The sequence below is a fragment of the Callorhinus ursinus genome, unplaced genomic scaffold (genome assembly GCF_003265705.2).
Source record: "Callorhinus ursinus isolate GAN/ISIS: 27379988/994484 unplaced genomic scaffold, GSC_fseal_2.0 scaffold12, whole genome shotgun sequence".
In the NCBI taxonomy this organism is placed as follows: Eukaryota; Metazoa; Chordata; class Mammalia; order Carnivora; family Otariidae; genus Callorhinus; species Callorhinus ursinus.
The window spans coordinates 67,974,920-68,044,300 of NW_027397074.1; the positions used below are offsets into that span (position 1 = coordinate 67,974,920).

General features: G+C 48.3%; 2 protein-coding genes and 1 long non-coding RNA gene across 6 annotated transcripts; 1 reads left to right on the forward strand and 2 right to left on the reverse strand.

The window, feature by feature from the left end:
• Window positions 1–7,561: 7,561 nt before the first annotated feature.
• RBM28 (RNA binding motif protein 28) lies at window positions 7,562–38,604 on the reverse strand. Of its 3 annotated transcripts, none has more exons than XM_025865570.2 (19): window positions 38,381–38,604; window positions 33,767–33,925; window positions 33,369–33,463; window positions 32,887–32,962; window positions 32,128–32,220; window positions 30,840–30,911; window positions 29,913–30,066; window positions 29,602–29,744; window positions 27,754–27,826; window positions 25,119–25,228; window positions 22,288–22,361; window positions 21,195–21,330; window positions 20,127–20,191; window positions 18,199–18,357; window positions 14,576–14,725; window positions 14,184–14,258; window positions 11,599–11,855; window positions 10,876–10,975; window positions 7,562–8,114 (listed from the first exon to the last, which is right to left on the reverse strand). In XM_025865570.2, exons 1-19 carry the CDS (start codon window positions 38,496–38,498, stop codon window positions 7,980–7,982), a joined length of 2,244 nt encoding a protein of 747 aa, XP_025721355.1. In that variant the 5' UTR covers window positions 38,499–38,604; the 3' UTR covers window positions 7,562–7,979. The 3 variants fall into 3 exon arrangements, with proteins under 3 accessions (XP_025721355.1, XP_073755261.1, XP_073755262.1); XM_073899160.1 differs by having other exon boundaries at window positions 29,602–29,819; XM_073899161.1 differs by having other exon boundaries at window positions 29,602–29,819; window positions 38,421–38,600.
• Window positions 38,605–43,099: 4,495 nt separating this feature from the next.
• On the reverse strand, window positions 43,100–54,017 carry PRRT4 (proline rich transmembrane protein 4). 2 transcript variants are annotated; one of them, XM_073899159.1, is made up of 6 exons: window positions 53,712–54,017; window positions 51,715–52,439; window positions 51,524–51,628; window positions 51,057–51,176; window positions 47,514–47,645; window positions 43,100–45,460 (listed from the first exon to the last, which is right to left on the reverse strand). In XM_073899159.1, the coding sequence occupies exons 2-6, from the start codon at window positions 52,364–52,366 to the stop codon at window positions 43,635–43,637; spliced, it is 2,835 nt and encodes a 944-aa protein (XP_073755260.1). In that variant the 5' UTR covers window positions 52,367–52,439; window positions 53,712–54,017; the 3' UTR covers window positions 43,100–43,634. The 2 variants fall into 2 exon arrangements, with proteins under 2 accessions (XP_073755260.1, XP_025721321.1); XM_025865536.2 differs by lacking the exon at window positions 47,514–47,645.
• A 370-nt stretch (window positions 54,018–54,387) lies between these two features.
• On the forward strand, window positions 54,388–56,118 carry LOC141373902 (uncharacterized). Its single transcript, XR_012380317.1, has 3 exons — window positions 54,388–54,430; window positions 55,534–55,610; window positions 56,059–56,118. It is a non-coding gene; the product is annotated as an uncharacterized lncRNA (long non-coding RNA).
• Window positions 56,119–69,381: the final 13,263 nt, after the last annotated feature.

A 69,381-nucleotide genomic window follows, 5' to 3' on the forward strand; every position in this document is an offset into this window, starting at 1 on the left:
TCCTGCAGCTACCCCGGCAGGGAGAACAGGCCCAGAGATAGACTTCCAGCGGTGCCACTGAGGGATCCATGGGCGCTCTGGGTGTACAGAGGGGAGTGACTCAGCTAATTAGCCCAAGTCCGGGATGTATATTCCGAGCTGTGTGGAAATGCATGGGGTGCTTGGTGCAGGTGATGAGTTTCCTGTCCCAGAGGGTCTGCAAGCAGAGGGCAGAGAGGGTCTACCTACACAGATTTCCCTTCCGTCGTCTTCATCCAGGCTCTGGGTGCGGGGAGAGGGAGGGGATAAGCATTTGCTCAATGGGATAATATAGCACACGCCTGACTAAGTGCTCGGGAACTGTTAGCTGCTATTATGAATTTTATATTTGAGTTGAAAGCAGCCATCCTCTTGTGGGGAGTAAGAGAACAGGAGACAAAGGGTTCTTCCCCTGCGCCAGCCACATCCACACACAGCTGGTCACAGGGCAGGAGACCCCGGCTGGCAGCCGTCCCCACAGACGGGGAGCAAGGGTGTGTGATTTCCTGAGCAGCCCCTTCAATCCTAATGTCCCTTTAATAAGTCCTTGTCAAACTGCCATGGCTCTCCCCAGAGACTTCCACGACTATGGAAAATAAATAGCCATTATCTGACCTCCAGGGGAATGAAGATGTCTGCAGGATTCCAAGAAGGGCCATCCTCAAACCAGGTAGAGCCAACTCACCCTTGCGGAAATGCAAAGCCAAGGTAAGGAGGACATCATAAAGTAAATGCACTCACTGCTCTAATTCTTCTCACCTATTTTGATGTATATGAGTACATTTGGCTTCCGGAAGAGAGGGAGAAGGAGAGCAACTACAAAAATCTGGGGGTGTGGCTCTTGTTGGGGGGGGGGGGGGGGGGGGGGGTCGGGAAGGAGGTGTGAAGCAAAGGACTTAACTTTTCAGTTAATAATTTATCATCAAAACTTGGCATTACTGATTACATGAACGAAGCTTTAAAACGTCTTGTTGCCATCCAAAGAACGTGTGAGAATGAAGCATTCTTCCTTTTCTTACCACATAATTCGAAAAAGAGAAACCATTTTTTATCCTAAAAATATTTGATGTACCCAGCAAAAAGTGTTTTGAAATACAAGACAGTTCCTTAAATAGGCCCCAGAGACAGCTCTGGGCCAGGTCAGAGCCCTGCTCTGTTCCTAGCTCCGGTGGCCAGGGGATCTTAGCTGAGTCAGCCAGTTGCCACCAGCTGTGAGGCGGTGAGAATGACTGCCCCTCGATGACCTCAGCCGGGATTGCTGAGGTCGAACGCCCCTCGATGACCTCAGCCGGGATTGCTATGAAGAGCACCTGAGGTAAGGAGTGAGCAAAGGCTCTGAGAAAGCAGGCTGCCCCGCAGAGCTGGGTCTCATGTGAGAAGAGCAGTGCTCACGCCCAGCGCCCCCTCCCCCCGGTCAAGGTAGGGGGGGTCCTGATACCACTCTGCACCTGTCATAGCCAGACGGCCGGTCCTCAGGCAAGCGTCAGCGCTTCTCCCACAACCAGGCTGCTCCCAGCCCCAACCGCCTCTGGGAAGGGTCAGGAGAGATGAGAAGGAAGGAGAAGTTTTTGTGTTCTTTCTCCCATCAGGAGGAAAGCTTGAAGCCGGGAGAGGTTGGAGGACATTCCCACTCACCCCAAGTCTTGGCTGCCCTCTCCCACAGGTTGGGGGAGGTAGCTGAGGTTGATGGGCAGCCCCCAGCCTTGCCTTTGCCCACACTCCACACCTGACACAATTAAAGAAACAAAACTGAGTAGATTTGAAGATCTAATTGACTTTATTTAGCAATTCATGAATGGGCAGCATCCCATCTAGCTGAGAACGCTGAAGTAGAGGGGAACTGCTGTGAGGAGCTGTACAAAATGGAAGGGTTTTCTAGAGGGAGGGTGGAGCAACATAGTTATTAGCAAAAGAAAAGAAAGGCAAAGTCACCTTCCCTTAGATTATCTCATTTTCCTTTGGGGGACAGAGGGGCCCTCGTGTGACAGATGACCTCATCGGTGCTCATCAGAAAATTCCTGATTGACAGGCTAAGATTTACGTTTCTGGGGGAGATTGAAAAGGCAATTAAGTTAGACATTAAGCCCAGGTTTGGTGGCTTGGCCTAAGAGACACCATTTTGGGCCTGTGGTTTTCTTTTTAACGACCTAGAACCCATGGCTGTGGCCCTACCCCTCTCGACAGCCACGGGCTTTTCTGGGCCACATCAGCAAGGATGTGGAGACACACAGGACATGGGAAGCCCATACTCCTTCAGGAAACTCTTTTGTGCCAGTGGGAAAACTGAGGACTGGCACGGGGCAGGCTATGTGGCCACAGAGACAGAGACACAGCCACGTCCTAAGCCCTGGGGCTGGGATCACAGGGAGCAAGTTCTTGCCATCGGTGGCTCAGTCCCCTTGAGGAGGCAAGGCCTAAAGAAATGACAAGTCAGCCACAGTTGTGTATGCTCTGTCAGTGGCTGCCACTGGTAAGTGTCAGAAACTGAGGGAGGGATTGCAGTTCCCTGGTTTGGGCAGGGTCCCCAGGGAGAAATCCAGCTTGAATACACCAGTGGAAAGGTGTTCACTTTGGACAAGGATCTAGCATGGATGGACAAGAACAGTAAAAAGGACACAGGTGGTGTGTTCAAGGGACTGTGACTAGCTCTTTAGAATTCTATCACTTCGTATTTTGGGTCCCTTTCACATACCTCACTCAGGAAATGACTCTGTTGTCCTCCATAAGCCCAGCTAAGCCCTGAAGCAGATGGCCTTCAGTGAGTTCAACAGAATGAAATGAACTCCTACTATGTGTAAATCATTGTCACGTCCTGCAGAGTATGTAGAAAAGTGTGAAATATAGTCCCTGCCCTCAAGGGCAGGATTTTCCTTTTGTCAAATGGCCAGTGACAGATTCAGGATGACTCTGCAGCAGTGAGGTCCTCTGTCTGATAAATGGTGGCAGGCTCTGGGCAGCACGGACAAGTCTAAGGAAAACCGGATTAGCCATCTATCAAGACGCTCCATTTGTGGGTGGTCCAAAGGTATTCTGGTAACTCTGCTGTTTTTTTTCTCAGAATTAGTTACCAGGCTCAGTCTTGTGTCTTCCATATTCCTCTCAGCGTATTCCTTCTCAAGCACAGGAGCCTGTCCACAGCCGAACGCCCGTTCAGAATCAGAAGCCAAAGTAATTGCAGAGATACCTATAACTCATCCATGGCTGGGCCACTGAAGAGCACCCCAATCAATGAGCAGTCTCAGACTCTGCCATCAATCCTGGTAAGGAAGAGGCATCAGAACAAGAACTAGAGAACCAACGTAAGACAACAGCTGTGGGTAACTTCTAAATCGGTCAACCTTGGACAAAGGAAGGCTGAAAATCTTTACCTGGCCTGAGAGAAACAAAGCAAGCTCCTCCTGGCCCTGGAAACACCAGTTAGGGCTGAGTGGGAGAAAGCATAGGTGAGCGTCATCTGAAACAAACTGAAATACCAATTTATCTTGGGCATCCTCACAGTCTGGTGAAGTAGCTACTGCCATGATGGAGCGGAGAAGTTTCAGGAACTTGCCAAGTTGCGTGGGTAGAGCTGCTACTTCTAGGACAGAATTGGCAGATGCCTGTCAATCACACCTCAAAAAGTGAGTCACGGGGATACAAAGCAGAGAACCAGCTCCTTGGTCAATCAGAGGGCATCACATGGAAGATTCTGGGTGGGCAGGACTCACTCTGGCATAGTTGACCTCTTGCTTCCTCAGATGACTGAAGGCCAAATACATGGTGAGAAGGGGATCTCTGGTGCCCTGAGGTTCTGGGCGCTGAATGCTTCACTGGAAAAATTCTTTTCAAGGCAAAAACAGACTACAAGATGTTTGGAAGTATTTTGAAAAATGAGTTCACATTCAGCCATAAAAAAAAGAATGAAATCTTGCCATTTGCAACAACATGGATGGATCTAGAGAGTATTATAAATGTCAGTCAGAGAAAGACAAATGCCTTATGATCTCACTCATATGTAAATTTAAGAAACAAAACAAATGAGCGAAGGAAAAAAGAGACAAACCAAGAAACAGACACTTAACTGGAGAGAACAATCTGATGGTCACCAGAGGGGAGGTAGGGGATGGGTGAAACAGGTGATGGGGATTAAGGAGTGCACGTGTCGTGATGAGCACCAGGTGATGTATATAATTGTTGAATCGCTATATTGTACACCTGAAACGAATATAACACTATGTTAGCTATACTGGAATTAAAATGAAAAACTTAAAAAAGAATGAATTCACATGTCCTAACTCTGTCACAGAAGTGTACAGAAGACAGCTGAAACATGCTTGTTGCAGGCTAACCCTTAAAGGAAGGGACTGTACCTCCCGGATCAGAGCAGATTCCTCGAAACTACCAAGTAGCCCCCCAAAAAGCAAAGAAATAGCAAACAATCTTAAGACTCTTTATTTAAAAGAAAGATTTCTGAGCCAGGCTCCTGTAACCAAGCAGAAAGATGCTACTGAAACTTAAGTTTGACTGAAGGCATTCGGTCTCAGATGTTAACAAAATGTTTGTTATGGTTGTGTTTTAACTAAGCAGTCTGTACCTCCATGTTTAATTCAGAAAATTCCATTTCATGAAACTTTAGGCTCTGAAGTGAAGAAGTGAGCACAACTCTCACACATTAATACTCCCAAGGCAGAGATAACGTACGGCAAGGTGTCCCGAAGGACAATACCATGTAAGGAATCAGGTTGTTGAGAACGTGGATGACTGGTCCGCATATCACTTTTTAAAAGAACTGAGCACTAACTTTGCAAGGTTGCTAAAGCTATCAGAAGCAGCATCTGGATCTAAGAGAATATGGCAAAGCTATCTGAATGAACACCAATTTTTATCTATTCTAAATGTCAAGACATATTTTTGAATGTTAATTTATAGATATTTGTATACCCCAAAAAAGTATCTGGTGAGCAGAGTTGGCCAGGAGAGAACAGATTAGTTAACAGGCAGATGGTGGAGTCAGTCTGTGTATAACTTAATAAAGTATCTTGCTCCCTCCCCGGTGTACAGACCTTCCTAGGACAGATGTGTGGCCAAGCTATTTCAAGAACGTTTCAAACTCCCCAAGTCATACTGTCTCAAGAGAACTCTGGAGATACAGCCCCTGTCTTCTGGTTCTCGCCCAAGAAAGGCTTTTAAGTATTTTCAGGGTCTCTCCTTTATCTATTTTTAAACCAATTCAGGGCATTTTTGAGCATTCATTGGTTTTCCCAAGATACTGCAACAGCCATATCCCCAGGGTTGCAACAGTTCTCCAGAAAGCATCATTTATTATAGCACCGGGTTGGACTAGAGAGTCAAGAACTTTGGACTGTATTTCCAACTCTTTCTCTGACCCACTGAGTATTGTTTCTTCCTTTGCCCATTTTTTTTTTCATTCAAAAAACATTTACTCCTTACCTACTATGTGCCAGGTTCAATTCTAGGTGCTGTGTCTCCAGGACCAATGAGAAATCAAGTTCCTCTCACAAAGCAAACATTCTAACGAGGGGAACAAACAATTTCAGATAGACTGAGTGCTAGGAAGAAAATAAGAGTAAAAGGATTCAGTGATGGGGGCAGGATAGAGAGGAGCGGAAGAGCCCTACTTTAGCCAGGAAAGAGCTCCAGGAGGGTGACAGCTCGGTGGAGATCTGAGTGATAAGCAAAAGATCTGAGGGAAAAGTTCTCCAGGCGAAGGGAACAAACACAAAGGTTCTGAGGTGGTAGAGTCAAAGGAACCGAAGGAAGGGCTGGGAAGCCAAAAATGAAAGCAAGGGAGAGAAGGATAGACAAGTAGGAGAGGTGGTAGGGGCTGGAGAACCGAGGGCACTGCCTGTTGCAGGAGCTACACCATCTCAAGTCCGGGGCGGACTTCATGAGGACCAAGTAGCTGCAGGACATTGCACAGAGAATGATGACGTCTGCTTTAGAAAGGGGCCTCAGGGACTAGGGTGAAGACACAAAGCCCATCTTCAGGTCATCCTGGGGCCAAACATTACTCAGCTGACCAATCCTTATGGCCTCCTGTAGCCCAGTCCCCCGGTACTGGAACGCCCTGGCACTATCCGGGACTTACTCTACTTGGTCTGTTCCAGAGATGGGACTCATGCCCCTCTGACAGCTACACTGAAGTTCTTCCAAAATCCGATTCCTTGTGACTTTTACTCATCTGCCTCCATATATCCTTCTGGGCTCTACCAATAGCTAATAACACTCCAAGAATTCCCTTCTCAGGCAAGTCAGACCAGTTTCTTTCAGTTACTCATCTGACTTTCTAAACTTTTTAACTTTTTATTATGGAAAATTTCAAATGTCCGCTGAAGCAGAGAGAACAATATAATACATCTGCACTTACCTACGACCGGATTCAACAACAATCAACTCATGACCGATTGTGTTTCCACCTCTCTTTTTGATTTCCTTCACCAACTTGGCCATTACATTTGTCTCATAGGTGTGGTATGGCCAACCCGGAGTATTAGCAGCTGACTCTCCGGAGACATCTCATTTCTACTACTACAGCTAACCGTCCTATTACATGTGTGGCAGCCATGCTGTTGCTTCATTTTTTTTTTTTTTTAATTTTGTTTATTTATTTGAGAGAGAGAGAATGAGAGATAGAGAGCACGAGAGGGAAGAGGGTCAGAGGGAGAAGCAGACTCCCCACTGAGCGGGGAGCCCGATGCGGGACTCGATCCCGGGACTCCAGGATCATGACCTGAGCCGAAGGCAGTCGCTTAACCAACTGAGCCACCCAGGCGCCCCATGCTGTTGCTTCATAATGTGAATTCAATCAACTCAAACTCTCCAACCAGAACTCATGCAGTAGGGCTTTTGAACCCCAGTGAAGGAATTTATGTTTGCTCCCAGTGATTTTCATCTTATCAGATTCAGCCCATTCCTTCGGGCTATCGTGATCTTTTTTGGATCTTGACTCTCTAATATTTATTCACCATCCCTCCCAGCTTTTGTGATACCTCTAAAGTTTTGGGAAATAAAGAGTCATCTCTATCCTCTTTGAGTTTAAAAGAAGATTATGAATTAGAATGAATGAATTAGAAAAAGAGTAGAGCCAAAATGGATCAGAGAAAACTTTGATTCAATTCCTTACTCTACAGATGAGAAAACTAAGGCTCAGAGAGTCTGTGGCTGGTTCAAGGCCACCCATTAGGTAAGACAGGACAAGCTAGAGCCTCATGCTCACCGCTCCCTCGACCAACTCCTACCTCTGTTAAGTCCTGAGGAAAGAAAAGGTGGGTCATCACCAGCCAGGCTAGTGACAGTGGGCACTGCAAACTGATTTCTAGTCAACTGCCCATAATAACCTACTTATCTGACAAATAATTATCAAGTGTTGCTCTCTGCCAGGCCCCACTGCTCTCAATGACTTTCCCAGTCTCTCCCACTCTCAGAGATTAGGTTGGAAATCATTTTTCTCCGTTCTTACTTAATTCCTGCATTATGTAGAACTATGTAACTGAATTAGAGTTAGGAATGTCAGTGTTCATAAATAATAAAGGATTCACATCTATTAGAAATGAGAAATAGTTTGTTATTCAAAAAGCCAAACAAGAGCTCATTTAGAGGAGACACTTAACAAAATATACATCTTAAAAATTCAGTCCTCAAGAATCCTTTTTACAACTGTTTCCATTTGAGAAACAAAGGATTAAATGGGCAATAATTACAGATACAATTCACACAATAACTTGGATAATACACAATAAGCATCATGACGTTTTTCTGAGATTTCTCTCTGTGGTTCACTAATCACGCACTGGGGAGGGCCCAAAGTTCAAACGTGCACAGCCCAGGGGGCCTCCCCACAAAGTGGCAGTGCCCTGGGGAGGAAGGGGGGTGTCCCTCCCTCAGAGAATAACAGTAGGGGGTGGAGGGAGACCTGGGAGCTTGACCAAGAATCCAGCTTCTTATCCAGTCTGCTGCCACCATCAGCTGTCAAACCATTTGCTCCTCTTTGCAAGAGGTACTCCTTTAGAAGGTCCCAGTAATTTCTGCTTATATTGTTCGACCAGCTGATTGAAGCGGATTTCGGTCTTATTTCCCTTAGCTTTCTTCCCAGGGGCCTATAAATGAAAGGTAAGGAAAAACAAGATCAATTTCAAGCACTGAATGTCACCTTACCTTTATGCCCCAAGAGAGAATATAAGAAATCTTGTCAGCCACAAGAGGTGGACATTCAGAGAGTGACCCTTAGAAAAACCCAAAATGAACCATTCATTGGTAAGAAACCAGACCAGGAATGCCTAAGAGAAGGGCCCCACTAAAACACTGTGCAGGTGCTTCAGAGCTCTCACTCTCAAACGCTTCTGCAAGAACCTTCTCGCAGATGAGTGAGTCCAGAGTTTGCACCTTCTTGCTGGCCCTTTCCCTCAACGAGAATCCTGCCTTTGGGATTTCAGAGATAGAGCTCTTAAGACAGTACGGTATGGGTCAGACTTCCCAGAGGCACAGATTCCTTGAGTAGGAGAAGCTAATGCTTCTTTTACCCTTGAAACTTAAAAGAAAGGGACAAGGGAAGGGGAAAGAAATCTTGACCTCAAATGTTCAAGAATGTAGAACCACAATTTTCTACTAAAAGGAACTAGGGCTGCTTGGGAAAATGGCTAATGCCAGGACCAGGGAAGAAATATGTAAGATGAGCTGGGACATCTGGTTGTACCAGAAAGCAAGGACACCACCAAAACAGGGGCATATCAGAAGAACTCAGGAGCCAACCTGAAGGGCCTTCTGCTGGCCTAAATGGGACAAGAATAATAACTGCATTTGATTGCAACACATCAGGTATATAAAAACCCAGGAATCTGGGGTGCCTGGGTGGCTCAGTCGTTAAGCGTCTGCCTTCAGCTCAGGTTATGATCCCAGGGTCTTGGGATGGAGCCCCACATCGGGCTCCCTGCTCGGCAGGAAGTCTGCTTCTCCCTCTCCCACTCCCCCTGCTTGTTTTCCTGCTCTCGCTGTCTCTCTCTCTGTCAAGTAAATAAATAAAATCTTAAACAAACAAACAAACAAAAAACTCAGGAATTTGTCATACTAAAAAGATCTTATTGGTCACCATGGGAGGTTGATAGGGCACCAACTTGTTACTCTGAAACTGATAAAGAGTAATTAAATCAAGCATTTATCCTGCTTTTCCTATATATACGGTATTTCATGGTAACCATATAGTTGACAAGGGAAGATTTTTTTTCTCTAGAATTCTACCAAAACAATGCAAAAGAACTGAAAGAAAAAAAAAACCCAAAAACAAAACGCTAGAAAATCACCATTCTGCACGCCATATTGAAATCATGGATCTAGACAGTAATCATCAATGGGTGCTGAAACCATTAGGTGAGAGACTAATGGGAACTTCACAAATGGAAGAGAGGAGGACAACCTCTAAGCCTACAGATCTACTAATCAACCTGAGAATCAGCTAAAAATGGGGTAACCAGACGTTATGTGCCTTAGGATGCTGATGCAACAGAAAGCACCCAGCACCACTCATGAAATACTCTTGCCAAGAAAACTGAACTTGAGGAGCACGTGACTGGCTCAGTCGGTGGAGCATGCGACTCTTGATCTCAGGGTTATGAGTTCAAGCCCCACACTGGGTATAGAGATGATTTAAAAATAAAATCTTTACAAAAAGAAAAAGAAAACTGGACTTGAATCTAATCAAGCCTGTACATCTAACTACCAGTTTACAGACAATACCAGGTATCACAGGACAGGTTAAATGACACAAGGTAGCAAGCAGCTAAACTCAAAATGTAATACATTCTAAAGGGCAAATAACTCAGTTTCTTCAACAAATTATCAGCATGGAAAAAAGGGGGCTGATGAGGAAGACTGAGTTATAGGAAAAAAAAGATTTAAGAGATATAAAAACCAAATGTAATGTGTGGACTCTGTCTGGATCTTAATCTGTACTAACCAACTACAAAAGAATATTTTTGAGGTAACTGGGGACATTTCAATACGGGCTGCATATTAGATGATATTAAGGGCTTTTTATTAATTTCATTAGATATGATAATGGCATAATATATACATATTTTTAAGGCCCAGTCAGTTGGAGATGCATTCTGAGGTATTTTTCTGAGCAATACACCTCATTTTCATTTAAGGCATATTTACATGTGAAGCTGAGTTTGCCTTAATATACTCTGGGTAGGGGGCTGTATATATGAGGAATAGATAAAATAAGAGAATGGTTGAAGTAGAGAAACTAATGTGTGGGTTCTTTCTACTTTTATTTTATTTATCTATTAATTTACTTAGTTAATAACTTATTTATTTAATTACTTCTTATTTATTTCATTTAAGATTTTTTTAAGTAAGCTCCATGCCCAGTGTGGAACCCAATGCGGGGCTTGAACTCACATCCCTGAGATCAAGACCTGAGCTGAAATCAAAGTCAGATGCTTAACTGACTGAGCTACCCAGGCGCCCCTAAGATTTTTATTTTTAAGTAATCTCTACACCCAACATGGGGCTCAAACCTACAACCCTGAGATCAAGAGTTGCATCCTCTACAGACTGAGCCAGCCAGGTGCTCCCATTTCAAATTTTTTTGTTTGTTTTTTTTTTAAATAATTTCTACATCCAACATGGGTCTCAAACTCATGACCCCAAGATCAAGAGTCACATGCTTTTCTGACTGAGCCAGCCAGGCGCCCCAGGTTCTCTCCACGTTTACAATCCCACACCTCAACAGCCTCTAAAAGAGAGTGTTGCAATCCAGAAGCCCTTTCTTTTTGCTTAACTAATCAGGGCACAAAAGTGGCTACCAGCCGTGGCACAGCCCTGCCATACCAAAGCCTCGTGCTCTACAGAACTCACCTGCTTGGAAGGTAATGTCTGCTTCTCTGGCTTCTGCTGGGTCATCTGGGGCTTTGGCTTTTTGGGAGGGAGAGACTTCACTTTGCCTTTGTCCCGCAGCCTGAAATAAGAGGTCAGGTAAGTGTCACTCTGAGTTCTCCCTCTAACTGGCACCTCCGAGGCTGTCTCAGCCACAGGATAAAATTCCTTTTCTTACACTGGCTCTTTCTAAGCCCAGGATAAGTCATTCTAAAAAGGGAAACTAACAGAATATCCTAAGGCTCAACATTTGTATACCCTTTTATGTTGGCTTAAGACCTCAAGGGATTCCCCAAAACCATCGTTTATTTAACAAATATTTTGTAAAGATTGACTTTTGCTGATAGCACTAATCTGCCACCTCAAACAGGATCTGCAAGATGAACTCAAGTAGGTGGGCCTCAGCTGACAGAGACAGCCCTCTGGATGGGAGGAGGCTCTTCAGATGAGGAAAAAAATGTCAAGAAAGCTGCCCTAGGAGTTCCTCCGAGGCCCCCTCTGCTAGTCCTATTCCAGCCTCCAACTGTTCCAAGAGCGACAGCTCTGCCAGTATAGAGATGCCTGCACATCAACCCTTTATGGGGACTGACACAGTGCTAAACGTACCTTTCATCCAAACAAAAGCCGCAAAGAGGAAAAGGGCTAAGCAAAACCAAACCCTCTGAGAAGCCACCCGCTGTGCTATGCCACCATTCTGCATCTCACCTAATTTTGGGGCCTCGGTGCGAGGGAAGCACCAGGACCTTTCTTCTCTTCTTTCCATCAGGCAGCTCCACCTGCTCCACTTCAGCCTTGGTCTGGAACCCTGTCCACGAGGACGAATGCAGCTTCCCCTTCTGCTCCAGGGGGGCCTTGCTTTGTTCCTGTGTGTGGTTTTGAGCTGCTTTCCGTTGCTGGTCTTTTCCAAGCACTGGTTGTTCCTGCTGGGGCTCACCATTTGCAGGCTTGGATTTCACTTTTTGCTGCATAAAATAAGAGATTGCCATCTAAGTTTCTGGATGAGGTTTATTTGCTGGAAATACTCAGCAGAAAAGGAGCTTTATGTGAGCTTAGTGAAAGAAGGAGAAGTCTTCCCCTGAATAGTTAGAAATTATAGGAGAGTGAATACAAGTTTACAGGCCCTGACATAGTAACAGACGGCTACCAGGTTGGGGGACACAAAACCACCACTTCCCTTTCCATATACAGGAACAAGGGAAAGTACATGCACGCCCAAGACTCGAAAGCCAGTAGAAAGAAAAAAGAAAAACCAGTAGCATGGGGCAGTTACTAAACAAATGTGTGATGGGAATCCCAGAGGGAAAAGAAAGAAAGGAACAGAAGAAATATTTGAAGCAATAAGAGAATTTGCCAAACTTAGTGACAGACACTAAACCACAGATGCAGGAAGCTCAGCCAAATACCGAACAGGATATATACCAAAAACTCTCTACCCAGGCATATCATACCAAACTGTAGAAAATCGAAGACAAAAGTGAAGATCTGGAAAGAAGGGGTGGGGGGCAAGATAAAGAACACCTTACCTACAGGAAACAAAGATATTACTACACTGAATTTCTCTTCAGAAGCCATGTAAAAAAGAACAGAGAAATATTTAAGGTTTTGGGGGGAAAAGTCACCAACCTAGAATTCTGTATCTAGTACAATCATCCTTCAAAAGTGAAGGAGAAATAAAGATTTTCTCAAACAAAATTAAAAGAATTTGTCACTAGGGGACCTGTCTTGCAAGAAAGCCTAAGTGAATTTCTTCAGAGACGGAAGATGACTGAGGTCAGAAACTCGAATCTACTAAAGAAAGGAAGAACACTAGAGAAGGAAAAATTGAAATGAAGACTAGGAAAAGATGCTATGAGAAGGAAGGCATAAAGTATGTTACGAATTTATGCTGCACTGTGGTAGAAGAAAAAAAAAGATCCACATTAAATTAGTGTAATAATCAATACAACAAAAATCTATTATATGCCTATAATGCGCCAGTCTCAGTTTCTAAGGTAAGGGTAACAGAGGGAAAAAATAGTGTCTACCTTTAAGGACTCACAGACTAGTGGAGGATTAGAGACACACAAATAAGGCAAAGTGAAAAACTAAAGACCTTAAGGAAGTTCACGAAAGTACAAGTTAATGAGGTCTTACCTCTTTTGAGAAAGGTGGGAAAATGCTACTTGAGGAAGCACATTTGATCTGAATACGGAAACTGTGTAGAAGTATCCTTGAGTCAGGGAAAGGGGCACTTTTACACAGAAAGAGCAGTATGTATACAAGTATAAGCAACAAATAAAGCCATCTGAATCGTTTTTTAAGCCTCTAGTTTCAGAATCACTCTGAAGCAATAGCTTAAGGCAGTAAGTCAGTCTCCACCTAGGACAACAAAGCTGCCTCAAACAAGAACCAGATCCCAGATTTTCCTACCCAGGACTGCTATATTAACCACTGAAACCGCTCTTCCATTGGCCAGGCCCATGGTACACACCACAAAGACCGCAGATGTTTGGTATATAAGCAAATTCAGGTATATTATCCATGAAAGCTGCAGCAGTTATGGTACCAAGAATACTCTGGCCTTCCAGTCCTAGGGCAAGAGGGCTAAGAGAATGAGTACTGACTGTGTGCTGACCAAGCACTGTGACCACTTAATCCTTAACAGTCATGCGAGGCAGATACTGGTAATCCTATTTTACAAACTAAACTGAAGCTGAGAGGTACTAACTTGCCATGGAACTCAGGGGTACAGCCTGAGTCTGAACATGAGTAACCGTGTTCCTGTTCTTTCCTTTACACCACACTAAATTAAAAACAATACTAAAACTATCAGGCAGCACGTTTCTGGAGCTACCTAAGAAGGAAGAATTATGGAAGAGATAGCTGAAATCTACAGCAATGTAAAACTTTCATCTGGGCCATTACCTTTGACAGGCACGTCACCAAATACTGCACTGCTATTGGTGCAGTATTTTTGCTTTATTACTTTTTGCTATTAACATCAGCCTGATGCTCCTCTCTCCTTCCTTTCCCCTCTGTGGACCTATCACAAGAAAGCCCAGCAGAGAAGATCGCCTGGAGAGTTCTAGGGAACTAAGAGTAAAGGGGAACAACCTAATGAGGTAGAGACCTACCTCAAGGGTGCAGAACCACAAACTGAACAAAACAGGAGTTTAAATATAGCCTGAAAAAAACTGTTTTAACTGAACTATACACTTACAAATCGTAAATTTTATGTTAGGTGTTATCTGACCACAATTTAAAAAAAAAAAAAAAACAAGCAAAAACAGAAAAACATTCCAGTTCTATACCAGGCTGCGCTGAATCCTCAGTTCCTTTATTTTAAGTTTTCTTCGATCCTCCAAAGAGAACTCCACTATCGGTCTCTGTGTCAGAAGGAGAATGTCATTCATTAGATTTCTTAAGTTTCTGAGTGCAGTGAGCTGAGCTGTCCCGACCCCTGCCCCCTCTCTTGCTCACTTACTCTACTTAAAGGTAAGGGGCCATTCTGCACAAAGTCTATCCAATTTTGATTGCAATTCCTTCTAATCATCTTACCAGCTGAATCCCTGCTCATTCCCTCCACGGACTGGCTACCCTTTCCCATCACACACAAGTCAGAGGACACTGGACATAAAGGAGAGAAATGGTTCTCCGCAAATGGCCCTCAGAGGAACAGGTCCGCCCACAGGCTGAGGCTCACCTTCAGGGGCCCAAAAATCTCTGGATTGTTGTTGATGTGGCGCAGGGCTGTCAGGGCATGCTCGTGCTCCCGGAACTCCGCAAAGGCGTAGCCCAGGGACTGACCCTTAACTTTCCCATACACTCCTTTGAGGTCTCGCATCACCCTACACTAAGAGTAGAACAAGAGAAAGAACCCATGATTACAGGATGAGAGCATGAACAGGCTCCTGAAAAATCAGGTGCCTGGAACAGAATCCTCGTCCATATCACTGCCACAACAGTCATACTGCAGTAATACTTACCAGTGTCTTATTAGAATACACCTACTGAAGGCATAAAACCAATTAAATATTTTCTAGCTTCCTAAGAGTTTACAGAGATCCACAAAAACCTATAAATAAGCATGTAAATAAAATACCCCCCCAATTATAATCGCCAACTGTGAACAATACATACAAGTTGAGAGGTATACGGTACTTTAAATGGTGTAAGTTATCACTGAGGATGAAGTGCTGTCCATAGATCTCATCACTGAAGAAGCCACTCAGAAAGGAAATTACTAAAGAAGAAAAAGAAGGCCTGATGGCTTTAGTTTAAGACAGACACTGAGGGGGGCGCCTGGGTGGCTCACTCAGTTAAGTGGCTGCTGTCGGTTTGGGTCATGATCCTGGGGTCCTGGGATCGAGCCCCACGTCCGGCTCCCTGCTCAGCAGAGAGCCTGCTTCTCCCTCTCCCTCTGCCTGCCACTCTGCCTACCTGTGCTATCTGTCAAATAAATAAATAAAATCTTAAAAAAAAAAGAAAGAAAGAAAGAAAGAAAGAAAGAAAGACATCGAGGGGCTCAGTCGGTTCAGTATCCAACTCTTGACTTCACTCAGGTCAGGATCTCAGAGTCATGAGATCGAGCCCTGAGTTGGATTCCCCACTCAGCAGGGAGTCTGCTTCTCTCCTTCTCCCTCTTCTCTTTTTCTCAAATAAATAAATCTTTATTTTTCTTTGCTTTAGGCAAATTTTATTTATTTGTTTTTTATTATGTTATGTTAATCACCATACATTACATCATTAGTTTTTGATGTAGTGTTCCAATAAATAAATCTTTAAGAAAGACATTCAGGCATGGAGAAGGGCCTGTCTGACATAGCCTCAGGATTATAGGAAGAAGCTTTAGCTGGCTTTGCTCAGAGCTCAGATCTTCTCTGGCATGATTTTTCCTTAAATCCTTAAGCTGAATGTAATAGGCATCCTGGGGCATCGAGGATACCATACCATAGTAGCATTATCTTGGAAAAACTGATTGTTTACATATTACTCCTGGAAGCTGTAGTTCTGATGTAATGGAGACATCTAGGTATTAGGACACATGGATGCTGCATTTGGTATACTTCTAGTACCTACATTGTCCCTACAACTGTGCCATGTACTGTAGGGAAGTTAAGAAAAGCTTAAAGTGAGGTTCCTGTCCTCAAGAAGCTTACGATCCTGCTGAGATACTATACCTACACATATTAAAGAATTAAAGAGAGAATTCAAGGGGCGCCGGGGTGGTGTAGTCAGTTAAGCATCCGACTCTTGGTTTCAGCTCAGGTCATGATCTCAGGGTAGTGACATCGAGCCCTGCATGGGGTTCCATGCTCAGCGTGGAGTCTGCTTGAGATTCTTGCTCTCCCTTTCTCTCTGCCCCTCCTGCTCGTGCTCTTTCTCTCTCTCAAATAAATAAATCAGTCTTAAAAAAAAATCCCCTTAAAATTAGAGTTTTAAAACAAACAAATAAACAAACAAAATAAAGAAAAAATTCAACACAATGCAAATATTGTAAAACACATGAATTTCCCTAACTGGGGGCGCCTGGGTGGCTCAGCTGGTTAAGCATCTGCCTTTGCCTCAGGTCATGATCCCAGGGTCCTGGGATCGAGCCCTGCTTTGGACTCCCTGCTCAGCGGGGAGCCTGCTTCTCCCTTTCTGTCTCCCTCTGCTGCTCACCCTGCTTGGGCTCTCTCGCTTGCTCTCGCTCTCAAATAAATAAAGTCTTTAAAAAAAAGATTTTCCCTAACTGATGACAGGTTTTCAATGTACAGGCACTTACAAAGTATTGTGGATGTTGATATGAGAAATTACACAACTGACCTCTACACCAGTAACACTTTGAACAGTTTTACTAAGAGTGGTGTCAGATATGTGCTGATATGTTCACATTCTCTCATGTAATTCCCCAAATACCAATGCCATACATTTTCCCCCCACAGGAAGTATCTTTAATTTACATTGAATAGGTGAATAAAATAAGATTGTAACTTCTTCTAGAGTACCACTTATTTTTCATTCTTTTTTTAAATTTTTTATTGTTATGTTAATCACCATACATCATTAGTTTTTGATGTAGTGTTCCATGATTCATTGTTTGTGCATAACACCCAGTGCTCCACGCAGAATGTGCCCTCTTTAATACCCATCACCAGGCTAACCCATCCCCCCAACCCCCTCCCCTCTAGAAACCTCAGTTTGTTGTTCAGAGTCCATCGTCTCTCATGGTTCATCTCCCCCTCTGACTTACTCCCCTTCAATCTTCCCCTCCTGCTATCTTCTTCTTTTTTTTTTCTTAACATATATTGCATTATTTGTTTCAGAAGTACTGATCTGTGATTCAACAGTCTTGCACAATTCACAGGCTCACCATAGCACATACCCTCCCCAATGTCTGTCACCCAGCCACCCCATCCCTCCCACCCCCCACCACTCCAGCAACCCTCAGTTTGTTTCCTGAGGTTAAAAATTCCTCATATCAGCGAGGTCATATGATACCTGTCTTTCTCTGATTGACTTATTTCACTCAGCATAATAACCCTCCAGTTCCATCCATGTCGTTGCAAATGCAATGCCATACATTTTGAAGAGATTTTCCAGGATTAGGAAAACAGTTTACAGTCACAAATCAGAGCAAAGCAGATTTATAATATTGGCTGTGTTACTTATTCAATAAATATAGATTGAGAGATTACTATGTTCCAGGTACTCTGCCAAGACCTGGGAGCAATGACCCACCTCCTCTCCAAGAGCTCATTCTGGTCGGGAGAAATGACTGTCAGACAATGACAGGATGGTGTAATGGTAAGTGCCATGACAAAGACTTGCAGAGGCTGGGGCAGAGGAGAAGTCTCTGTACTCACACAGTGGTCTAATCAAATCTTGGTGCGAATCCAGTGTTTGTCTAATACAACTACAACTGTTGAAGACCTGCATGGCTCTCTGTGCTTACCACACAGCACTTTTCATACAGTAAGAGCCTAGATGGCACTAAAATGTTCTCCTAAAGAGCAAACTACACAGATTATTTTTCTGTGAGAAAATTAACATTACAGCACCTACTATGATGCTGAGCACACAGCAAGCATTCAAATTAATTCATGAGGGCAGACACTTCCTCACATTCTGCTGCAATTTGGACAATGCATTGAAAGGCAGTTCTAAGAAGAGAAAACAAACAAACATGAAAACTGCCAAACTCAGCCTCATCTGTTGATGTTGTGGCCAACATCAATGTGCCCAAAAGAAACTGTCAATCTACTAGCACCACAGTCTGAAATAAACGCTCAATCTGATCCAGGATGAGTACCAAACTTCAGAGTGGGCAGGGCCAACTCTCACCTCCTTGAGGCGCACCCCCTTCTCCCCTCGGGTGGCATTCAGCAGCAGCTTTCTGAGCTTTTTGTCGTCCACACCCTTTGGGAGGTTGTGCAGGCAGAGCCTGGTCTGGGACACAAAGATATTCTGGTCCTTGAGTTTCTGATGCTTCAGCAGCTCAAACTGAAAGAACAACAAATGGTTAACAATACAATCCAGCCTTTAAAATTGCAGGTTCATAATTCTCCAAAAGGAAAGAACTGTGACCACCACCCCCCATCCAATAACCACACATATGGACAAAAGGAGGGAAATCACCCACCTACAGCCTTATGATGCCTAGCATAGGGAAAGAAAGGTTCAAAGAGGCAAGATGGTGAATAGTTGGTAAGATCACGGGCTCTAGATTCAGACTAAATTGGAAATCCATCCCTAACTGGAGAAGTTACATGAAATTTTTTAAGCCTCAGTTTTTCCCCTCTATAAAGTGAAACTGTAGGTCAAAATACCAATCTCTCAGCACTGATGTAAGGCTGAAACGAGGTAATATACAAACAAAATCCCAAACTCAAAACCCGGCCTAAAGCAAATAATAAATAATACTGTGCTTACCATCTATGCCTAGTCCTTATCTGCCCACCAATTCCAGCTAATTATCTAGTCCTTCCAAAAGGAAATGGAATTTAAAGAATACTTGATAGAATGTTGTCTCAACTCTGCCACCTTGAGGCAAAAGACTGTCCACGACCGCAGAAAGGAATTTTGCTTCTGGAGCACTGGACTCAACTATGCTGCCCAAAACACCAGTCCCAGGGCGACGTTTGCTAAAGCAAGAGGGTGACATCCTTCTCCTGGTGTGTTTTTTAAAAATCAGGTTAGTAGAAAAAAGTTTAAATTAAATTTTTTCTTTTACCAAGTCTTATTTCTGCTGTTCCTTATTTGGTAAAGGTACTAACAAATCACTAAATAAAGATACTCTGGAAATGAATATTAAAGGGTTATTTGAAGAGGCTCTCAGGCCTGAGCTCAACAGTATGATTTTTCTCCCAGGAAAAGCTGTGCCTGTGGTGAATTATAATGCATATAATCTGAGCTTTTTGCTAGAAAAGTTTGCTCTAAGGGAAAATTAAAATGTGTCACTATCAGGTTGTGATCAGAAAGGGGCACACAATGCCCACCAAATACCATGACTTCCAGATGCTCAATACCAAAAAAAGTTGTGAACACGAGACTAGAAACTGTACACAGGAAAAACACACTGCCTCTTGGTGTCATTATATTCTCATCTCTCTTCTTCACCTTCTGTACCTTCAAGCTCCAAAGCTTATTCTCTTCATGGTCATGCCTCTTTATCATTCTAGGCTGGCTTATTTGAAAGTAGACTACTTGGGCTAAAGTTAAAATTACTGCGAATGAACACTACTAAGCAGCAAAGAAACTCAATGATATCAGTTATCAGTGGAAACTCCCATGACATGGAGTTTTCCTAAGATGATTTTATAATCTGGACACAGCCCCTCCCAAAATCTTAACTCTTCCTCCTAAGACCCACATCTACCTCCTTCCCTACTAACTCCAGCCCACTCTGATCTTCCTTTCTTAGGTTATTCTGCCTTTACACTGACACCTAATTATATATAGCGTTAGCCTCTAAGTGCCTATTGCATTTTGTAGAAGCATACTATTTTGGCAAACATTTAATCCTGAGCATTGGGAAATTAAAGAATAAGACCCAGTCCTTATAATGGCATACAACGCTCATATAATATGACGTACAATGTTGGGTTATTTGCTGTTTTACACGTGTGCTTCCCTCTAACAAGACGGTAAGCAAGCAGGGTTTGTGACTGATGCGTGGCTCTCTGACAGGCACCTCCAGCATTCAATAGCTATTATTTATTGATTTATAGTAAGTCATGCAGAACTTGAAGGCTGGTGCCTAATCTACCCACCCTTTCTCTTTTGGCCATATCAGCAGCACTCACACCCTCCGCAGCCTTAGTCCCAGCACGAATCACTGCAAAAAGAGGGAAAAAGGCCAAGACATCAGCAAGGGAATTTTCACTGAGCAACAAGAGGAATGTGATTTGAATGATGCAAGCTCTTTGTACAGGGCCCAGAGGACTATGCTGGCCAGGACATAGTGGCATTTGGGTAGGTCCAGAAATAGGCTACAGGGCTAAGTTCTCAGCTCTGTGCTGCTCTCAAGGACTAAAACTGAACATTTTGTGAATTTGTTCCTCTCCTCCTTCCCTCCCCTCAAAAAGCTTCATGTGCGTATGCCCAACATCAGATGGAAAGGCCTAGAAGAAGTTCTGATAACAAGTGCATTTTAGGTATCTGGGATACAAAAGTGCTCCACCTATAACCTGCCCTTGGAATTTTACTGTTCCTCGAGTACTTGGGGGTCAGTACTAAGCAGTGAGTTAAGCCAACCTGAAAAGAGCCACCTGGCCAAACAGAGGCCTAGAACCAAAGGCTAAGGGCCTTACATCACTAGTCTGGGCTGTGCGGCTGCGCAGCAGGTAGGCTGACAAATACTGTATGACCTAGAGGAAGGGATTCTTCTGTTTTGCTTTGTTTTTTAATTGAAGCTCATTTCTGATTATCTTTCTGACATTAAGGGAAAGGTACTGGGTGCACATTTTAAATCTATGAATAATTCAGAAGGGTAATTTTAGTCATAATTTTCAACTCCTTCAGAAAAACTATCAGAAATCATGACAAGAAGCAAAGGTAATTTGAGCTTTTCCTCCCTCTTTGCCCTGCTAATCCTCTGACCTAAAGGTCTCAAGGCAAGCAGGCAGAAAAGAGAATGGGGCTGGTTAACCAACAAACTGAGTGAAGGCTTCCTAACAGAAAGCCCCATCTGCTCAAGTGGAATAATAATGTAACACTGTTTAAGAGGACATGTGGGTTTTGAATGTGAAACATGCCCCCAGACATACCGTTGCTGGTCACTGTCATAGCACGGGGCCCGCTGGTCAGAAGCCGGGTTCACCCCCCCTTCCACTACTCACAGCCTTCTCGGGCCAGGTAGAGGCTCCGGGTCCCGGTAGGCTTCTTCACCTTCTTTGTCTGCAGCTTTGCAGCCTCATCACGGGTCACTGCCAAGTCGACCCTGAGCTGCCGGCCATCCAGTTTAAGCCCACCACCCTGTAACAGATTGCAACCCTCTCTCTTAAAATTCACAATGAGTAGAGACAAAGCCCCCGGCCAGGAATGCCAAGGAAAGGGAAAACAGCAAATCCCAATTATGCTATGGAACCCAACCCATAGGATGTTTTAGCCCAGGTGGCTGCAAGTGGGCTACTGAGCCTAACATCTAGTATAGCTGTGCAAAACGCCATGTGTATACTTAGGGCAGTTAGTAGTAATTTATTTTATGGGAGTTGATTAGGCCCAAAGTAGACCCAAATTGAGGAAAATTGATCTATATAGAGCCAATTTTTTAAATTCTAAAGAAAGCTAATAAAATGATAGTATTAACTCTACTTAGGAGAATTTAAGAGATAATGACAGTACAGGATAACTTATCTCAAAACACTATATACTTGCTTATAGAATACACGGAAAAATCCATCACCCATACATTTTTTCTCATTGACTCCACTTTACAGATGACCTTAATCCCTTCTTGTCCCAACCTTTCACGTCATCACCCTATGATAGAGGCTGACATACAGTGATTAATAAACATTAGATAATTATACCTGCTTCCTCACTTATAAAATAGGTATAATAATTGATCTTTTTTTTTTTTAAGTACATTCCATGCCCAGTGTGGAGCCCAACATGGGGTTTGAACTCACAACCCTGGAGACTGAGACCTGAGCTGAAGTCAAGAGTCAGACCCTTAACCGACTAAGCTACCCAGGCACTCCAATAGGTATAATAATTGTAATTACCATACCCCTGCAGAACTGACATAAGGATTAAATAAGGTAATACATGTAAAGCTGAGTGCCTAACACACACCAAGTGCTCAGTAAGTGTTAGCTTTATTATTATTATATTATTGACAGTACTAATAAAGCTGGGCATAAACAGCAGATGCTGGGGTTCGGAGCCACTGTGCCCTAAGTTAAGGGGTAAAAGAAATGTCCTCCTTACCTCAGTCTCTGGAGAAGCAGCTTCAAGGCATTTCTGAGCTGCTTCTTGAGTCATGAACTGGGCAAATGCACAACCTGCACCGAGAAACAAAATTAAATGAGATGCCAAACCCCTATGGCCCACCAGGATGCCGAAGATGACGCTACAAATGGCAGGCTGACACAGAGTGGAAGGGGGAGCAGCGTCCTTCTGTTAGGGGCTAGGAGACGGGCACTGCACCAGGCATTGAAGGTTCAAAGACAGATGGGACACGTGCTTACAATGAAATTTTACTATTACTTCATCTTTTCCAATGCTTCTTAGAACTTTAGTCTCATCGTTGCTCTCCTTAGTAAGAAAAAGCCACAAGATATGGTAGAGAAATTCCACTTAAATCAGCATTATTTACTGGCTTGCCTTTTAGAGGACTAAAAAATGAGGCAGGAACCACCTAACCTGAAATTAATTACAGATCTCACTGTCCTCAAAGCCACCTGGGAGACATCAAATATGAGCGGACCGGCCTCTTGTAGTCAAAGTCCCTGGCTTCTATCACATGAATACAGCAGTGAACCAGAAAGCCATAAGCTCAATTCTTGACTCATACCCTCAAATTTGCACAGGCTCACCTGTCACTGGTTAGATGCAGAGCCAATCAATCCATCCTAATTTCTGCTATTGATAAAAAGCAGTTTTTATCAGCAAAGAAAAAAAGTTCACCTTACAGTAGACTCCAAAAAAGAAATACAAGTTTCACAATATTTTGTTAGTATTCCTTTATACAAATTTAAATATTCCCTCATATATGAAAAAAACGTCCTAGAGCTACTAGGGCATTGATTGACCTTTTGTCCTCTACAAGAATGAATGGCAGCAGACTGAGACAACACACGTGGCAGGCCAACCCAAGAGTCACCATCTAGGTGAGGTCCTTCCTGCCTCCTCCAGGCAGGGCCAAGTGCCCCACCCACCAAGCCTCCAATCACATCTCTCTTTTTACAGCTCCGGTCAGGTGGCATCTTCCCAAACAGAAGGAATGCCTCAGGAGTAAGGGCCATATTTCTAGGCTGCTAGCACCTACCATGGTGTCTGGCATTAATAGATACTCAATAGGAAGAAACAAACAATACAGAAAGAAAGGGAGGAAGATGGGGGAAATATGTTCTAACTGACAGATTAGCTTATCCATCCAATATGAAGAAAAAAGGTACTTCTCTCTGAATGGGTAAGAATTTTAACACTGGAAATTCCTAGGTCAGTATTGGGTTTAATCTTAACACTTCCCTAAAAGTCTACAGATAATTTTTAGCTCTCCTAGACAGCGAAATGGCATGCTGACAGGGATAAATGCTAGGAGGCGGCCAAGGCTGTGTGAGTAGGCAAAAAAATTTAATAAGAGCTAGAAAAAGAAAATGTATTTGGGACACGTGGGTGGCTCAGCCGGTTGAGCGTCTGCCTTCAGCTCAGGTCATGATCCCAGGGTCCTGGGACGGAGTCCCGCATTGGGCTCCTTGCTTGGCGGGGAGCCTGCTTCTCCCTCTGCCTGCAGCTCCCCCTGCTTGTGCTCACTCTCTCTCTCTTCCTCTCCCTCTGACAAATAAATAAATAAAATCTTAAAAAAAATAATTAAAACTATGCTTATTAAAATCGTTAACTCTAAGCTAATATTAATAGATCAAGAAAGAGACAGAGCAAGTCAACTATTGACTACATTCTGAAAATACCAACCCGACAGACTACTGCACTCAAAAGGAAACAAAAGATATCAAAGTAATACAATATCCTATAGTAATAGGAACATTCTATGCAATTCTAGTTGCTTATTTTTAGAAAAACATACTGGAAATGGAGAAGGTCCAAGAAGCATAGTTGAGTATTAGAGTTGAAGACACATTAAGTGATTACTCCAGTTGAACCTACTCATTCTACAGATAAGAAACTGAAGCCTGAAGTGGTTAAACAATTTACCAAAATCACCCAGCTGGTCTATGGCTCAGCTACAATTAGATCCCTAATATCCAGGAAGCAGTTCAGCTTTCTTTCCATCATACTGACCTACTTATATCTTTTTGGCTAAGGAAAAACCAAAGATGATCAGGTCTCATCAATTTGGAAAATAAGGTTTAGAACAGAGGTTCTTAACCCTTGAATAGATCCCAGAAAGCCCACAAACCCTCAGAAGTGGGATTTTTCTGGAGAGATGGTTCATAGCTTTTGCTAGATCTCAAAGAAAGCAAGAACCAGAATGAATTAAGAATTCACTGCTTTAGGAGAATGACTGCAGTTGATAAAATCAAAGATTATAAATATACTGAAAAGATGCTGCTCCCCTGAACAACAGTACACTAGAATGAACTGGGGCCAATCCTTCAAAGTTCAAAAGAAATAGCTTTAGAGAAAAAAAATCTAAGGCAGCAGTCCTGCTATGTACAGCTTTCCTTCTGACTGTTGCCACTGCAACAAAATTTCTGTTAGCTTCCATCTCTAACAAAAGCAACTGAAAAAGATCCCAGTAATTTCAAGCAATGTGGAATGATTAATACCCATGAGATGCTATCACATTTGAAATTCAAAGGAGAACAACAAATGGAATTCATTACCCTAAAGTAAATAAGCAAGGGCTTAAAAAGCTTAGACAAAATTGTGGCTGGCAGCACCATTAAAGATGCTGAGTTTGATATCTTGGAAGACAACCTCAGAATGTCCTTGGTGCTTCTATGGACCACAGAAACCCGGGCTGGATAGACTGTAGACCCCTCAGAATGATACACATTATGTTCTCAAGTAACCTAATCAGTGTCCATGGCAGCAGTCTCCACCTTTTTAGGGCCTAACAAGCTGACAACAAGTACCTTTAGAATGCTCTGTGTCTGGATGCAAGACAATACGGACATACTTAAGGTCTCCAAATTGCTGGAGGAGCTCCCCGAGTTCTTCTTCCTCTGAGTCAAAAGACAGGTTTCTACGGAAGATAGTCAAGTCACAAGAAAAGTCAATTACTAAAGTGAGATCCTGTGTTCTAGTACAAGGTGAGTAAGACACCAAATGGAGTGGTACTCTTGTTCATGACCACCCTCTGGGGTTCAGGTACAGTACCAATACATAGGGGAGGCCCCCAGTGGCCCAGCGTCTGATGTGTGACTCTGCCCCTCATTCATAACTAACTAGCCTTTCTATGTCAATCAGATTCTCTCCCCCAGGAATTTAAAACTTGAACAGACACACACAAAGGCCAGAAGCCGTTGATGCAGATTCATTTCAAAATAGCAATACCCCACCCAAAGGAAACTTCTGGGAAGCAGAAATCTGAAAATGTCCTATATCTTGATCTGGGTGGTGGTTATATGGGTATATACAAACGAAAAATTTCACTGAGCTGTACATTTAGAGTAATGCACTTTACAGAATATATGTTATGCCTTGAGAAGGGGAAAAAAAAAAAAGGCAGTGAGTGTTCTCAGAGAACAGACCCACAGCCTTCCTACAGCTGGGGCCCAAAACATCCCAGATTTTCATCTCCTTCTTAAGGTTTGCTCTTCGACAGCTTTGATCCTGTGAACCACCCAATGTTCATCGAACAAACCCGCTTTTTCATTAACATTGGCCAAAATTAGTTTCTCTTATTACAAACAGAAGATTCACAGCAGGCTGATGAGAAAAGTCAAGTGTGTACATGTGTCTGTCTGTCTCTCTTGATTACCCATTTTCCTTTCTGTGTTGCTGTGAAATCTAGGTTTCAGTTAAAACTTTACAAAAGCCAGAAAATCCTTCAAAATAATAACTCAAAAGCAAACACAGTAAAGTTTACTAGCTAAGTGCAAAACAAGAAAAGCACTTATTTCTCTTGATGGGATTAAAAAAATGTTAGATTTTATTCTACCAAATTTCAATACATTATAAAGATCTTTCATTTCCCCAGCAATGCACATCCTTCCAGGGTAAAAACAAGAAACAAAAAAACAGTCCCCAGTAAATATTTATAATTTTTCTTCTCTATACTCAGTTAACAACCCCATAAACAATTCTATCTTATGAAGTAACCGAAACAAAAAAGATGTTCTGCAATAAGACATATCCTAGCCATGTCACTTCTTCTAATTTGTCTCATTGTGTATAGTTTTCTCTCTCCCATCCTTTATTTTCCTAAGTTTCATTAAAAGATGTAGAAATAGTAAGGAATGGTGACATTTCCTCCTTCTTATTAAACAGCATCCTCTACAAATACAGAATTATTTATATGGCCATTCCAAACAACACAATAAGAACAACTATGAAGAGACAAGCCGTGAAAGAAGAAAATGGGCTACAACGCAGCTTATGAAGGCTAAATTCACCTTTGTTAACAGCTATGATATGGGCATGTGTGTGGGTGTTCTCTGAGCAATCATTAAGGTTAATATTTTGTGTCTTTTTGCTCATTTATTTCCTAAATTTCCTACAATAAGCATAAGTTATTTGTATAATAAAAACAATCTTAAAAGACTATACAGGAAGATAAAATACACATCTTTAAAATAAGACCCAAATAGCCCTAGCACACTGGCACTTAAGAAAGGACAAGAAAGGGGGTGCCTGGGTGGCTCAGTCGGTTAAGCGTCTGCCTTCGGCTCAGGTCATGATCCCAGGCTCCTGGGATTGAGCCCCACATTGGGCTTCTTGCTCAGCAGGGAGCCTGCCCCTCCCCCTGCTTGTGCGCTCTCTCTCTCTATCTCTCCCTCACTCTCTCTCAGATAAATAAATAAAATCTTTTAAAAAAAGAAAGAAAGAAAGGACACATGCTTGAGGTATCCTAAAGATATCCTGACTCTATGAAACGGCGAATGTACCACAGTCAGTAGGACTAAAATGGCAATGGCAACATGGAATAAAACCCATCTCCACCTGACTCCCTCCTTAAGATTTCCTGGAAACAAATGGGATGCCTTATTTTATTCTGGACACTACTTTAAAAGGTAAGTTAGGCATAGAGAAAAATTATCTGGGACAAGTGTATCACCCCTCCCCAGCATTCCCCTAAAACAAAAGCCAGAAGCAAGATGTTTCTAAGTGTTGAAGAACTGATTTATTCCAAATGATGCTACTCCAATTACGAAGAAGGAAATGTAAATGAGGACAAAATCTGCAGACCCCTGCTCTTTATCTTCTGTGTGCAGTTCTGATTCTCCTATATTCTCACTGTTTGCTATGTTCCTAGGGCCAGATGTATTAATGGTCTTAAAGGCATCTAATTTTCTGGCCTACCTAACAGAATTAGTACCGGGGGGTGGGGGGGGCGGGGGAAGAGTGGGGTGACTGGCTGGCTCAATCAGTGGAGCATGCAACTCTTGATCTTGGGGTTGTGAGTCTGAGCCCCACACTGGGCATAGAGCTTACTTAAATGTAAAATCTTTACAAAAATAAAGAGAGAGAAAGAAGAAAGGAAAAAAGGAGAAAAGAAAAACCTGTGAAGGCAACATAAACAGCAGATCTCAAGGTACAAAGGCATACCTGATAAAAACAGTTTTCCCTTCATTCACATCAGAGGGTAATTTCCTCTTCTTTTTCTTTGAGACTTGCACATCTAAAGTAAAAAGAAAAAACAACAAACTGAAAAAGACTTAGTGCAACCCATATGACAAGGGGCTAACTTCTTAGATATATAAAAACCTTGCTTAAGTGAATAAGAAAAAACAAAACTAAAAGTGAACAAAGGATATACAACTAAATACATGAAAAGATGCCCAAATTTACTCAAGAAAAACATAGCACCAGAAATAAGAAATTATTTTTTATTCCAACAGATTGGCAACAACCAAAAAAAAGGATGAAATGCGATGTGGTAAGGGTGTGGGACAAAAGACATTCATATATACTGTTGTAACAGTCTAAACATTAAGAACATTTGAGGAGAAAAAAATACACATTCATACACACAGACATACACTATATTTGACGTGTGTGTGCATGCACGTGTTTTTGCTTATAAAAGTATTAAGATAGGGGGCGCCTGGGTGGCTCAGTCGTTAAGCGTCTGCCTTCAGCTCGGGTCATGATCCCAGGGTCCTGGGATAGAGCCCCGCATTGGGCTCCCTGCTCCATGGGGAGCCTGCTTTTCCCTCTCCCACTCCCCCTGCTTGTGTTCCCTCCCTTGCTGTGTCTCTCTCTGTCAAATAAATTTTAAAAATCTTAAAAAAATAAAAGTATTAAGATAGATACACAAGAAACTTTTAACATTGGTTGTTTCTGGAGAGGGGTCCTAAGTGGCTGAAGACCTGGGTACAAGGAAGACTCTCTGGGTACAAGGAAAGACTCTTCTTTCATATTCTGAAAGAATATGAAAGAAACAGCAGTGGTTACTTTAAGGGACTCTTGGGGGCAGTGGTGAGGAACTTTTCTTTCTATATTATTCTCCTGCACTATCCTTTTTAATTTTCTGCCATTATTATGTATTGACTCAATAATTTTTTCAAGGTAAAGAAATGGTAAGAGACAGATGAGCCTGGTTATTAAATGCAAGGTCTCATAGTCCCATCAGTATAGAAGCTTCTTTGATTCTACAGTGTCTACCATTCTCTCCTCATGGAAAAAGCTTATTTCCTCAGATTTTTTATATGGCCAAACCAACATGCCAGACTTAACCTAAAGAACCAGTTATTGACCATTCCTCGTTCTGTAATGACCAGCCTCCCTCAATAAATGAGTTGAACTTATGCCCAGCAATCTTTATAAAGGGAGCAACAATGTTTGATTACAGTTTTCCAAAATGCCCCAAGAGGTCCTTTATCCTCATCTCAACTCATAAGAGTTGTTTAAAATCCTCTTGGTATGGGACGCCTGGATGGCTCAGTCGTTAAGTGTCTGCCTTCGGCTCAGGTCATGATCCCAGGGTCCTGCGATCGAGTCCCACATCAGGATCCTTGCTCAGTGAGGAGCCTGCTTCTCCCTCTCCCTCTGCTACTCCCCCTGCTTGTACTCTCTCTCTCTCTGACAAATAAATAAATAAAAATCTTTTTTAAAAAAATAAATAAAAAATAAAATCCACTTGGTGTTAGGATACAATATCCTGCTTATCCAGTTATTCATTCATCTTGAAGAAGCAAGAGAAGTAGTGCTTCAGCATTAAGCCAGGTTTTAAATTCCCTGAGAATCTTAACCCTCAAATACTATTCCAAACGTATTTAAAAGACACAACAAAAATGCTGAGAAGGAATATAAAAATATCCTTTCCAGCACTGAAACATAAATCTGACAGAACACCTTAGGGCCCTATTTAAAAAGAGGTGTGCGCTGAACTGATGCATATTTGTCAGTAACTGGTTTTAAACATAAAGGTGTCCACAAAGATCCCAGGCAAACCTTCATCCTCTTGCTCTTCACTGTTGGTATCACTCTGAGCCGGTTCCTCTCCGCCATCGATACTCTCTCTTCCCTCCAGGATGCTGTCGCCGTCAGAGAGCTCCTCCTCACTGCCCTCTGCGGCTGCGGCCCTCCAGACTGCTCTGCAATGGCACAGGTCAGAACCAGGGGTCTGGGCTGTCAGAGGAGTCTCTCCATGTTCATTACACACGTCGCCTCTGCCGTGATGGGGGCAGGGAAGACATCACTGTCCCTCCCAGACACAAGCCTAGCTCTGAGTCTGTCGTCTCGGAACAAGATGAGCTGCTTACCTCTTTTGAATCTGTGCAGTCTTGGTCACCCTTGATTTTTTATTCTCTTCCCCCTCCTCCTCTTCCTCTTCTTCCTCCTCTGTGGCATCCGCTTCTTCCCTGCCATTCTCTTTATCTAATTCCTGATGTTTAGGTTCAGGCCTCTTCTCCTCACCTACACACGGAGGTAAAGAAAAGAATTCATTTAGAATCCAAAATTACCTTGGACAAGATTAACCAATACCCCAAGTTCCTAGTTCGTTGGGACTATAACTATTTTTCTCAGTATTTTTCTTACTGCATGTAAGAGAAAGTATGAGGGGAAAAAAGCAAAAACAACAAAAAGCCCTCATCACTGAGATTCCCTGGAGGCCTGTCCCATTCACCAGAATGAGAGAGGGAGCAGCTGAGCCTCTGCAAATGGCCTGCCACTGCATACCACAGCCTGCACAGCGTTCACCTGGGGCCCAGCCATGAACTTTCATCCCGGTGAGTTCTGTTCTCGGAGCTCCTGGTGGCTTAAAAGCCGCCTGCTTTCTAAAAAAAACCTCAAGTTTTAAGTTTCCCTATTCTTAATAGTCCATCATTTTATGAAAAGTGGGAAAGGACAGCCAGCATAGGGGACAATGAACTCAGGTCCCACTCCTCATTCACATTCACACCAAGGAGTGAGCTTAGACTCAAAAGACCCCATGTTTTGAGACCAGATCACCAGATGGTACAACATGAATCGACAAACAGCTCTGTGCTCACTTCTGAGCCCACAGGAATTCAGAGTTTCTCTTAATCCTCAGTCTTATTCTTTCCGTTAATCTTGTGCTTTTGGTATCTTTAACCCAGTATTCTTACTGACAAGCAGGTTCCCTTATAATTTTACCATAGGTAGAGCTGTTTCCATACCCACCCCAGGACATACAACCCCTCCTACCCAATATCATCACATCTTACCTGGGGCAGAGGCAGACTGTGTATTTTTATATTTATCCTTTGCCACAGCCCAATCCACAGCTACTGTCCGCCCTGTCAGATAGAAAAGTAGCATCAGAAAGGTCTTCCTTTTTTTTTTTTTAAGATTTTATTTATTTATTTGAGAGAGAGAGATAGAGTGAGATAGAGAGAGCCCAAGAGGGGGTAGGGTGAGAGGGAGAAGCAGACTCCCTCTGAGCAGGGAGCCCAATGTGGGACTCGATCCTGGGACTCTGGGATCATGACCTGAGCTGAAGGCAGTCGCTTAACCAACTGAGCCACCCAGGCGCCCAGTCTTCCTCTTTTTAAAGTCTCTTGTAAATGACTTCCTATTCATCAAAGACCGTGATGGAACCAAAACAGACAAAAGAAACTGCTAATTCAGAGAATGTTGGTCCTGAAATAAACCTCAGAGTAGCCTAAGTTTTTAACCCTTAAACTTTTTCATCAATGTAAATAGTTATTTTGCCTTTCTACAACAGCCCCCACACCTGGGGTAATAGAGAGAAGAAAGAAAGAAAGAAAGAAAGAGAGAGAGAGAGAGAGAGAGAGAAAGAAAGAAAGAAAGAAAAAAGAAAGAAAGAAAGAAAGGAAGGAAGGAAGGAAGGAAGGAAGGAAGGAAGGAAGGAAGGAAGGAAGGAAGGAAGGAAGGAAGGAAGGAAGGAAAGGAAGGAAAGGAAGGAAAGGAAGGAAAGGAAGGAAAGGAAGGAAAGGAAGGAAAGGAAGGAAAGGAAGGAAAGGAAGGAAAGGAAGGAAGGGAGGGAACAGTGTTTCCAGTCAGACAAGTCTCTAGTTAGACTAAGCAAGAGGCAAAACAAGTGCTCTGGAATAATCTGCACTCTGCACAGAAATTACAAAGTCTCCAAGCCAAGCCCTTCTTTAGTATCTAGTGTATGAACCCAGTCAGTTTAACAGCCCAAGGGAGCTGAAGGGTGCTGAAGAATGACCACAACCAAGACAGAGAAACCTGCAAAACCCACAGCCCCCGGACAGCAACCTGCATCTATCAGTGATTATTTCAGGGACATTTTTTCATTAAGGATTTAAATGCATACTCATCATCCAAATAAAGTAAAGCAAATAATGGCATGCGTTCTTTCAAGTTTAACCCTAAGATCAAGCACTAGGAATATTTCATCAAACAGCTTCTATATTATCAGTAAGACTCAACAATTCAAACACCTTTTGAAAATGTAGAAAGTGGGTTACTGTGCTAATTCACCAAACACCAGAAATATCTGGGTGAACGGTAGAGATACAGAAAACTCACCTTTTATCTCTTTCATGTTCATGCTTTTGAGAGCTTTTCCTGCTTCTAGAAGGTTTTTGAACTGGACAAAAGCAAAACCACGCATCTTTCCATCTGTGTGCAAATGTACAAAGAAGTTAGAGGCAGCAGGTGGGGAGCCAAAGAACACCAAGAAGGACATTACAGCAACCTGGGCTGGCAGGATGACCCAAGCCCTGCCAACCAGTCAGCCCCTTGCCCAAAGCAATAGCTCTTGTCCTCCTGCTGAGGATACCCTGATTCAAGCTTGGGGAGAGCAAATGCATTTTCTCAAACTATAACTTGTCTTCTAAAACTAGTTCTGAGATCTAACTAAAAATGCCATTGGGGGAATAAGTACAATTTTTGAGTTTTTGTTATGTGTCCAGCACTGTGCCTGATATTTTATATATATCATATCATCTGGGGCTCACAAAGAGTATGACATGAACCTTGTATTTCTATTTGTTTAAAAGATTTTATTTGAGAGAGAGGGAGTGCATGCACAGTTGGAGGGAGGGGCAGAGGGAGAGGGACAAGCAGACTCCGCGCTGAGTGTGAGCCCCACGGCGGGGCTGGATCCCACAACCTTAAGATCATGACCTGAGCTGAAATCAAGAGTCAGATGTTCAACCAACTGATCCACCCAGGTGCCCCTGTATTTTTATTTCAAATATCGGTTAGTTCAAGGATGAAATGGAAAAACACCATTATGTTAAATAATCTTAATCTAATCCACAACAAATGAAGGTTTGCTAGTACCTGGCTTCCGGGGGATGTTTACTTCCAGGACAGCTCCATATTGAGCAAATACTGTCTTCAAGTCATCTTCTGAACACTGATGCCAAACGTGAAAAGATATTATCACAGAAAATAAACATGAAACATCAACCATTAAATTAGTTCATTACAAAGAACTTGAACACTTTCACTCCTTTTTTACTTTTGAGACTGGGACATCAAACATTTCTAAACAGAAGACATCTTGCTTTGGATCAAAGAAGACAGATATCAAAGAGCTCTTCCTCCCCTCGCTATCCCAGCAGTAGTGCCCCAAAAGGAAGACATCGTCACACTTACTATTCTTAATTAATTGTTTATACAGGCCCATTTTCTGTATTCAACAAGGCTAAGATTCATGCCCAGAAGGAATTATGTCCAATTATACCATCCTGGTGAGGAGCTCCACCAATGAGCACCAAGAGCCTTAAGAACAGGTCGTGTTAGTGTTCTCTGTCACTCACCTTAAAGCTCAGGTTCCGAATAATTAATCTGGCTTTCTTGTCTGCCACTTTGGGTTTTTTAGGCTTCAGTTCCTTCTTTGGGGGTTCTGAAGTTTCTAAAAAATAAGAGGCAACAAAACAAGTCTGTGATCCAGCCTCTAGGCCCAGAACATCACAGGAAAGAAGCTACTAGCAAAAAAAGGCATTTCTCACAGGGTTAAGTATGACAACACCCAGAACCACCAGATTTCCAAAGTTAGAATTAAATAAAAGACAAATATGAGTAATAAAATACATTAGATGATTTTGGACATCAAAAGGAAATTTAAGGAAGTTTTAAATTTAGAAGCTATCCCCTATCCTCCCTCCCCCTCCTCCCCTTCCTCACTCTGAGGGAAAACTCCCTGCTAGAAACTCACCATTTTCCCCCTTTTCCGTGGACTTGTTCCTCTGTTTTTTCTTGGCAATAGTCACGCTGATCTTACAGCCTTCGAAGGTGGTAATCTCCTTGAGGGCCCTCTGAACATCTTCCAGCATAGAAAAAGTGACATAGCCAAAGCCTCGACATGCCTTACTCCCTGAACAGTGAAGGGTGAGGGGGAGAACTGTAAGCCAAGAGCCCTAAAACAGTAAACTCTCTCTTTAAAAAAAAAAACAAAAAACAGTAAATTCTCAAAGTCCTAACTAGCAGATATACTGCCAGACCATCCTATTATCAGTTTGCCAAAATTCTCAGGAGGGATACAAACAAAGTTGGCATCAGTGGCCCCTTCCCCACTTTGCTCAGAAATTGTTAGGCTTCCTCTTCTAATTTGGTGTCTTTACTATTAGCGCCTCTTCTTCCTCCTTTCCTGATAAACTTGAGAATACGGAGGGTCCATGATACCCATTATATTCCCAAAGAAGAATTCAACATCAAATAGAATGGAACATCACCAGAGAAGGTGGGAAAGGTAAGTATGGTAGCTTTGAAAACTGCAACGCAATAATGCAGCAGATCAGAAATGAATGCCTGAGGTCCTGACAAAAGAACCTCAATAAACAATAAATATTGCTTCAGGAGCCTGCAGATACTATTACCATTATTACCAAACCTTAGCAATCAATATCAAGCTTAACCTTTACAAAGCTGTAAATCTCTTACCTCACTTTCATCTTCAGAACACACTGAGGTAGATAAAGTGAATATTATCATCCTTTCTTTCCAAATGAGTAATTTGAGACGGAGGAAAGTAAGTGAACTGGTTAATGCACCAGGTGTTTGTAGCTGTATTAATTCCTCATTACTAGCCCCATGTTCTTTCCATGGGACTCCACCAATATAAAGGCCACAGAGAAGAATATTAGGACCAAGCAGATGAACAGTTGCAAATAAAAACTATAACTCACCTTTGCCCTTTTTGGTATGCTTTTTTTGATTTAACATTTTTGTGTAGTAAAATGTTTAAGTCATTTACTGCATCAAAAAGGAAAAGACCAGGTAGTCTGCCTACTACCCAAAGAAGAAATACAGCTCACATGCTCTGCTTCTTTTTCAACTACCCTCGAACCTACTTCAGGGTACAAGCCCTCAAACACATGACGCTGATCCACATAAGTGGTTAAAGCTGAAACTTTGCACTATGAAGGCATACTGTGATCTGGAGATCAAGGTTTTTCTCGGGACTCCTCACAAAAGCCAGCCCACTCACTGTCAGAAATCAGAACAAGAAAAGTCAGGGCCCCTCCTGATCAGTACAACCAAACACAAAGCAGTTGAAACGTGAAGGGGGCGGGGTGGGGCCTGGGTGGCTCAGTTGGTTAAGCATCTGCCTTCAGCTCAGGTCATGATCCCAGGGTCCTGGGATCGAGCCCCCCACATCGGGCTCCCTGCTCCGCGGGAAGCCTGCTTCTCCCTCTCCCACTCCCCCTGCTTGTGTTCCCTCTCTCGCTGTGTCTCTCTCTGTCAAATAAATAAATAAAATCTTAAAAAAAAAAAAAAACGAAAGAAAGAAAGAAAGAAACACAAAGGGGTTCAACACCAAAACAAAAGCATGTACTCACAACAAATGCCATTCACTGTTTGTCTGCACAAAACACTCTCATTTTACTTGAATCCTCACAACATCCTGTGAAATTGTCCCCATCTTCAAGAGGTAGAGTCACCACTACTAAGGCCTCATCCCACATCCCCTCCCTCCTTCCCATCCCAGTAAGTGCAACACTCTTTCCAACACATCCTGACTGTCTGAAAAGAAAAGTGTATAGTCTTTCAAAAAGGGAATAGAGTTGTTTTTGTTTTGCGGGTTTTGTGGGTTTGTTTTTTTTTTTTTTTAGATTTAGACCACATACATAGGATACAAGGTAAGATTACACCTCAGCTATATTCTGAGGACCCAAAAGAGAATTCCCATTCAGTGCCTGTTCCTCCCTGGAACAGAAGCATCGAGCACTGGACAGTAGTGTTTCTCAAAGTGTTCTGACGACCCACAGTAATGAATGTAACTTATAGTAGAATCCAATACACATATATATTCTCTATGTAAAACCAAAGGGGTGCCTGGCTGGCTCAGTCAGTATAGCAAGCGATTCTTGATCTTAGGGTTATAAATTTGAGTCGCACACTGGGTGTACAGATTATTTAAAAATAAAATCTTTAGGGATGCCTGGGGGGCTCAGGAGTTAAACATCTGCCTTCAGCTCAGGTCACGATCCCAGGGATCAGTCCCGCATCAGGCTCCTTGCTCTGCAGGGAAGCTGCTTCTCCCTCTGCCTGCCGCTCCCCCTGCTCATGCCCTCTCTCTCTGACAAATAAATAAAATCTTTAAAAAAATTTAAACAAATAAAAATATTTTAAAATTATAAATATTAACCCTTTACCACATATACATATACTTTGTTTAAAAAATTCTTGTCATGACCCACTCAAAACCCACTAACGCGTAATGATCTGCAGTTTAAGAAACACGGCTGTACAGGACTCTCATTCTTCACTTACCCACATCTCTACTTAAAATGGCAAAGAACCAGGCTGGTGGCATGGCTTGCATAGCAATCAGAGCCATGTGGACAATCCCAACTCTGGCCTCCGTTATTAACAAAATACAAGCTAATGATGGAGGGATTATTAGCACACAGTTAGCCTGCCTACTCACATACTCAGATACCATGGGGGGAAATGGGGGTCCACAAGATGCCAGTTCCCACCAGTTGTTCTGCTGAAAGACAAAGAAGTGGCCACCTACAGAGACAGCCTGATGACTTAGAAGGGAGCTAAATATAACATCGGATGCCTATCTTGAGTGTCCTTGAAGTCTAGGTAAGAGGAAGGAATGCTTCTCTACAATTAAAACCCTTACAATTCCTTCTCATTGCAATACATGCCAACCCTTTCTCATAGTGATGCAATGAGCATTACACAGAATATGAGGCATATAGCAGTATTACACAAGTAAATATCCCCAGTGGCTCAAGCCAAAAGCCTTGGGAATCAGACTTGACTCCTCTTTTTCTCATACCCTGCATCTGATCCATCAAATCCTCTCGGTTCTACCTTCAAAAATATCCATATTCCAATCACTTTTTACCACCTCCACTGCTACCATCCTGGTCCAACACCATAATTTCTCACCTGGATTATTGCAGAAGCCTACTATTTGGTCTCCCTGCTTCTGTCCTATTCTCCAACGGCAGCCTCAGAGTATCTTTTAAAAATGTAAGCCAGATCATACTTACTGCTCCCTACTCAAAACCAGTAGTTTCTCATCTCAGAGTAAAAGCCAAAGTCTTTGCAATGGCCTTTAGGTCCTCCATGATCTGGTACCCTAGAATCTCACTTCCTGCTTCTCTTACCTTCACTCACTTACCCTGGGCACCCTGTTCTCCCTGCTATTCCTTCAGTATACCAATAGTCCTCTTCAGTATTCCTGAGCTTGCTCTTTCCTCTGCCTAGCCTCCTCCTCCTGGAGAGAAACACGTTCACTCCTTCACCTCAGTCAGGCCTTCCCTGGCTACTCTATCTATAGATAACTGCCATTCCTCACTCCTCTACAACCCCCACCCCCACACTCACTTACAGAGACTCCTTATCCTTCTTCCTGACTTATTTTTCTCCTTAGTATTTACCACCATAATCACTATATATCTTGCTTGTTTATTGGCTGTCTTCCCCATCTTGAAGATTTAAGAGCAAGTTTTTTGGCTTGGTTTGGTTTGGTGCACTGCTCCATCCTCAGGACCTACAACAGTGCCTAGCGCATAGCAGGCATTCAAAAACTATTTGAATGAATAAATGAGTAAATGAGTAACATACTGGTTAGGAGCTCCGGATGATCAAATTCTGGATCCGCTACTTACAAGCTGTACGAACTTCAACTAAAGTTACCAAATCTTCCCTAAGCTCCAGATTACTGTCTGTAAAATGGGGTTGAGACTCTCCACTCAACAAGACTGTTGAGAAAACTAAACGAGATTAACATGCGCGGAATTCAGCACCGTGCCTGGCAATCGGTTGACTCTCAATAAGCCTTACTGATGTTTTATTAAATGTTAACTGTATTAAATATTAAATGTTAACATTGTTACCAAATAAGATCTTGTATGTGAGCGCACGTAGTAGACGGAAAGTAAACGCTATGTAACCCTGAGGCAATGCCTTGCCTTTCAGAAATGGACCCCTATGGACTCATAGGGGTCATCCAGAACCGAGCCGGTTTAGAAAAGAAACTCAATTCCCAGCCCCTTCTCCTAGGAGCGGGTAAAGAACTATCTGGCTTGGGGTGCCTGGGTGGCTCAGTCGTTAAGCGTCTGCCTTCGGCTCAGGTCATGATCCCATGCTTCTGGGATCGGGCCCCCTGCTCCGCGGGAAGCCTGCTTCTCCCTCTCCCACTCCCCCTGCTTGTGTTCCCTCTCTCGCTGTGTCTCTCTCTGTCAAATAAATAAAATCTTTTAAAAAAAGAAAGAATTATCTGGCTTGCTGAAGTCTGGGAGGGTGTCCTCGCTCGGATCCCGCTCCCGGGTACCCCAGCCCTATCCTCGACAGCCCCGCCCCCTACCTTTCTCAGTCACCACGAAGCACTGCTTCACCGGCCCCACCTGACTGAACAGCTCCTCCAGCTGCTCACTGCGGGCCGAGGGCGGGAGGCGGCCCACAAATAGGGTGAGCCCGGCCATGAGGCTGGGAAACCGAGGCGCGCGAGACCGCGACGGAACCAGGCCCGCGCACGCGAGGCAAGGACCGGGCTTTGGCACGCCAACCACGCCAAGTGGCCCGGAGATTCCGGAAGTGCTCGTCACTCAAAAGAGTCCGGAGGAAAACATGGTGGGGAGGGGGGAAAAGCGTTCCGGAAAGGGGGAGGGGGGGGAGGTCATGCCTGGGGGCGGAGCTTCTTGAGCGGGGCTCCACCCCTAATCCCGGTACTGCCCCTCCGGTGCCCTCCGCCCCCCGGGCCACTGTAGGAAACTGGCATCTCTAGCTCCTACCCAGATTAAAATCTCACTTCCAGGAGATGATCCTAATGTGCCACCGCAGGCAGAGGAAGTCGTTTTTTGCTCGGGGTCTCACCCAGGATCTGACACGTACTGGATATTTAATGAATACTTTCTTCGGTGCCACCACACCCAGTTTACGTGTATAAAATGCAACCAGAATGCACATAGATGCATACATCACAAACATCATTTGAAGAATTCTCATATTTCAGAGAATATGAGACATCTGTCACACTCTAATAGATAACTATAACCGCGCCTGTAACAGAGGACAAATTACAGCTACTTTTAAAGCACACACAGACACGTATCATACACAATCATTCTTTCAATAAATATTTACTGAGCGCCTACTATGTACCAGACACTAGAGATAAAATTGGTGAGCTAAAACAAGAGTCCCTACTCTCATGGAGAATGAAGTGTAGTGGGGGTAGACAGACATTAACTTTAAAAACTTACAAATAAATCATAACATGCACACTACAGGACAACAGAACACACCCAAAGCAAACATAACATACACACAGACCCAGAATGCAGGTCCTCCCAGAGACAGGAGAAAACCTTCCCTCAGGTCAGCTTATCAGACAGACCCATGACTGAGGGATCTCACCCACCAGCAGGAGATGTGGGTGCTCCGGGAACCTGGAAAGCAGAGACTATTTGCCATTCCACTGGGTTCAGGAACTGACCTGTGTGCAAGACTGCAGCACCCTGCAGGGGTTCCAGCTGAGAAAAGTTCCCAATGCACTTTTTAAATAATAACTTCTCAATGGTATAACCTGAAAATTCAAGGAGTACAAAAGGTACAGTGAAAAGTAAGTTTCCGTTTCTCTTCAAACCCCATTTGCTTTCAATACATTTTGGACAGATGGGATGACTGGTTGATAGTAATGGGGGGGAAAGGGAGAACACTTAACATCAGATTTATGAAGCCCAGCTCCACGTAAATAATGTATGCTCAAAAGAAAATGCCAGTTATTTTTACACACATAACTCAGGAGAGGAAGTACTGAAATACAAAACAGATTTTTGAGGCTATGGCCTTAATCCTATCCAGGATAAACAGAGACAAGTAGACAAAGGAAATGGGATGGGTCATTTGAATAAAGTCGGTTTGGGATTCCACATTCCTCCCTCCTTTTTTCTCCTCCTCTCCTGCCCCCTCGCCACTTTAGAAATCAGAATTCTATCCCCAAAGACCTAACTGCAAGCTTCGGGGGCCCTAGCTATAGGGAGGGCTTCCCAGTGCTGGTTGCAGTGTACACAGGGAGAAGAACCCTAAGAAGGCTGTTCCAACAACCCTTTGGGATGTCCCTCCAGTGCTGTTTAAAATACTTCGCCCTCGAGCGCCTGGGTGGCTCAGTCGTTAAGCGTCTGTCTTCGGCTCAGGTCATGATCCCAGGGTTCTGGGATCGAGTCCCCCATCAGGCTCTCTGCTCCGCGGGAAGCCTGCTTCTCCCTCTCCCACTCCCCCTGCTTGTGTTCCTGCTCTCACTATGTCTCTCTCTGTCAAATAAATAAATAAAATCTTTAAAAAAAATAAATAAAAATGAAATACTTCGCCCTCAGACCTTCCTTAAAGGACAAAACAAAACTGTGTGCCTGTGCCCATCAGAGGGCAGCAGCCACCCACACTGCGGAGCAGTTCTGTGCCCCTAGGGGAGAACAATGCTGCTGACCCTTTCTACACTTCCGGAGTTTCAGACCTGCCCACCTCTCCCCCATCTCAGTCTCCCAGCCTCAACCTCAGCCCCGCCGGTCCTATCCATTCACATCAGGGAGACCACGTGGTGCTTCAGTCAGGAATATTTGCTCATCCATCTACCCAGGACACACGCAGCGTTCTTTATTAAATAGCAGGAGTTGTGGTGCCCCGCACCACATCAGCAACGTGGCTTCCAGGGGAAATAAACTGTTGGCTTCTCCCTCATCCATCACTGTGCAGGAGCCTGGGAAGGAAGAAAGAGAGGCCTGGGCTGTGCTCTCTCTCCCAGCCAGCCTCTCCCAGGTCCCATCCCTCTGGCTCCACTCCCCCTTGCAAGCCAAACCTTATTATACCACTCACTTCTTGTGCTGAGTCCTTCTCACAGCTGTAGTTAGTGCTATTGTAATTATTTATATGATTCATTTTGTTTTTTAAGATTTTATTTTTAAGTAATCTCTACACCCAACGTGGGTCTCCAACTTACAACCTCAAGATCAAGAGTTGCATGCTCTACGGACTGAGCCAGCCAGGTGCCCTATGTGATTAGTTCTTTAATGTCTGCGTTCCCCCCAAAGACCTTCAACTTCATAAGTTCAGGGCTGGTGTCCACCTCGTTCAACTCTCTCTCCTCATCACCTAGCATACTGTAAGCATTCATTAAAATGTTTTAAAGAGATTGAATGAAGGAAGGAAGGAATGAGTTTGTCTCTCAGTCCCTGCAGTACTAAGAACTGGGCCTGAAGGGTGTATGCATTAGGATCTACCTGGGCTCCTCTGGGAAACCTGCTTTGGGTAAGGGCCGAGGCATGGGACAAAAGGGAAAGGTTGTCTCACCAAAGTCTTGGCCTTTTTATAAAGTCAAAGGGCTGAGGTAATTCTTGCTAAGGAAAACCAAAGAAGTGGTGGAGCTGGTGAACACTGAGCTGTATTCCTCCTTCCCGTCCCCATCTCATCAGCCCCATTCACAGCTTCCAGACAGAAAAGGAGTTTGTGTATGTGTGTGCGTGTGTGAGGGACAGACAGACAGACAGACTGACAGACTGACTTGGGATATGCAGGGTTTGGACGGCTCTGTTGGAGCCTGTGTGCATGATGAACCTTGGTGGGGAGAGTGAAAGAGCCGACTGGCAAGCATTAGGGCGGGGAAGAGGTGGCCAAGAGAAGTTGGGCGTGAGCAGAGGCAGATGGAAGGCTTGGTGGGGAAGAAAAAGAGCCATTTTTCCGAGCAGCCAGCAAGCACCCCTTCCATGATACAAAGCAGCTCCAATACTGGGTCCGCTACAACCGCCACAACACCAGTGAGAAATGCCTATAATTAGGAGGCTGGCAGTTCCCTGGGCCTCAGCCCAGAGTGACGATGCAGCAAGAATTTCTGAGCCAAGTGGAGCCAGGTGATGGAGGAGACAGAGTCAAAAACCACTCTAGTTCCATTCCTCAGTGGTGCCTGTCTCATTGAGTTCCCTACTATGACCCTCACTCGCCCCAAACATCACTGACTCTTCCTCCTTCTGAGGTCCAAGACCCTGGGCACTCCTCTCAGGCAAGACAGATCTTCCCGTGCAAGGAGAGCAGTGCTTTAATTCTTCCACTCGTGCATGGACCTGGTCTGGTGAGGACCCACCCCTCCTGGCCTCCCTGCCTGCTTTCCTCTTGACTCCCTAGCCTCCTCCCTTCTCCAATCCCCATGAGTTGATGGCCGACTTGGAAGAAAAGCCACTCCTATTTTCCTGTTTTTCCACTTCAAGCCTGGTATGTTGTGCCCCTGTCAGTTTCCCTGTGATGTAAAAGACATCTGCCAAAGCACTGCCAGATTTTGATTTTCAAACCTAATCCATGACGCTGTTTTAGTGCCACTCTGAACTTACTGCATTTTAGCCAAATGACAAATGCACACCCCAGAGCTCAGAGCCAAATGCTCCGGACAAGGGAGAGGTTCCAGGGTGCCTGGTGGCCTGGGTCTCTGCACTGTGAGTTTTGCTTTGGTGGGTAGGATGGGGCCAGGGTTTGGGGGGAAGATAGGCTTTCTCCAGGGAGGGTCTGCACCTGTGGGAGATGAGCGCAGGGAAAGAGGGGTTGTAAGGCCAACCTTGAAGAGGCCCTGTTGATAGGTGGAGCAGTTGTATCCTCTGTGAATGCCTCTGGGAACACGGCAGGGAGTTTGCTGGGGATCCCAGCTCCAAGCGATCAAGCCCTTGACATGTGTATCAACATTTCCACGAAGGTCTTTACCACAGACTGGTCCCTAGCCAGCTGTCCACCACAGCCTGTGGCCGGGCTCCTAAGAATGCAGACGTTTCCACCAATGACTGCAGAGGTCCTGCCTCACTTCTCACTGCCAGTTTCATCTCTGACAAGGCACTTCCCAGAGAGTCAAAGGGTTTTCACGGGGTCACTCCCAGGGCCCTCACTCATCCCAGCCGTAGGACAAGGCTTCTTGCATGAAGGTGTGAAGGTCACCGGGGTGTGGGATGAAAGCCACCCCACCCAAACACTGCTTGTCTTCCAGTTCTGATGGAACCGCTGTTACTGTTGACTCATCTAAACTTTTCCAAGAAGGTCAGACCTTTCTCTGAAAATATTTTATTGATAAATTAACTCTGAAAGCGCTGACTTCCCACCCAACTGCTGTGGAGTCTCCTCAATGGGCCATGGACCCTTCTCTGGGTAAGGATCGTGTGGAGGACAGGGAGTCTCACTCACACAGGAATGGGATTCCTGGGCATGGCACAGGTGGGTGTGGGGACTGAAGCCAGTCTCCAGGTCCTCTGAGGACAGCCCCTCTCACTCAGCACCAGAGTAGGGAGTGGTGGTCGGGAGTGGAGCACCTTGGAGCTTTATTGCTGGTGAATGCCAAGGAAAGCAGGACCCCTGCCAGCCTAGAATTGCAGCTGAGGGAATCCGCGCCCAGGGCTCCAGAGGAGGTGGCACTAACCCCAATCAACAGAGCCTGGCTGCTGACCCACCCACCCAGGGACTCCTGGGTGGGGAAGGAAGCTGGGAGAGGTATCTGAGCCAGGCAGGACTGGGGAAGGGTTACAGTGTGCAGGTCTCGGGCAGAGCAGGCGCCAGGAGGGGGCATAGGCTGGGGCAGCCAGGGTGCCGCCTCTTCACAGGTCTATAGTGTCGCTCCCCACACTCAGCTCGTCGATCTGTCGACAGGCGTCCAGGAATTGCTCCTGCAGCAAAGCCTCCGCGGCCTGCAGCTCAGGAGTAGGCTCTGGGGAGTCGCGGGAGGGTGGGGACAGGGCCTGGTAGGAGCCTGAGCCCGGGAGGCTAGGGCTGCATCCTGAGGGCCGCGGGGGACTGAGGACGCAGACCAGCGGACAGCGTGGGGGCCTGTCAGGGCTGGAGCATAGCAGCATGGACGAGCTGTCCCGCGAAAGTCCGCACAGCGAACCGGAAGAGGCACTGCTGCCCGCCGGCCAGGCCCCGGGAGAGGGGAGCTCCTGGGGCACAGGGGAGCCAGGGGCCTTCTCAGACCTCCCATTGGGCCCAGCCCCCGTCCTCGCCACCAAGGAGGTGGTGCGGTAGAGGCCAAGCCCAGGCAGGGCTTCCCCGAAGGCGGGGCCCTGGAAGAGGCCGGGCGTGAGCAGGGCCTCGCTGCAGAGGGCCTCCTCAATGCTGCGCCGCAGGTTGATTGGGGAGGGCGGGCGGAAGTCCACGGTGTAATCGCTGCAGGGAGAGGAGGCCGGAGAAGGGGCCGGGTTGGCCGCCGCGCCTTCGAAGCCCCGGCAGCCGCCTCCCTGGAGTAGGAGGTCGGGGCCTGGCCCTGCCAGGGCGCACAGCTGCAGCAGCTCCGCGTCGCCACGCGCGATGGCGCCACCCAGGGGCTCCTTGTCTGGGGGCCCGGTGACCCAGCCCCCGGGCAGCAGTGGGGCCGCGTGGCCCGGGGACAAGCGGAAGAGCTTGGCCCAGCAGCGCGGCGGCACACGGGGGCTGCTGAGCGCGGGGTAGAGGCCCAGCAGCGCCAACGGGAGCGCGACGCCCACCTCGCCCAAGCGCAGGCCTAGCTGGAAGGCCCACCAGGGCCAGGGTCCCTCCAGGCCAGGCTGGCCGCCATAGCCCAAGGCGTGCAGCACCTCGTAGCCCTGCAGGGCTCCGCTCAGCAGCCCGAAGGTGCCCGCCACCGGGGCTGTGCGGGCCGCGCGCCGCCAAGACTCGCGCGGGGCGAAGGGGCTGCGCGCCTGCGGGAGAGGGGTGGCGCCCTTGAAACCAGACCCTCCCAGGGGCGCTCCGGGCCGCCGCCGCCGCCCCCCCCAGCAGGAGAGCGCCAGCAGGAGCCCGGAAAGGAGGGCGGCGAGGAAGGCGTGCAGCCCGCGGGAGGCGAGCCGCAGGGGCCGCAGTGAGCGGTGGGCGGCGCTCCCGACGGCAGCCGCGGCCGCCAGCCCCAGCCCCAGCAGCAGCAGCGCGGCCAGCCCGGCGGGACACCGCGGCGGGCGCGGCCGGGCCAGCAGCAGGCAGGCCAGGCCCAGGCCGGCGGCCAGGCAGGGCAGCGGCAGGTCCTGCAGCAGCAGCCAGGCGAGCGGGGGCAGCCGATCGCGGTGCCCATAGGCGTCGTAGAAGAGCGGGAAGGCCCGCGTGGTCCCGGCGGACAGCAGGAGCAGGTCCAGCAGCGCCAGGCAGGGGGCGCCGGGCGGGCAGCGCCAGGGCAAGAGGGCTAGGGCCAGCAGCGCCAGCAGGGCCACCAGGCCAAAGAGCGTGCCTACCCCGTATACGTGGGCCTCCCAGGCCAGCCCCCAGCGAGCTCTGGCCTCTGCCCAGTTGGCTTCCAGGGTCAGGAAGAAGAGGGGCAATGGAGCCACAGGAGGCTGCCCTTCGGGTTCGGGCAATTCTCCCATACTGCAGGACCCTGACCCACACTCTGGCTCCACCGAAGGCTTCCCAAGGCTGGCAGGAGAGGAGTCATCTGGGCCGGAGGTGGGGGTAGTAGGGTCTGTGGGCAAAGAACATTTGTCTGAGGCAACTCACCGGGTCTCTCAGCCCCTTGCCTTCCCCTCCCCATCAAACTCAACAGTAGTTTCAGCTCTAATCCTTCTCCGCATCCCTAACCACCCCCCCTTAGCTCTCCGCGACTTGTTCATTTCCCTTCATCACTCTGCGATTCTACTGAAAAGGGTTTTCCTTTTTATATATATTTTATTTGTTTGTTTGTTTGTTTTGAGAGCCAGCACAAGCTGGGGGAGGGGTAGAGGAAGAAGGAGGAGCAGAATCCCTGCTGAGCAGGGGGCCCGATGCGGGACTCATCCCAGGACCCTGTGACCATGACCTGAGCTGAAGGCAGACGCTTAACCTACTGAGACACCCAGTGCCCTGAAAAGAGTTTTTCTTAAGAAGCCACAGAATTTTACAACTGGAAGGAACTGGAGAAGGCCCCTCTAGGTCAATCCTCCCACCAGAAAGAAAGCTTCATAAGAACAAAGATTTTTGTTGGCTCTGCTCACAGCTGAATCTCCATGCCCAAAATGGTGCCTGGCTCAGAGTTGGCACTGAGCAGATATTTGTTGAATAAGTGAATCTTCTTATTTGTCCAATGAAGACACCCAGGCTCTACAGAGTGGCAAAGTGACTTGTCCAAGGTCACAAACTGGCAGAGCTGCCACTAGGATCCAGATCTGAGCACTGGTCTGAGCCCCTTCTCACAATTCCAGAGGTTTTTCATAATACTAGTTTGCTTGTCTCTTATTCTGCACCCCTGACTCCCAACTCCCACCTTGGTGCTAGGAGAAGTTTCCTCTGCCCTTTTTCATCTGTTTCCCCCTTCCCCCATCTCTTCAGGTAAAGCCCCTGCACACACATATGCATATATGCGGGGGGGGGGGGGGGGAGAGGTAAGACACTCCGGTTCCCAGCATCTGAGGAGAATACAATCTTTCCTATTCCCTGGCCTTCCTGTCTGCCACACCCCCAACCCTTAGCTTACCCATAGCCTTGGTCCCCATCCTGACTCAGTCACAAAGCATTCGTCTAAGGCTCTTAATGTACATGCCCTTTGAGTTCTCATTCCCTTTATAGAAGGTGACGTTGAAATGGACTCCCCTGGGTCTCGACGCTACCCTTGAACCCCCAGGAAGGAACCACGGGGGAGAGCAAAGTGGGATAAATGCCATCGTAGTGAGTGAGCCCCTCAGGTGCTCTAGGATTTGCTAACTTAGGCCCCCGGCCCCATTCCGTGCTCCAATAACTTCCCCACATCCCTTGGGGTGGCACCTGGGGTGGGTTCAGTCGGTCAGTTGGGTGTCTGACTCTTGGTTTCGGCTTGGGTCATGCCCTTGGAGTCATGGGATTGAGCTCTGCACTCCGCAGAGAGTCTGCTGAGATTCTCTCTCCCTCTGCCTCTCCCCTGAGCAGGCTTGCTCCCTCTCTCTCTCAAATAAATAAATACATCTTTAAGCGGGGGGGGGGGGGGGGGGGGGGGGTCAAATGAAAGAGGATGAGGAGTAAGATCCCTAATTTGCTTTCCTGGAGCAAGAGAAGAGGGAAGTTAGAAGTTAGAAAGTTAGAAGTTAGAAAGAGATCCAAGGATTCTTCCCATGGCCAGGCAGCAAAGGAAGATGCTTCAGGCTGAACCTCTCCCTACTCCACCTAGCAAGCTCCGCAGAACTGCAGCTGCAAACAAGTATGGAGGGAGAAAGATGGTGGTGAAGGATGGAGACACCCTGGTGAGGATGGGGAGGTGCACAGGAGGCAGATGTAGAAAGAATGAGGAAGGGTCTCCTGACAGCCAGACTCCTGCCCCAACTGCCTGGCCATGCTCCCGCCTGGTCTCCGCTGTACATTACAGGAAGACCCCAGGGGCACCCCCACCCCCAGGGCCATGCCAGTTCCTGCTGGGAACAGGCAAAACAGCAATCCTCAGAACAAGAAAAAGGAGTGGGGGTGGGGGGCAGAAAGCAGCTCTGGAGAGAGACGAGGGGAAGACAGAATCAGACAACTGGGGACGGCAGAGAGGGAAGCAGCCAAAAAATTAAGTATACACAGCTCTCCACCTACGGCAAATGGCAACATGTGCCCTGGCTCCCGTTCCACCTTGTTCCTCAAGTCTGAACCAGGAAGAGTACCTACTGCAAAAGGCTGGTTTGAGGATAAATGGACGATGTGTTCAAAGCTCTTCAGAGTACCTGGTGCATAATAAGCATTCAAAATATGATTGTTGTTGGTATCATCATTATCAGCTAATGTTTTATCACCGATCAGTCATCAGTTTGTGTTCATGCGAATGTAACTATTTCTGGCCTCAAACTAGTTCTTGATTTAACCAACAAAAGACTGTTGTCTCTCGGGGCACCTGGGTGGCTCAGGCTCAGGTCATGATCCTGGGGTTCTGGGATGGAGCCCCGCGTTGGGCTCTCTGCTCAGCCGGGAGCCTGCTTCTCCCTCGGCCTGCCACTCCCCCTGCTTGTGCTTGCTCTCTCCCCTCGCCCCCATCAGATAAATAAATGAAATCTTTAAAAAAAAAAATAGAAAATAAACAAAATCTTAGAAAAAAGACTGTTGTCTCTCAGCACATCCTAAACTTGCTTAGAAAGGCAACACATTGTTTCACTTTGTGAACTCTATTTAAAGAACACCATTTGGGGAGCCTGGGTGGCTCAGATGGTTGAGCGTCTGCCTTCGGCTCAGGTCATGATCCCAGGGTCCTGGGATCGAGTCCCGCATCGGGCTCCCTGCTCCTTGGGAGCCTGCTTCTCCCTCTGCCTCTCTCTCTCTCTCTCTCTCTCTGTCTCTCATGAATAAATAAATAAAATCTTTAAAAAAAAATAAAGAACACCATTTGGCTGGACTGACCACCCCTGAACACCTAATAAAGACACAGCCATGAGTTAAATGAGGTTCATTCAGCTGGGATGGCTTGTTGATGGGGGTGGGTATCAGTCTGACGTTAGCAGCATCAAATACTTGTACCCACCCCCTCTATCAACCTCATTCCTTTGTCCCCACAGATGCTCTTGCCCAACCCACTTCAGCAAAGTGGATGAGTTTGCTTGGCTTTTCCTCAGCTTGGGCGGGCTCTGCAGAAAGGCAATGGGACCGAGCCCAGGAGCGCCACGGCCTGAGCCAGACTGCCACCCCTCATGGCCTCCTCTTTGTTCACTGAGCAGACAAGCACAGCTCAGAGGTCTGCTCTACCTCGCCTTCTTCCAGCTCCACTTCTTACCCAAGGGGCACAAGAAACCCCATCTCTCACTTCTGTCCCCAAACACTATGGCAACCAGAGCAAATTTTTAACATTACTAAGAAGCCAGGAAAAAAAATTAAAACCAGAACATAGACAAAGTACAGGCCCAGCTCAGGTCTCAGAGGAGGTAGTTCTGAAGTAGGAGCATTGCTTTCTGGGGGCAGGTGGGCATGCCCTGTGTACCCAGGGCTGGGCCATGCTGTGGGTGCAGATAGGCAGAGAAGACCCAGCTTCTGCCTTGGAAGAATCCACTTGACCTCATCCCCTGTCTCCCCACTGGAGGCTTCCCCAGAAGGAGCCCTCAGTATCTCCCAGAAGATAGTAAGTTCCTCTCCTGAGCAGCCCTCTCTTAAAAGGTGGTCCCACTCTGGCCCTGTGGCCCCTCTTGACCTCAGGGGCAAGAAAGGAGATTGGATGCCAATGTGAGTAATTGGTGAGGTCACAGCTGGCTGGGGAGGAGTCAGGGAGCTGGGCCTGCTAGATTTATGGAAAAGTCAGGCCTGATTATCTACCAGCTGCCCAGATCAAAGGGCTGGGAAATCACTCTCCCAGTAGAAGTTGTAGCCCATTCAGCTGCCTGGCTCCATTCCTCTCCCCCACCCCCACCTCTAGGATCATGGAAGATTGATCCTCTTTGTAAGGGTAACTGACATTCGAAATATTTAACAACTGTAAATGGCACAGATGGCAGCCAATCAGAACGGACGTCAGCCAGGGTGGTCAGGGAGTGGAGGGGAGGGCTCGGGGGCTAAGGCCAGTGGGTACTTATCAACAGGGTTGAAAGTCTTTCAATATGTTAATGACCTGCACAACTTCTCCCCATGTGTACTGGCTGAATCCTAGCTCTGCCCAGGGTGAAGGGAGTCTAATGCAAGAGAAGAGAAGCCCTAGAATCAAAGCTTAACCACACCTAGGTTAGAAAGATCCTAGAGGAGACACACAGAGACTCCCTTTGTCCCCTAACCTCCAGACAGTACTCCCTACACATGCTGCTGGCTGGAGCAAGGTCCCTGACCTTCTGGCCAAGAGGCCTCCAGCCCTCCTGGGTCTATCTGAGAGAAAGAGCCAGGAAGAGGCTGAGTTCCTGCAGCCATAAGTGAGGACGGGGGAGGGGGTGGGGCAGCGAGCTGGGCTTCCTCTGACACTGTCCAGACTCATTAAACCTGCCTGGCCAGCACTGTCACCAAGGCTGACAGACTGCCAGCCAGCATCCTTCCCTGGGGGCCACAGAGCCTGCCTCCCACCCCACAGCAGATCCTGCCACTGCTACACACTGGGCTGAATGGGGAGGGGTCAGCTGCCTCCCCAGGAGAGCGGCAACTGCTCGGGAGTGAGCTAGAGTCAAGTTCTGTGTTAAGTCTGGAACTGGAAGAAGCTGGGGGACCACTGCTGAGCTGGTTCCTACCTTGAAGTGGCCAAGACGATTTGCAGCAATAGTATAAAGGCTTTGCAGAACAAAGCCGGGCCTAGAGGTCCCTCTCCATGGCTCCCTGGGCCTCACCTACCAGAGCCTCTCCCTGAGTGTGCACTCCGCCCTGTGGGTTGTGTTGCCCATCACATCTTGAGGCCAACGGTGCGTGGTGTTAGGTAGGGTCTGGAAGTGAACTTGGGACGCAGTAGGGAAAGAACCAAGGCTAACAGCTACTCTTTAATAAACTTCTACTTCATGCATTATCTGGAAGCTTCAGAATAACAAGAGAGATATTATTATTAAACCCTAGATATATGAGAAAATTCAGGCTCAGGGAGGTTAAATAACTTGCCCAAGTTCACCCAGTCAGTTAGTAAGTGAACTGGGATTCCACACCAAGCCTCAAGATTCCAGAGGCCCTGCTCTTTCCTCTGCACCACCAGCTTATCCATGTGTATATTCTGAAAGGCTTCCTTGAATAAGGGTGGCATCTGTCTGCTCAAAGTCTTCTCTTCAATGTCTTTCCAATGAGGGGCCCAGCTCTGCTCATAACTGACAACATGTCATATCAGATCAGACGGCAAAGGAGAGAGCCCCAAGGTTGGGGTGTGGGGTGGAGAGGCAAGCCGGGCAGACTGGCGTGAAGGGTGGAGTTGGTACCGAGGCTGTGGGAACCATGAAGGAGTTCCTGTATCCGTCTGCCTCTGATACATCTGTCTGGGATTACAGAACTCCCGGAGGACCATTACTTAACTCTGTGTGGGACTGCCCCCAGCAACACTTGTTCTCAGACCGTTAATATATATCTCCATGGTGATGATGAAGAGAATGGTGATTATGATTATGATGACAATGAAATAAAAGAGTCCCAGAATGCAGATGAGTGGCTAGCATGTAGTAAGTGCTAAATAAATGTCATGTTCAAGTGAATTGGACACTTACCTACTGATGCTGTTGCCATCGTGGCAGAGTTTAGGGAAGTGGCTGGGTCCAACGGGCCTGAGCTTGGGAGCTTTCTTTCCAGGGGGGATGGGGGCGGGGACAGAGTGGTGCCAAAGAACCCTGGAAAGGGAGCACATGGGGTTCAAGGGCCATCCTACCAGCCAGCCTTGGCCTCTGGGGCTTTGGAGAAAATCCCGTCCTTCCCTCAGAGCTTATGCTAAGGGAGCCAGTGTACCCCGACCAGAAATCGTAACCACACGTATGCTGGGAGCTAAGCTACCAGGACCAAACTAGACTCGGATGGCTAAGAGGGCATTTCCCCATGGGAGCAGTGTCCCGTGTCCCATGCCCTGGGAGAAGCAACACAGAGTCAAAAGAGAAAGGGGGGTGCTGATTAGGCCCACAGCACAGTGCTAGGCACGTAGAAGTGTTCCCTAAGTGTCTGTTGCAGTGAAATCAACACTCACCTGGAGAATCTGAAACTCTAGAGGCAGAGCTTGGGGATGGAGTTGGGCCTAGAGGGCTTGGGCCTGAGAAGTTCCGCAGCGGGGACAGAGTAGTGCCGAAGAAGCCTGCAAAAGAAGCCCAGGCTGAAGCTTCCTCCCACCTGCCAGGCTGCCCAAGCAGGGGCTCTCCTCCAGATGAGGTGGGTACTCACCAAAGGGTCCCAGGCGCCCCGCAATCTCTGCCAGACTGGCCCGCAGACTGGGCAGCAGGGGCAGCGTTCGATGCTCAAGCGTGGGGGCCGCGCCTGCTCTCAGTGCCATGTCAAACTTCAGCTCCAGCTCACTCTGGCGGAGCCTGGGCGCACTGGACGGAGGTGCCGTGGCTGTCAGAGCAGTGTCCCAGGTCACAGTGCCCGTCCTGGGCTGATAGGGAGCAGTGGGCCAGTCAGTGGGCCCAGAGAGTGGGGATGTGGACTCTGGAGACAGGGAGGAGGCCGAGGGAGTAGAGCTGCCTTCAGCAGAGCCCCACTCTGGCGGGGAGGTCCCAAGGGAGCCCACCAGCAGTTCCCAAAGGGGATCAGTCCTCAGCCCACTGGCCACCTCTTCCTCGGGCTCCTGGCTCGGCCCAGGAGAGAGTGGCTGTGTCTCCGTGACAGAGATCCCCCAGGCGGCAGCCGGTCCCCGAAGGTGGAATTTGAAGTTCAGTCCCAGGTTGAGAGACAGCATAGAGGCCTCACTCTGAGGTGGTGGGGTCAAAGTGGTGAGAGGGACACCTGTGACGGAGGAGGCAGGCTGGGGGCCCACTGGTGCAGCAAGCAGGACCCAGCAGAACAGCCCCAGGCCCAGGCAGCCATGCCCTGCCATGGCCCCACCTGGCCTCCGGTGGCCTCAGTGGGCAGGAGGCTCAGTTCTTCAGCACCTTTTGAGCTTGAAGGTCCTGGAGAAAGGAGAGGTGCTATGAGCCCTGGCTGCCTGGGATCGGATGCCCCCTGAGAGAGGCTGCTGATCACCGAGAAGCAGGTGGTGGGGGCAGGATGCAAAGGGCTCTGCCCGGGAAGAGTTGCTAGCTCCTTCCTCCATTCAGGCTCCAGAACAGATCTCTCTCCTGCGGTTCCACCTTCTCTCCCAGCTAAAGCCCCTCTCCCTAAACCCCTGCCTCCCCTACCTGCTCAATCTGGGGACCGGGGTCTGAAGGCAACCAGCTGCCCCCATCCTCTCCGGATGGCTGAGGGGGTGGACTTGGATTCCCAGACTCAGATCTCTTCCCTCTCTCTTCTCTCTCTCCTCACCGTCCACTCTCAGATATTTATTGAGGCCTACTATGTGCCAAGCACCCTTCTGCTGACACAACTGTGAGCAAGCAAACCCTCACAGAGGAGTCTCAACCCGCTCCCACCCCCACCTCGGGCTCCAACCTAAGGTGTTGGCACTCTCTCTCACTCAGACCCCAGGGAACACAAGGCCCTGGGAGGGGCAAAGCACAGGGCTGAGCTCTCTGGCCGAGGAGAAGGCAGCAAGGCTCCGGCCAGAGAAGCAGGGTGCCCTGGTCTGGCAGAAGCTGTCCCTTCAGCCTTTCCCCTCTTTCCTGGGGCTTGGCCCTGCTCCCTTCCCCTTAACCCTAGAAGTATTTGGGGGAGGGGCAGCTTGGCCATCTCGGCCTTCCTGGGGAAGGTGGCCAGGCAGGCAGGCCGGGCAAGGGGCTGCTGCGGTGGGGTCCTACCTCCGGCCCCCCCCCCCAACATCCACTCCATGCATACACATCTGGGGGGGGAAGGGGAGGGTAAGCCAGGGACACACGTGCACCTGGCACCCTTACATCACACACACAGCCACACCTAGCACCCGTGACACACTCACCCACTCACCCTTCACACACCCTGCACACACACGTGTACACACACACACACACACACACACACGATTCTGCCGAGCCCCACCTCTTACACGGGTTCAGACCCAAGCTCTGTGAGCTCCCAGCCTCCTCTCTCTCTCTCTCTCTCTCTCACACATACACACGCACGCACGCCCCTCACAGACACGCACAGTATATACAGTCACACAGAGAGGCACACACACCCCTACACCACATTCACACACTCCGTACAGACACATCACACACCTTCGTCCCCCTACACACCCACCCACCCCTCGAAGGCTCGCTCGCTCTCTCGCTCTCGCTCTCCCTCTCCCCCTGCCCGGACCCGCCGACCTGCTCCTCCGGCTCCCTCCCGCAGGCGGGTCTCCTCTGCCAAGTCCCCCGAGAACCGGAGGTCGCGGCGGCCCAGGCGCCCAGCTGGACAACGCTCAGCCGAGGCTCGCCGGTTCTCTCGGTCGCGCCCGACGCCCCGTCGGCACGTCCCGGCGCCCGCGGCTACGCCGCCACGCCGCCCCCCGCCTGGCCCGCAGCGCTGTCCCCCCGCGGCTGGCCCGGTCCGGCTCGCCACCCCGCACTCCCTCCCCGCTGCGCCGCCTCCTGGCTGTGAGCCTCGCTCCCCGCCAGAGCCGCCCGCGCCGGGCTCCGCGGCAGCCGCGCTCTGACCGCCCGCCCTCCCTCCCCGCCTGCCTCCCTCGCGCCCGCCCCTCCCTCCCTCTCCCCTGCCCCTCCCCCCCCGCGGCCCGCCCCCCACCCGGGCAGGCAGGCGGGCGCGCACCGCAGCGCCCCGCGCCGCCGCTTCTGTGCCCGTCGCCCCGACGCGCGCTCATTCACCCCGCGCTGCCAATCGGCCGCGGGTGCGGGCGCCTCGCTAGCAGCCCGGCGCCGGCAGCCGCGCACTCCCCTGGCGGCCGGTCACACACACCCACACGCCCTCCTTCCCGGGTAAACACAGCCGTGGGCCGGAGCCCCGCGCGCGCACACGCCTGCACACGCGCGCGCGCGCGGCCACGGCAGCTTGCCCCGGGACGGCACCCCAGGCAAGAAGAACCACGGTGAGTGGAAGTGGAATATCTCATTAGTCCTCACCGCAAACCTCTGGGTGTCCCCATTTCACAGGTAGGTAAAGTAAGGCTCAGAAAAGTCCCGAATTTGCCCAAGATTACACGGCTTGGCAGGAACTTGTACCCAGTCTATCTGCTAACCTCTCCAGAACCTGGTGGCTTTCAACAGCTGTAGGCTACACGGGAGTGCCTGCAACACTTCACAGGTGAACTGCAGAATGCCCATCAGTGTGTAACTTTTATTTATTTATTTTATTTATTTATTTATTTATTTATTTATTTTTGGCTAAAACTGATCTCTCAAAAATACTCAGAGTTTCAGAAATGTCTTCCAGGAAGAATGAATGGTGAGCCTAAGCTGCATGTGAGAGGAGGATTATTACCTGTTTCCAGTAACAGAGGAGAGAACAGTGGAATCAAAGAGTGTGCAGCTTCAGGAGTATAAGAGAGACCAGGCCAAGTCTAACCCAGGGTTAAAGATGACAAAGGAACAGGGTGGTCACTGTGGATACTTTGTGGACCCTGTTAGGCTGTCCCAGTGACTGACTTAAGTAGTCCAGCTCGTTTGTGTTATCTTGAGTCTCTAAATCCCTTCAAGTGTTCCTCCAAAAATGCTAGTATTTAAAAGTATCAGGAGAACATAAAACAGGAGGCTCCCTGCACCACATAAAGCTGTCCCTCAAAATCCAGACATCCTGCTGTATGCCAAGCTTCGCGCTAGATGCTTTAGGAATATCCTCACTTAGTCCTCATCACAAGCCACAGAGAGGAAAATTATTGTCACTATGTTATGGCCTTGGATGTGCCTCTGACCCCCATTCCATCTCCCCCTCTTGCTGCGCTGTAAGGTTGGGGGTGGGTGCTGTTGAAAGAGTTACTGAGGGCAGGTTGTCTCCGTCACAGAGAGCTCACAAAGGGAGCTCACAGAGACGTAGAAAGCTCACATAGAGAGATGCCCTGGGTAGGTGCTCAGTGAATATCAGATAAGTGAATAACAACAACAACAAAAAAGATTAATTCTGGGCTCCATATGGGCAATGGGATGTGTTTCAGAAAGGCATCTAGGACTCACCTTTTTTTTTTTTTTATCACAGAATTCCTTCAACTGATGTAAGATAAAATCAGGGAACCACCTGAACCTCTCTCCAGGGAATGTCAACGATGAACTCTGGTATTTATTCTGGGTCCCTAAACAAAACGTTGCAAAGGGCATTCCCTGGATGCACCCTCTGGGATCACTGTAAGATACTTCTTCTAGTAGGGAACTCCCCCAGATCCTTTAGGGGCTGCCTGAAGGCTGCATACTGGGATCCAGCCTCTGGTTTTCTCTCATATACTTAATAAAGGTTATCCTGCTAGAGACATTTCCCTTGAATCCTCCTCACAGAAAGGCTCATTTCCTGCTAATCGTGTTCACTTAAAGACTTCTAAATGGAAAGACAGAAATAAACATACCCCACTACATTAAAACAGCAATCTTCCATGACCAAGTAGAGTTTTTCCCAGGAATTATATTTTTAAAAATATATTGAAAAGGGAAGTTAGGGTTCTGGGTTAAGATGGTGATTAAATGCATATATCTAATTTCACTCCCTCCCAAAACCCCACTAAAACTTCAGTAAAGAGATTTTTAAATCAAGAGATAAACCCTCAAGGATGGAGAGAACAGGAAAACAGACAACAGCCACAGAATTTTTGAAGCAGGATGGCAGACAGCCATGCGGTTACTGACTTATCAGCCCCGAGGAAAAAGACATCTCAGCTGGCAGTGGGGAAAGTGGAGAGCCAATTTGATTTACATTGCAATGTTCTCAGAAGACACAGGAACTGGAAAGCCAAGGTCCCTCTGGAACTGTGGAAGAGGTTGCTAAAATAAAGGCCAGGATGAAAAGCAGTTAGATCCCTAGATTTCTTCCCTAACTCCAAGCCAATGGGCTACAAGTCCCTCGCCCATCCCAGCCAGAGTCTGGAAGATTTTCCCCTGAGGAAGGTAAGATAGAGGGTATCTGGATTGGAGAAGCTCCAAACGCAGTTGTGAACAGAGATACCATACTGAAAATACTGGAAACAGGGGGATTAAGTGACCATGTCACATGGGACGCTGAATGCAGAGGCCCCTAGCCTTCTCTTACTATTGGGCTCCCAAAGAGCTGGGAGTAGGACCTTTGCCCTTTAGGCAGGAAACTGGAAGACTCTACTCTGGGGTATTTCACTAGCCCAAGAAGAAAGACCTAAAGATACTGACATACAGGTTTCCCTCAAAACAACCCAGCTAGATCACCCTACAGTGGTGAATCCAACCTGTGAGTTGACTCGGGGTTTTTGACTAGCCATCTCAGCCTCCACAACCTTAATCATGGCCAGAAGTTACCAGACATCCAGGAAATTTTCTTTTCTTTCTTTTTTTTTTTTTTAAGATTTTATTTGCTTATTTGTCAGAGAGAGAGAAAGAGAGCACAAGCAGGCAGAGGGGCAGAGGGAGAGGAAGAAACAGACTCCCCGCTGAGCAAGGAGCCTGACTCAGGACTCTGGGATCATGACCTGAGCTAAAGGCAGATGCTTAACTGACTGAGCCACCCAGGTGTCCCCATCCAGGAAATTTTCCAACGCAAAGAGAGACAAAACAAGCATCATGGAAAGTAACTTGCTGGAAACAGGTTATACAGAGAAAGCAGGAAGTATCAAAAAGCCCATTGTTAATATTAGAGAGAGAAGATGAGCTAGTGCATCCATGAAACAAGAACAAGATGCTATACAAAGGAACAACCAGAACATAGCAACAGCGAGAATGATGTCTTGACAAATAAAATCATGACAGCAGAAACAAAACATCAGTAGAAAGATGGGAAGGTTAAGCTGATTAAGCCCCCCTAGGAAGTAAAGCAAGCGTACCAAGAAAATATAGAAGACAAAAGATAAAAAAAAGTTCGAGGACAGCTGCAGGAGTGTGACACCAAATTAACAGAAGCTCCAGTAAGGGGGGAAAAAAAAAACAGAAACAAACAAACAAATAAAAAAAACAAAGGAAAATGGAAGGGAGGAAATCCTCACTGAACTAATTTGAGGAAGTTTTCCAGAACAGAAGGACATGAGTTGCCAGTTCATTAAAGATGTGTCCACCAAGACCCAGCACTGTGGATGAAAATAAACTCACACCAACGCAAATTAAAGAGGAGTTTCTAGAAACTTCCAAAACAAAGTAACATACAAAAGATTAGAAACCAGAAAGCCTTTGAATTTCTCAACAGCAATGATAGAAGTTCAAAGCAATGCTTTCAAAATGCTGAAGAAGGGGCACCTGGGTGGCTCAGTCGTTAAGCGTCTGCCTTCGGCTCAGGTCATGATCCCAGGGTCCTGGGATCGAGCCCCACCTGGAGCCCCGCATGGAGCCCCACCTGGAGCCCCACATGGAGCCCCGCATGGAGCCCCGCATGGAGCCCCGCATGGAGCCCCGCATGGAGCCCCGCATGGAGTCCCGCATCGGGCTCCCTGTTCAGCGGGAAGCCTGCTTCTCCCTCTTCCACTCCCCCTGCTTGTGTTCCCTCTCTCACTGTCAAATAAATGAATAAAATTAAAATAAATAAGTAAATAAATACAAACAAAATGCTGAAGAAAATTTACTTTCAATCTAGAATTTATATCTGTCCAAGCTATCAGTCAGGAAAAAGACAAGATACATGCATTTTCAGATGTATACAATTTGAAAATGTTAACCTCTCATGCACAGTTTCTGGAAAAGCTGCTAGAGAGAGTGTTCTAGCAAAACACAGGAGATCCTCCACAGGAGGGAGGCAAAGGAGTTCCCTTGGGAGACAGTGAAGGGGGATCTCAGGAGGTCAGCTGTGCACCCCATGTAGAGGGAATGCCAGTTCAGGTTGGAGCCATGTGATGAGCTCAGGAGACACACTGAGCAGCTGTCATCACCATGATCTTTGATGCTGGTGTGCCATCTTTGGAACCTCAGGTCAGAATTGTCTAGGTGAGCCTGCCCCAGTTCTTATGTGACTTGCCTCGCCTTGGCCGTGCGCAATGAAGCTACTGTTCTCCCCTCCATGCCCCTCCGCTCACTCAGGAAGTATTCCACTTTGCCTTGCTCCTGAGAGGAGACAGGAGGGAGCTCAGAAGCAGAGAGCACAGAGCTCCGAGGGCTGGTGGACACTCCAGCCTCACTGCAGTGAGCTCTGGGTTTCCCAGGACTCCCTTGTGACCTTGCCCACGGACATTTCCAGAAACATTTCTTGTAAATTCCCAGGGTAGCCAAAGCCACACCAAGAACCAGGGGGTCTGCTCAGCATCCATTCTCCAGGAAGCCTCTGCCCAGTACAAGACCATCCTTTCCTTTCCCAGTTAGATGATTCTTGCTCCTCAGCCTCATTTAGGAATCCACACAAATGTGGTGAAACCATACATAAAAGCTCTGTGGGGCAGTTCTCCCCCAGGAGGGTCAGAGCATCCTCCCAGCGTCCAGAAGGCCAGTGCCTGACTGCCCGCTCTCTGCAAGAGAGATGAAGAAAAATAGAAGGGAACGGGGAGGCAGAACAGTGAGGGGAAGGAGGCCTGGGGAGTGGAGATGGGGACCAGGGAGCCCTAGCTTGCCCTGATCCCCATCCTTCTTACCTCTGGCAGCTAGCTCCTAGGGTGGGGGAGCTGGGGCAGGCTGGTAGAGGGTCCCTCCAGTGAGTCCCTGCGTTTCATCTCTTTGTGTCTTTAGCTCTTGGGGATTAGGGTGGATAGGGCAGGGGTCAGGAAGGTCTGCTGCACACATTATTTTGTAATTAAAAAAAAAAAAAACCACCAAGGCTTTAATCTTTTGAGACAGAGACAGCTCTTCCCAAGTGTCTGCTTGGTGGGTCTCTATCTCCCTGTTTCTGCAGCCCTTAGACTTAACTCAACCTTATTGTTTTCCAGCGTATCAGATTCCTCATTTGTAAAATGGGGATAATAATAGTCCTTCCTTCCTAGACTCACTGAGACCACTAAATCAGTTAGTATATATGACGTGCTTTGAACACAGAAATACGATAGAAGCGTTTACTCCCATGTTACTATGGTGTTATGGTTCCAGGAGTGATGAATAAAGCCGCTGCAGGGAATGGAGGACATGGAGAAGTTTGGGGGCAGTGGACAGAAGAGATTAGTGGGGGCTGGGGCAACAGGAGTGTGGTGCGGACAAGTGGGAGATGAGAGTGGCTGGGGGGGGGGGGTGGAATTCCTACCAGGGGGCTGGGCTACAAGATCCCTGTTAGCCAGCAGGTAGAGGTAAAGAGGTTGTGGCTGGTTGGAGCTGTGAGGCCATCTGCAAGGTTGATCTGTTTAAGTTTTATAGGGCAGAGTAGGCCCCAGGGAAAAGTGTCCCGGTTCTCACAACCCTGTGAAAAAGCACACGCCCTGCTTAGGAGCCAGTGGTCCCCTACTCTGGACCACCCAGGCACAAAATGGGGGGTGGTGGTGAGGGGACAGGTCCCTGGCTGGGGGCTGTGTGGCAAGCCCCTCCTCCCACACAAATGCGTTGGAGCGGACTCCACTGGGCTTTGGTTCTTGACAGCCTGAAGGCTTCCCACAAGTGCCCCGGAGAACTCAGCTGTTTCCCCCAGCAAGGGAGTGGAGACCCCTAACCCTGAGCCGCTTCTGCCCATCACCCTCCCCATCCCTCTCAGGCTTGGAGGACAGAGGGGGGCAGCCGAGGGGCCTGCAGGGCTGATGGAGGACAACAGAGCTGCTACGTTGGCAGCCCTGTGAAGCCTGGTCAGGATGTCAGTGGAGGGGGCACCCCCCCTTCTGCCAGAGGAGAAGCCAGCAGCCCCAGCACCGGTCCCGTTCCCCTAGCTCTCCTTGGCGGGCTTCCCTCATCCCTGCCGCTGCCACCGAAGGCTGAGGAGGAACCTTAGAGCAATCTTTGCTCCCCAACTCAGCCCTCCTCCCTGTTTCCCGAGACTCGATGCCTTGGTTATGTAAATGGCGGGATCGCTAAATGGCAAAGTTGATGCTGGGGACACTCAAATCTACCTCACCTCCCAGAGGGCCTGGGCTGGGCTGCAGGGAGAGAAGAGAAGGGCTTGGGCCCTTTCTCCTTCCCTCACCCGGCCCTCCTATCCTCTCTGCTGGGCAGTGAGTAGGAAGTTCGCTATTGGGGTGCAGGCCGTGGGTACACCGGCTGGTGTTCTGTATGTTTCTGCACTCTGTGCCCTGCTCCCACCACAGGCTTAGCCCCTGATCAGCTGCCTGGAGGAGGGAGACTGGAGGAACTCCTTTGTAAAAACCTTTCCAGGAGGAAGGGTACCGATGAGGAGGGCAAGCCAGAAATCCCATTGCTTCCAGCTATTGGAGCAGATTGCTTAAAACACACTTCTCGTTTTACACGGTGAAAAATCGAACTCTAGCCCCAGTTTTGAAATCCTAACAATGTGTCTGAAGCAGTCTTCCTTGGGAAGCAGGAGACCTGTGTTCTAGTCCTGTGTTGGGCAGAGCTGTGAAGAATGTTCCGCTCCCTTCTCTCAGGGCTGGGCCACTGCTGATAGGAGGGTGAAGTCATGTCTGCAAGGGCAATGACAGGAACGGCTTGGAGGACAGGCCCACTGGGAGATTGAGGGCAGGCAGGCAGGGGCTTGGAAGGTGATAAGGGAACCCAGAGGGAAGGAAAGCCTGCTTCATCCTGGCCTCCAGGGGAAGACTGGGCTCCTCCCTGAAGGACCAGACTCTGCCAAGAGCAGGAAAGTGTCCTCACAGCCTGTGTGTGTGTGTAGGGGCCCCAGGCGCAGGGGTGGGGCGGAGGAGTGGGGTCGGTAACATGGGAGGGAGGGCAGGGAGGGAGACAATGATATATTATAAGAACTCAAGAATAGGGAATCATTGAATGGATGCAGAGGAGAAGAGGGTGAAGGTGGATCCTTAGAACCATATTGTTCAGTGTGCTCCACCAAGCCCCTCACCCCAGCACCTCCTCACAGCTTCCCTTGGACCCAGCCCCTGGTGCTGAGTGAGCCCTGGCATCAGGCTGGTTCCGAGAAGGAAGCGCAGGAAAGGGAGTTGGGAGCAGACCCTCAAGCAGGCTTTCTTGATCCTCGGAGATTGAGCCCTTTCTGGGAATCTGGTGGAAATTTTGCTCCCTCTGCCCAGAAAAATGGACAGACACACAACCTTGCACACACAGGAGCGGGGTCATAGATCCTCCAGAGCCCATCCCCGAACCCCAGTCCACAAATCTGATCTCTCCCTCTATCTCAACATTGCCCAGGTACCTTTTCCTCTGTGTCCCACACCAGGACCCCTGAGGGCTAAGACACAACCCCTGCCCCGGGGGAGCTTGCAGGCCAGATCAGGATGCTCATTTGCAGTCTGTGGAGGCAACCTTGGGATGGAGGCAAGCCCGCAGGCTCTGGAGCTGGCCTGGCTCTTGATCTGTACAGTGGGGATCCTTGCCCACCTCAGAGGAATATGTGAGATAATACTGATGGTGTTTAGCATGGAGTAGAGTGAGGCTCATGGTAAATGTGCTGTAAATACCCCCTCAGTTATGGAGGCAGTGAGCATCCTAGCTGGGTCCTGGAAAGTTGAATAATGGCCCTCCGAACATGTCCACATCCTAATCTCCAGAATCTGAATACGTTACCTTACACGGCAAAGGGGACTTTGCAGGTGTGACTATGTCAAGGGTTTGAGGTGGGGAGATGATCCCTGTGGGCCCAATGTCATCATAAGAGTCCTCAGGATACAGGAGGGGCGGAGTCAGAGCAGACATGAAAATGGAAGCAGAGGTCAGAAAGACAAGGGGACTGGAAGACGCTGAACTGCCGGCTTTGAAGATAGAGGAAGTTGCCACCAGCCAAAGAATTCAGGCAGCCTCTAGAAACTGGACAAGACAAAGGATTGTCCTCTCCAGCCTCCAGAAGGAGCATAGACTGGAGGATCTATTTTGGATTTCCAGCCTCCAGAAATGTAAGTTAACAAATGTGTGTTGTTTTAAGCAGCTAAGTTTGCGGTGATTTGTTACAGCAGCATCAGTAAACTCATACATGACGCCTTGCCAGGAGAGGCCGGAGCCCACAGGGGCAAAGCTTTGATGCAGGAGGGAGTTTGGAGGGGAGGTTTTGCAGCTGGGCAGGGCAAGGAGTGGGCCTGTGATGAGAGAGGAGGGCGGGGCATGGAGTGCTCAGCCCGTGACCTCACCCTTGGCCAGCCACAGCTGCCCTGGCATCCGGACGCCTGTCAGCCCGGGCTTACATGCCTCACTGGGCCAGAAAGGGATCCCTGTGTAGCCAGGCCCCAGGCAAGGGTGGGGGTGTGGCAAAGAAGGCTGGTGCCAGGGGAGGGAGCCCAATCAGCCCTGGGGCTGTAGAGGCCACATGAGTGGAGGGAGGAGGCCAGCAGGGGCTGGAGAGGTGCTCTGTCACCCAGGGCCCCACGAGCTCAGTCCTGTTCTACTTCTCTCCCGAGGTGGCAGGAGAATTTGTTTCCTCTCTTCTTTTTTCTTCTTCGGCCCTGGGCTCTCCTGGGCTCCCCTGGGAGAGAGGGAGGGGTAGGGAGTTTGGGGTTTAGGGAGCAAATGGTTGGGTCACAATTGGCTCGGTGGTGGAGTAGCTGGGCAGCCTTGGGCAAATCACTTTGCCTCTCTGAGCCTGCCTTCTCCGCCAGAAATGATGATAGTAAGTCTCCAGTACGTGGGGCCGTATTAAATGCCCTAATGCATGAAACACAGCGCCGAGCATAACACCAACTCTATCTTTGCGTCCTCTGCTTGCTGCACTCAGCGGTGTGCGTTAGGTGATGAGTCTGTGTTCTACGATTTCATTCATTCTATTCAACAGGTATTTCAGAGCAACGCTGTGTTCCATGAGGAAGGCGTTACGAAGGAAAACAGACCACATACATATAAACAGAGAGTATGTCTGCGATGTGTTATGGAAAACAAAACAGGAAAAGGAAGCGCTAGGGATGGAGGCAGGGGAGTGGTTTGCGGTTTTGTGCACGGGGTCAAGGAAGGTCTGTCTAACCAGATGCCGCAGCAGCCGACACCTGAAGGCAGTGAAGGAGTGGGTTGCATGGCTATCTGGGGGACCCAGAGGGAACAGGCCTGGTGGGGGAATTTGAGGACAGCAAGGAGGCCGGCGTGGCTAGAACACAACCGGCAAGGGGAAACAGATGGAAGACAAGGTCTGCCATAGCGGGGCTAGATGGTGAAGGGCCCCGTAGGCCACGGTAAAGACTGGATTTTACTTTTACCCTGGGGAAGCCGCTGGAGGGCTCTGAGCAGAGGCATGAAAAGAGCCACCCTGGCTGTGATGTTGAGAAGACTCTGTAGGGAGGGAAGCCTGGGGACTCGGATAGCCCGAGCTCCTTGCAGGAACCGATGTAAAAGATGACGGTAGCCCAGACCGCCTTTGCGGGGGGAGAGACTGGAAGAAGTGTCTAGACGGAGGACGTATTATGGAAGCTCGCCCACAGGATTTGCTGATGGATTTAACACGAATGTGAGAGAAAGAGGAGTGCAGGGTGGCTCCGTGATTTTTTGTTTTTGTTTTTATCTCAGCAACCAGAAGAACGGAATTGCTATTTTTTGAGATGGGGTAGATTTAAGGAGGACCAGGTCTGGGACGATGGTGGGGACGGGTGATGGTTAATTTTATGTGCCAACTTGACTGGGCCACGGGGTGCCCGGAGAGTTAGCCAAACGTTATTCTGGGTGTGTCTGTGAGGGTGTTTCTGGGTGAGATTAACATTTGAATCTGTAGACTGAGTAAAGCAGATTTCCCTCCCTGGTGTGAGTGGGCCTCATCCAATCTATTGGAGGTCTGAATAGAACAGAAAGGCTGAGTAAGAGAGAATTTGCTCTCTCTGCCTGTCTTCGAGCTGGAACACTGGTCTTCTCCCGCTTTTGGACGTAGACTCCAGCTGGATTGTTCTCCTGGTTCTCGGGTATCAGTACACATTTATGGTTATGTTCAGGGTGAGAGCCTATTTAATATCCTGACGGACATGTGGGGCAAGCAGGTGAATGAGGTCACAACGGAGTGAGAGCAGATCAGATCTTTGAACTGAATCGGAATCCTCCAAATCTATCCCTTGACCCAGTTGAAGCCGGCCTTCTCCACACAACTGCTGAAATGGAATCCATTCCTACACAGTCCTGGGCTCTCCAGCTTCGTCCTTCTTGGGCCGCTCGCCTGGCCTTGGTTTCCCTAGAAAGTTCACACCAGCTCCAGAATTCCTAAATCCCCTCCTCTCCACCTCTGTGCACGGTCAGGGGAACCGTGAGCGGAGGGGTGCCCCACGCAGGCCGGGCAAAGGTAGCCGTGCTGCAAAGGGCAGATTCGTCTTCGGCTCTCTTCACCCGTGCCGAATGCTCCCAGTCCCCCAATGGGCTTCAGCCCCAGCCGCCTCCCGCCAGCTTCCCTGAGGGACTTGGACACCATGCCCACCAGGAGGTAGGGTGGAATGGAAGGGAGGAGGTCTGGGCAGGCCCTGCTTCCTCACTGAGCTCACCTCTTACCATCTGGTGACTTGGGAAGTCACTGTCTCTCCGGGCCTCGTTTTTCCCGTCTGTAATAAAGGAGTATGTGCTACGACAGCCTCATGGGATGGCTGAGGATAAGATGCACCTACCACAGTGACATAATAAATGGCTGCGGAAAGCAGGTCTTTTAGTCTCCTCTCCTCACCCCCAGCCAGCTTCTCTCCTTTCTGAGAGATTACTTTACTCCGTGCTCCCCCTGTCCTTCAGAAACCAAATTTTACTGTGGAGATGGGCAACCAGGGAATGGTTGCCAAGGGCAAGGCTTTCAGAAAGGCTGCCTGTTGCCTAGGAAACTGCCCCACTCCAGGGTCCCCGGGGTCTCACAGGTCGCTGGGTCCTGGCGCCACCTGCTGGATGCAGTGCCACACTGCTCCTAAAGCACCCAGACCCGGGATTCCTGCTTCCCCAAGCAGGGAATGCGCTCGGCCCCTGCTCTTCTCCCCCCACCATCTCCACCATAAAAAGTCCTTTCCTCCTTTGTGTCCCTAGATATCTCCAGAGACAAGAGCCATGGAAAGGAGCTAGAGGCTAGAGGCACCGTGGACCCCATGGGAGGGGTAGAAGCAACATCCTTCCCCACATAGAAGAACCGAGGGCAGAAGAGCAGGATTCCTGGTGGTGTCGGGTCCAAACAAAGTTCCTCCCCTTAATTTCCTGAAGCTCAGGACACGTTTCGTTCCCCACTAGCCCGTTCCACAGGGAAGGAGCAGTAGGGAGGAAGAAATGAGAGTTGGGGGTGGGAGAGTGACATGCCGGGTCATGATAAGGACCTCACACCACAGCCACCTTGGGCTCCCCTCTTCCTTCCCAGCCGCTCCACCCCTGGTGAGCCTAGTCCTGACCTCCCTTCTCTTGGCTTTTCCTGAGAACCTTCCCACCCACCTTGACAGCTTGTCACAGGAACCTCTGATTGCTTCAGATCATCCTGCTTCAGACCAACCCCAGGGGGCAGAAGAGAGAGAAGCAGAAAACCACGCTGAGAAACCAGGTCTCCCGAGTTGGTCTGCTACCTGAGGCAGCGCCTACCTGCCCTTGGCCACTCTGAGATGACCCTGCCCTGAAAAGTGAAGGGTCAAGTGGACCTGATGTGCAGGGTCAAGTGGACCTGATGTGCAGGGTCAAGTGGACCTGATGTGCAGGGTCAAAAGACAGGAAGCTGTTGAGATGCTTGGAGTGGAGGTGGGGGTGGGGTGCTCTTGTTTCCCTAATGAGGGTCACAGGTAGAGAAACTAAGGCACCCAGAGAGGGAAAGGCTGGTCTCTACCTGTCCCAGGCTAATACTGCACCCTCTCACCCACCTGCCTCCTCCCCGACTAGCTGGGCTGCAGAGCGCAGCTCACTTGGCAGCCAGACCCTGAGCTCTCGGCCCAGAGACTGCTGTTGCCAGTGGCCTTCAGAGCGGGTGGAGCAGGAGGTTGGGACCAAGGTTTCCTGGGTGCCTGACCCTGCCTATCTCCCCCCTGGAACTGAGCTGGAAGGAAGGTGAAGGAGGCTGTGAAGGTGACTCCCACACCCTGCAGGTGAAGGGCCCTGTCCTGGGGCCAACAGGTATGGGGAGCAGGGTTTTGGAGCTGGGGCCTGGTAGGTGCTGCCAGAGGCTGCGTGCTCTGACCCTGGCCCTACCTCTCAGCAGATGCCCTGCTCAGCTGGAGGTGGAGGGCAGCTGGGGGTGTGGTGAGGTGGACAGAACTGCCCCCCCAACCCCCTAATGAGGAGGGGCCCGTGTATAAAGTGGGCGGGGAGGCATGGACCCAGAGAGGTCGGGGTCAGAGTCTGGCTCTTACAAGCCAGGAGGAATCCTGAAGGAAAAGTGCAGTGTGAGGGTGGAGGGAGGAGCTACCTCTCCCCTCTCTCCCCATGGCTGGCCCCTCTTCCTCTCTAGACCCCGCTCCCGGATGAGGAGATGGGCTGGAGGGGGAATTGAGGGTAGCGGAGTTGTACACAGCTGGGGTGCTGACCCCTCTCCGGGCTGGCTGCCCACCCACTTCCTGATTGGCACTAGAAGCACAGAAGCTGAAAGAGCCTTCAGAGGGCTAGTCTGGCCCCTCCCGAGCTACCGGGTCAAGCCATCATGAGAGCCCCTGCTCTCGGCCTGCAGATGTGGGGCGGGGGGCGCCAGAGTCAGGGGCCACCCACCACTCCTCCATCCGTGGGCCAGCCACGGCCCCACTGCTACCCCCCAGCTCTCCGGCTCCTTCCCCTGTACTGCAAGCCGTACCTCTGGGGTTCCCTGGGCCCCCACAGCTACTTCTGCCCCTGCCCCGGCTAGCACAAGTACCTGCAGCTCCACCTGGCCCGTGGCTTCGTGGCTTCGAGGTGCTGGCCGTGGGGAGTGTGCCAAGCCACTTCCCGTGCCTGCACCGGAGCCCGGGGCCGGCCACCACGGTGCCGGTGTCGCTGTGGGGGGACTGCGCCAGTGGCGGCTCCCGCTGGTGGCGCCTGCCCTCTCCCTGCGCGGCAGCTAAGACCTGGCGCAGATGCTGCCCGGACCTGGGATGGTGCCTGCGAGGCCACGTCTTCCGCAGCCTGGTGGCGGGCAGCCTGCACTGCACGGAGCTAGGTGAGGGTGCCAGGGTGAGGGCGAGGGGACGCCTGGGCCACACGAACCAGGCTGGACACATTCTGCTGACTATGGGGTCTGTGATCTGCCTCTGTCCCAAATGTGGCTCTGGACTACCTCTGAGTGTCCATCTGATGTGGCCTTCCTCCCTAGAGCAACTGTCCCTTTGTCCTACCTGGGCCTCCCCTACTGGGGCTGAATTGTACAACCTAGAGTGAGTGTATCGTCGGGGCCAGCCTGGCACGCGTTCATCTCCAGCCTCCGCTCCTTTGCAGAAGGGAAGGGCAAAGAGGATGCGCTAAGACCAGCGCGTTAGTTATGGGCGTCAAGTGCCCATAACCTTCCCCATGTTCTCTCATGTAATCCCCACAGTGAGGCCATGAGGTAGGTGCTGCGTCATCTGAACTCTTAAGGCACATGCTTTGGCGACTCTCAGAAATCATGGAACTTCATTCACAGATTTCCTCTTAAACAGTGATTCTCAAGCTTGGGTATGTGTCAGAATCCCCTGAGGCTGAGTGGTAACTCAAGAGGCCCAGACCCTATCCTACCTCAGTGAGCCTGGGCTTCCGGGTTTGTTTTTAGCTGTCCAGGGGGTCTGGATACGCACCAAAATTTAAGGACCATTGTGCTTGAATTTCCTCTAGAAGCGCCAAACTCAGGCTAACATATCTCAAGTAATGGGGAGGTCATTTTTACAAGGTAACCCATTCTCCTGGTCAGCTCTAATTGACCGGTTGGGTCTAGCTCAGAAGGAAAACTCTCCCTTTGAACCATTCACACCCTTGATGCCGAGTGACTCTATAGTTCTCTAAAAACCCTTAGATCTTTTCCATCTCTCAATTGCTAGTCAAGCCGATCCTTGCACGGTTTTGGTAAACCAACGTGCAGGACAAAGTATGAAACATGGCCTCATTTTGGTCCATCCTTTCTCAGCATTTACCATCCCTTGGTATCCATGTATCCTTCTCCCACTTTGCTGGGTCACCTTGGACTCTTAGGTGCTCACTGAGGCCACAGACTCCAGGGTGCCAGGCTTCCGGGGACTCTCACTGACCCAGGCACTTTGCAGCACCCCTGGAGCAATCACTGAACCAGCTCTGAAGCTACCCAACAGTCCTGCCCTCCAGCTCTTCCCTTCTCACCCCTGAAGATGCCACTGTGAAAGCCTGGCCCCAGACCAAGGGGCTCTTTCCAGAAGAGTCTGGGAGCGGGCAGGTACCAGCAGGCTCACTCAGAGTAGCCTGAGGCAGCCAGTAGCCTGACAGTCAGGGGAACGTTTCCAGCTATTCATGACCCACAAACTAGGGTTTTGCTTCTATACCCTCTGCTCATTCCTGCCCCTGGAGCATTCAGGCCATCTTCTTCGCTTCCGCTCCTGAGTGGTGTCTGTACCTGGGTGGCACGCCTGCGTGCCCAATGCCCAACAGCCACAGAGGCAGAGGAAGGCAAGGTAAATGCCCCAGGACACCCACCCCCAAGGCTATTCAGCAGCCCATGTGTCAGTGCCGTCCCCACCAGGAGGGGTTTGAGGCTGGGACATGGGGCTTGAGCTGCAGATGCACCGTGGGAGCTGAGCACCCCCTCTCCCTGGTACCCACACACAGGTCTCCGCTGATGAGGCTGCAGGTCAGGGCCACAGCCATGCTCTACTCCCGCCTGTGTCCAGGCTGCACCGTTTGGTGTCACGAGGCTGCAGTGGGGACTTGCGGGCAGCTACTAGTGAGGCTCCCGACGCTCGTCTTCTACAGCCTCGGAGGCCCCTCTGCCACACCGTCTGCCAGCATGGGCTACTGGCCACGGGCAGCAGGAGCATATGCCGGTGAGGGCACAGGCCTGGGAGACCCCTCCCCCACCATATGGCCCACTTGT

What these genes read in the sequence shown, in the direction of transcription:
- RBM28 (XM_073899160.1), bottom strand. Translation starts at nt 38,498, where the DNA reads ATGGCCGGGCTCACCCTATTTGTGGGCCGCCTCCCGCCCTCGGCCCGC. An exon ending in CTACCTGGCCCGAGAAGGCT is followed by an intron (nt 20,192 to 21,194) that starts GTGAGTAGTGGA and finishes CTCTTTTTGCAG; the next exon opens with TGATTCGTGCTGGGACTAAG. An exon ending in TGAGGATTCAGCGCAGCCTG is followed by an intron (nt 11,856 to 14,183) that starts GTATAGAACTGG and finishes TATTTTATGCAG; the next exon opens with CAAAAAGTGAAATCCAAGCC.
- PRRT4 (XM_073899159.1), bottom strand. Translation starts at nt 52,366, where the DNA reads ATGGCAGGGCATGGCTGCCTGGGCCTGGGGCTGTTCTGCTGGGTCCTG. An exon ending in TAGAGTTTCAGATTCTCCAG is followed by an intron (nt 51,177 to 51,523) that starts GTGAGTGTTGAT and finishes CTCCCTTTCCAG; the next exon opens with GGTTCTTTGGCACCACTCTG. An exon ending in CATGTTGCCATTTGCCGTAG is followed by an intron (nt 45,461 to 47,513) that starts GTGGAGAGCTGT and finishes CTTTGCCCACAG; the next exon opens with ACCCTACTACCCCCACCTCC.